General features: G+C 41.2%; 1 protein-coding gene and 1 pseudogene across 2 annotated transcripts; both read left to right on the top strand.

Annotated features, from left to right (window-relative positions):
* Positions 1 to 12,039: 12,039 nt before the first annotated feature.
* Positions 12,040 to 71,267, top strand: DCP1A (decapping mRNA 1A). Of its 2 annotated transcripts, none has more exons than XM_059389947.1 (10): positions 12,040 to 12,216; positions 14,931 to 14,971; positions 17,559 to 17,686; positions 41,984 to 42,050; positions 46,791 to 46,929; positions 51,129 to 51,242; positions 62,415 to 63,167; positions 65,188 to 65,253; positions 66,717 to 66,935; positions 67,248 to 71,267. In XM_059389947.1, the coding sequence occupies exons 1-10, from the start codon at positions 12,082 to 12,084 to the stop codon at positions 67,326 to 67,328; spliced, it is 1,743 nt and encodes a 580-aa protein (XP_059245930.1). In that variant the 5' UTR covers positions 12,040 to 12,081; the 3' UTR covers positions 67,329 to 71,267. The 2 variants fall into 2 exon arrangements, with proteins under 2 accessions (XP_059245930.1, XP_059245931.1); XM_059389948.1 differs by having other exon boundaries at positions 12,194 to 12,216; positions 17,564 to 17,686.
* Positions 39,693 to 41,338, top strand: LOC132012511 (large ribosomal subunit protein uL16-like; annotated as a pseudogene).
* Positions 71,268 to 72,089: the final 822 nt, after the last annotated feature.

The following is a 72,089-nucleotide window of genomic DNA, read 5'->3' as shown; positions in this document are numbered from 1 at the left end:
AAGAAGATGTGGTGTATGCTTACAATGGAATATTATTCAGCCATAAAAGAGAAGGAAATCTTGCCATTCATGACAATATGGACCTTGAGAGCATTATGCTGAGTGAAGGAAGTCAGACAAAGAAAGAGAAAGGCTCTCAGACCTCACTTATATGTGGAACCATAAAACACAAAAACAAAAATAAAGAACTCATAAACATAGAGGAACAGACTGTTGGTTGTCCAAGGCAAGGGGTAAAGGCTGAGTGAAATGGGTGGAAGTGGTCAAAAGGTACAAATTTCCAATCATAAAATAAACAAGCCATGGGGATGTAACACACAGGTTGTAACATATGGCGACTATGGTTAATAAGTCCATGTTGTATATTTGAAAGTTGCTCAGAGAGTAGATCTTAAAAGTTCTTACCACAAGGAAAAAAAAAATGTTTGTAACTGTGTAGTGATGGATATTGGCCAGACTGATGATGGTGATCACTCCTCAATGCATACAACTATCAAATCTTTACGTTGAAACCTGAAACTAAGATGATGTTATATGCTAATTATAACTCAATTTTTAAAAAGGTTTTTAAAAAAGCTAAGATCTTGGACATGCCACAGATTAGGTCACCAGCCCCTCAAATCCACAGTTGACTCTACTCCAGCAGGAACACCATAGCGTTCTGGGTCTCATCTGCAGAGAACGAGAGGGAAGCCAGGAACAGATCCTCCAAAGTCCAGTCCTGTCGGAGTGAATGTCCAGAGCTGTGCAGAGATGAAGAAGCAAGAGACAAGGAAGCCTGTGCCCAGCTCCAAGGCAGAGAAAACTCCAGTCACAAAATTAGGAGTTATGTCAATCATAAGTGCCTTCCAAAAATAGTTCCTGACTTTCTATGCTATCTAACAAAATTTTATGGACACCAGAATTTTTATGTATTTCTCCTTTCTTCCTTCAAAGCCCAGTTTCATTGTGTTTCTAGCACAGGATTATCTGCAATACTTTCTGGAACATCCACCAGAAAAGCTGCTAGTGGGATGGCTTCGGGAAAATGCATACTGCCTGGCATTGGTCCGCTAGACCACCACTGGCACATTAGCACTGGTTTATCAGTTTTGCTACATGGTTTTTTGGATGCCAAAGGGCTGAGATCCCAGAGGATTCCACAGAATGTGAGGCAGGGCACTCTGGGATTGGCACTGTGGTAGTGGGGCTGGTTCTGTCTCTCCATCTATCAGACTGCTTTTTCTCCCCTAAAAAAAACAAGGAGAAACATCCTTGTCCTATCTTGAGTTAAGTATTAAAGGAGGGAATAGGTTCAGTGAAAGAGATAAATATTTCTATGGCACCAATGGGGTTCAGGACACACTTCCCCAAAACATGATATCTTGGTACATTGAATATTTCAGGCTGAAGGAACTTGAGGAATGGCAGGTGCAGGAAGGACTCTCTGACCTTCCCCTGAAGCAGGTCATAAGACCCTCACATGAGAGGTGCCCTCCTCAGACCCACAGGAAAGAAGCTGTCCTTCTTCAGAAGACAAAGGGACAGAGAGAGGAATTTAAACAGACCTTGCTGGCTTCCCCTCCATTTACTACACTTAACTCATACTTGTCACCCTACCACGTCCTTCTGCAACTTCCCATTCTTATCAAACCCAGCATAAAAACATTCAGGCTTAGCCATTTCTTTGCGTCTTCATTTCCTTATGAAGGAAGGAAGTCTTGTGCCACAGAAAATTTGTATTAAATAAATATGCAAGGAGCTCCTGGGTAGCACAGTTGGTTAAGCACCTGACTCTTGATTTTGGCTCAGGTCATGCTCTCAGGGTCCTGGAATTGAGCCCTGTGGCAGACTCCACACTCAGTGTGGAGTCTGAGATTCTCTCTCCTCTCCCTCTCCCTCTGCCCTGCTGGCTCGTGCTGTCTCCCTCTTCCCTGCCGCCTCGTGGTGTCTCCCTCTCTCTCTCTCTCTCAAATAAATAAATAAAATATATTTTTTAAAATGTGCAGTTCCTCTCCTACTATCTTTGTCACTTTAAATTTCAGACCAGGGGCCCCTGGGTGGCTCAGTGTGTTAAAGCCTCTGCCTTCAGCTCAGGTCATGATCCCAGGGTCCTGGGCTCTCTGCTCACTGGGGAGCCTGCTTCTTCCTCTCTCTCTCTGCCTGCCTCTCTGCCTACTTGTGATCTCTGTCAAATAAATAAATAAAATCTTAAAAAAAAATAATTTCAGACCAGCCTATTAAAGAGCCCAATATGATCGAGGAAAACGTCCTCCTCCCTTACAGCAGGGAGCATATTAAAAGAGCAAGGAGCTAGGAGAGTGATGCTTTGTCATCAGGCAGAGTCTGGATATAATTTTTCAGTGTTCCTACCCTGGAACGCTGGGTCAAGATTGTTTGGTCAGCTAATTCTATGCAAAACTGAACTGCCTAATATTTACTGGAAGAAATGCTATTGAGTTCTCGAAGGTTGCTATGTTTTTGGTTTAAAGCACCTGGGTGCCTCCGCTGGTTAAGCATATGAATCTTTTTTTTTTTTTTTAAGAGTTTATTTATTTATTTGACAGACAGATCACAAGTAGGCAGAGAGGCGGGGTGAGGGTGGAGCAGCCCTGATGTGGGGCTCGATCCCAGGACTCTGGGATCATGACCTGAGCTGAAGGCAGAGGCTTTAACCCATGGAGCCACCCAGGCACCCCAAGAGTTTGAGTCTTAAATTTGGCTCACATCAAGACATCAGGATTGTGGAATTGAGCCCCACATCAGGCTCTGTCTGAGGTGTCTGCTTGGGCTTCCTTTCTCCCTCTCCTGCTGCCCCTCCCCTGGCTCATGTTCTCTCTCTGAATAATTAAATAAAATCTCAAAAAAAAAAGTGAAGTAGTTTAGTATATATACAACTGATGGTGATGGTTTTAAACAAAACTAAATTCAAAAGCTGGGTAGAAGATCAAAAGAAAGCCATGTCTGTGTTTTTCCCTTCAGCTTTTGAAATGCTCTTTTCTCCCCATCTGCATTTTGGAGGACAGGTGACCCTAAAGCAGAAGGCATGGCCACACCAAGAGACTGCGCCATCAGCGGCTCAATTTGCTCAGCTCAGTCTATGAGATGCGTGGGGCTGACAGATGAACGCTTAACCCACATTTTCATAAAATGGCAGTTCTCTTTTGTTTCACAATGTTAATACATTTAACCTTTGCCAGACTTCATAAGAATGACACAAACTCATTGGCTTTGCCTCCGAAACCTATTTTGTACTACCAAGTCTCCGGTTTGGAGGACAAAATCCAAAGACTGCTCCTTTTTTATATCCCATGTCACCTTTTTTAAAAAGACCTTCCTAGCTCAGATGAGGAAAGATCTATGCCATTCAGACTTTAAAAACCAGTCCACTTTTTTTGGCAGGGAAGTAAAAGACTCTTTGCTTCTTCTGAGAAGACACACCAAAATATGACATTAAGATTACCTGTCAGCTTGGTTCAGATGATGTATTTCTAGTAATTGCAAGCTACATGGTTCATTTCTTTTGAGGTGATATGCCTTTCAACAGGTCTCTTCGCTGCTTCCCTACAGGTAATATACTGCAATCCTCAAGGATTCACGGACTAAAGAGTGTGAGAGTTTTATTCAGATATATGCCATTAGTATAAGCTATGGGTGTGTATTCTTCTTTCCCAAGCCTCAGTTTCTAGTAGATTACTTTAAATTCAGGCACCTGTAGGGACACCTGGGTGGCTCAATCAGTTAAGTGTCTGCCTTTAGCTCAGGTCATGATCCCAGGGTCCTGGGATTGAGTCCCACACTGGGCTCCTTGCTCCACAGGGAGCCTGCTTCTCCCTCTGCCTCTCTGTCTCTCATGAGTAAATGAATAAAATCTTTAAAAAGTAAAATAAAAATGAATGCAGGTATCTGTTAAAGGGGGGGGGTAGAAAATGCTCATATAGTAATGTTTCAGCTGAGTAATCATATCTCCGTTACCTTTACTTAACCCCAAGGCAATTTAGCTCAAAAACAGATAAAGGGAAAGTTTGAAACTGTGTATGTTCTCTCGTGTTCCACTATTGAAGAATAAAAGGCCATCAGTGGAAAAAAGAAAGACAGGAAAGGGGTCACTGAGAAAGAAAACAAAAACCCTCCCATATGAAAACATCCATCAGTACTTAGGAAATACATGACTTTTAGACATTTACAAATAAAAAGCTCCACCTCCCTTAAAAATAAGTTACATTTATACCCAAATAGTCCAACTCAGATTATTTTCTGGCATTAAATATACAAATATGCACATTCTAGAATACTCCTAAAAAGCTCAACAAAGACTTAGAAGAGTCTGAAAGGTTACAGACACATTAACAAATAACTTTTCAAAACTAGATTTAGCTCTTTCAAGAAGTAATTTTTCCAGCTTTTGGTTCTGGACTATTTCACATAAAAATAATTATATTCTGTTTTTCACACAATTTTATCCAGAAGGACTACTAATATTGTAGAATATTCTAATACCATATCCTTTTACTTCACTTCTTTTTTCTTTTGCTCATCATCATCATCAGAGACCTAAGTGAAACAAAATTACAAATATACCAAGTATACACAAGATGAGAGTCTATTTCCTTCACATTTTAACATTACCTTGTTACACCAACTGCTTCTGGATTTTCAGTAACAATTCCTTTGGTTTGAAAATCTTCATCTTTGCCAAAGTCTGTTTCTAGAGCTTTGGAAAGTTGTTACACTAATACAATCAGAAAATGAAATGGCATAGAGCAACTTAGGAAGATACAGGAGAGTGGGTGTTTTATTACATTTCTGTACCAGATCATTGTTTCTAGGAGGTAATCCATAAATTTTTAATCCTTCTAGTGTTCTTGAGCAATGTAAAAAAGACCGCTCCTGACCCAGTTCAACCTCTTTTACCACAGTAGTGACAATAATTTTATTGTGCAAGAGAAATGGGTTTTTCTATTATCTTTTGAGTTAATGTTTATTGGATGGCTAAGTGTAATTTAAGCTCTTTTCCTTAAATAATGAATACTGAGATCTCCTTCAAGGTCCAGAACAGGTAATAGTCCTTAAATTCAAGGCTGCAGGCAACATACAGATGAGTGAATAGTTTTCCACACTGTGACAGTTAATCTCCATTAAATTATGGCATTTCAGTAATTTGGAGTGATTTTTAATATATTCTGTTTAACATTATTTTCTATGTTATGAGTGCAATTTAGGGGGGAAAGATAGACGTTCCTAATACGTGTGCCGTCAGGATAAATGAATTCAAGTTTACCAAGATAACATAAACTGTATCTGGACTATGCTTATTATTCCACAAATCATGTAATAATTGGTTTAGACAAGAAAGACTCGCAATGAATCCTGTGTCAGTTTTGCCTCAAGCTCACATATTGGATCACATATTGGATACCAAAATTAAGACAATATGTGAGCAGAAAACAGAAGCCTTGAACCCTTTAAGTATGTAACACTATGGTTTTACCTCAGTGTTGGAAGCTACAGTGAACGTACATATTCATTCTTAAGTGTATCTCTGGGCAAACTCAACCCATAAGAGTTCAACAACTTATTAATATGCTCTAGCCACTGAATAATCAAATTTCAGATTGAAGGGAGCTAAAACCCATTACATGAATTAAAGGCATACATAAAAGTGATTATGACGTTAACTTTGGCAGATAAATACTAGTAAATGAATCATGGTAATATAAGACTAGAAGCAACAGAACAGAAACTGGGAAGATACAGAAAAGAATCCATGAACAGAAATAGTGCAAAGGTTGAGGTGCCTGGGTGGCTCAGTGGGTTAAAGCCTCTGCCTTTGGCTCAGGTCATGATCCCAGCGTCCTGGGACAGAGCCCCATATCAGGCTTTCCGCTCAGCAGGGAGCCTGCTTCTCCCCCTCTCAGCCTGCCTCTCTGCCTACTTGTGATCTCTGTCAAAGAAAGAAAGAAAGAAAGATTGCAAAGGTTTTGTCACCAGTACTTGCTATATTTTCCTGTAAATCTAGAGAGTCAATGAGGAATGTTTTCAGGTTATACCGTTAAACACAGCAGATAGAGATACCTTTACTTAAACTCTTCTTACTAGGTTGGCTTAAGAAATAGAGTTGAACCTTTAGATGAATGGATAAAGAAGCTGTGAGATATATATATATAGATATATATATATATGCATATATACATATATATGGGTTATAAATATATATGGGTTAAATGGGTTATATATATGCATATATACATAAAATATATATATATATGTATGTATATATGTATACATATATACATAAAAAAAAGAATGAGACCCTGCCATTTGTGACAACATGGAGGGACCTACAGGGTATTTTGCTAAGGGAAATAAGTCAGAGAGAGACACGTGCTATATGATTTCACTTATATGTGAAATCTAAAAGAAATGCAAATGAGTGAACAAACAAAAAGCAGAAACAGATCCATAAATACAGAGAACAAACTGATGGTTATCAGAAGGGGGGTGGGGTGGGAGGATGGGCCAAATGAGTGAAGGGGAGTGGGAGATATAGGACTCCGGGTACAGAATGAATAAATCACAGGAATAAAAGTCACAGCACAGAGAATATACGGTTGTTCTGTAATAGTGTTATATGGTGACAAACAGTAGCTATCCTTGTGAGCACCACATAATGAATAAACTTGTCCAGTCACTATGTTGTACATGGAAACTAATGTAACATTGTGTATCAACTATACTTCAAGAAAGAAAATAATAATATAGTAATCATAAAATAAAATAAAGGTGCTTTTATAGCAGGAACAAAGGAAATAGAGCTGACTCTTGAACAACACCAAGTTTGGGGCACTAAACCCCAGCACGGTTGGAAATCCACGTATAATTTTTGGACTCCCCCAAAACATAACTGCTCCTAATAGCCTATGCTGACAAAGCTTTATATAAACAGTTGATTAACACGTATTTTGTATGTTATATGTATTATGTACTACATTCCTACAGTAAAGTAAGCAAGAGAAAAGAAAATGTTTTTAAGAAAATCATAAGGAAGGGAAAAATACATTTACAGTACTGTTACTGTATTTATTAAAGAAAATTCCTACATGTGGACCACACAGTACAAACTAATGTTGTTCAAGAGTCAACTATACTTGTATTTTAATATCCCCAAGGCAAAAAGAAAGGAAGGATTAAAAGAAGTCCAAGAGAATCTCAGAAATGCTCATGGAGAAAGTGCATTTTAAATGAGAGCCCTCTCATTTTGGCTTAGTAGGGTTATTTCATGACGCAATTGCAAATCAATCACCTAATAGTATAAGCAAAAACATTTCTGGTCTTTAGCCACTTTGTGACTCTGCAAATCTGTGCTTCCAACTGATTGCAAAGGCAGAGCTCTGGCTGGAATTCTTTTAAAATCTTGACTTATTGTCAAAGCACTAAGCAGTGTTCTGGTAAATCATATGTTTAATTTTAATTCCACTTCAAAAGACTGAGATTTTATTGCTGACTTTCTAAACAATATAGAGCAGTGTAATTAGTTGGGATAGGCTAGGCTGAGGTAACAAAAAAGACTGAGAAGTACATAATTTCTCAAACCCAGCAGAGTCCACTCTTTACTTAATAGTCTGAGAAGGATACCCTGGACAGCAAGCATCATTTCTCTCTGGGGCAATTCAAGGTCCCAACTCTTTCCATCTTGGGTCTCTGCCATTCTCCATGGTCTCACAGTTGCCTGTCCCCAAACAACAGAAGAGGGAAAAGCAAGTCAAGGAGGAACATGTTCCTTAAGGCTGTGGCCTGGGGAAGGCACACATCCCTTCTGCCAACATTCCACAGGCCAAAATTGGGTCAAAGAGCCATACCTAAACCAAAAGAGTTTGGGAAATGAATGTGTGGTGAATGTGCGTGGTGTGTGGTGAGGGCAACAGAAAAGAATGAAAAGGTTGCTGGTAAACAGTGAACAATTTCTGCCACGGGCAAGTCAACTCATCTTGAGCCTCCGGGAACCTTCATTTACAAATGGGTAACAATTAGTTACAACCACAGAACAATCTGGAGAATTTGTGAGTATGTATACCTATAAAGCACTCTGTGTTCCATGGAACACTGTGTTATCAGTTGTGAATAAACCCCGGCTATGCTATTGTTAGTTTGAAACATTACCCTGGATTAAGTAACTAAATGATGTAGAACTTTCCACCAAAGAACATTATCAAGAAAGCTGTTAGATGCAATTAACAGATGAACTAAAGAGAGTGCTGATCCCATGTTCTTTTATTCTAATTATGTTACCCCATATAGAGCCACTTTCTTTCTTCCTGATAGAAAGCATTATTTTGTTCCAGAATTGCAGATTAAACTAATTCATGAATCTGAAATGTAACTCTAGAAAGCATCTAGACCCTTTAAAAATACTTTCATAAAGAGACATTTTAAAATACAGAGGTCTCAGACCTTTCTGGAGGAACTGAAGGGAAAAACTACCATCCAAAGCATCTGGGAAGCACCAGGTAATGGACTGTATAGTAAACCCACAACCTTTTGCATTATCAACCATGTAAAATAAATATCGGTGGCGAAACAGCAGCATAAGGAGAACAAGTCTCACTCATGTGTAGGCAGTGTAATTTACGAGTGTGCCAGACAGAATGGTAGCAAGAGACGTGACCTACCTGGAAGCCAAAGCTAGAAGATGTTAATCCAGCTCTGCAAGTGAATCATTTTGTGACTTTAGGAAAATTATTTAGCCTGGTTTCTCTGCCTAAAGAGGCAAATGGTAAGCAGATACTTCTAGAATACTTTCTAGAGAAAGGGAGAGGGAGGAGAGGAAGAGATGGGAGTCAGATAGATGGAAAAGAGCGGACATGGGAAAAGGTGCCAAGACTGAGAATGTCCCCCATTGTTCTGGGCTATACTAAACATTGTATGTTTGCTTCAGGAAGCCTTGAGCCTAAGAATCAAAATATAGGAATACAAGAAAACCAGGCATCATTATATTTGTTCAGCACTTAAGAGAAACAAATGCTTTCTTAGGTGTGGATTGGAAACAACCATCTCTTCTCTCAGGTTTATGTGAATAAAGAGATTCCCCTGAAATTCCAATTAATCCAGCAAACATGTATTAGGCCTTAGATGTGTGATGAAGACGACAGACATGGGTCCTGCTTCATGGAGCTGATGATACAGACACCACAGAAATAAATAAAATAATTACCACTTGCAGATGAGTGCTCCGAACAACACGAGGAAATGAGCCATCAGGATATCCCAGGGATATCAGAGAGAAGAATGTTCCAGAAAGGGAGAATGACAAGCGCAAAGGCCCTGAGGCAAGGCTCATTTGGCACATGTACAGGAATAGAAAGGAGGCCAATGGGCTGGGGTGGAATCATTGAAAGGGCAATTCATAGAAAGTGGCCATAGGCAGAAAGCTAACCAAGCCAAATACAAGGGAAAATTAGGCCTCAAAGTAAATGAGAAAGAGTTTCAGTTCCAAAAGATTCACATTCTCTTGAATAGATCTTGAGAACTGTATAGGTATCACAGTCAACATTAACGTGTTTTTGGGCCACACGAACATACATTTTAAAGCAATTTCCTACTCTGAATATGAACCCTCCCTAAAGTAGCTTGCTTTTTCTTTCATGAGTCTAGCCCTGTTCAATCAAAAATAATAAATACAAAGGAAATGTCTTAGATTTTGGTAAATCTGTGTAAGAAAAAAAAAACTAATGAAGTCCTGGGGATATAACATATAGCCTGATGACTACGGCTAATAATAGTATTGCATATTTGAAAGCCGGTAGGGGAGTGGATCTTGAAAATTTACCAAAAGAAAAAAAATTTTTTGTAATATGTATGGTGACAGATGTTAGCGCTGGACTGTTGTTTGATCCCTTTGCAATATATAGGAATACCACATCATTACACTGTACACCTGAAACTAATACAGTGTTCGATGTCAGGTATACCTTAATAAAATAATAATTTTTTAAAAGAAGAAAAGACTACTTTCTTCCGTTTCAGGTGTGCCTTTGGATTTTATTCCAAGGGCTTGTATTCTTTTTTTTTTTTTTTAAAGATTTATTTATTTATTTATTTATTTGACAGAGATCACAAGTAGGCAGAGAGGCAGGCAGAGAGAGAGGAGGTAGCAGGCTCCCCGCTGAGCAGAGAGCCCGATGCGGGACTCGATCCCAGGACCCCGAGATCATGACCCGAGCCGAAGGCAGCGGCCCAACCCACTGAGCCACCCAGACGCCCCAAGGGCTTCTATTCTGTATTCAAAGAACACGTAACTTTTTAAATGAGGGTACAGATTTTTAAATATCGGATTGAAAGTAGGTGGAGGGGAGTTAAGTCTCGTCCTCAAGGAGGCAGAAAGGTAGCCCGGGTGTAGAGCAAAGGGCTCTGGGGGAAGGAAGGCGTCTCTAGACTCTACCACTAGATCCCCTTCGCCTCCCCACCACCCCTTGGCTCCCACCCCCGGACTCGTGTGGAACTCTGAGCCCCCCCGCCCCCAGCTTCAATGAAACCATCCATCAAATGAGGATGCCCTCACTTCCCCTACCTCACCATGAGGCTGGAAAGTGAAATCGAGGGCCCTTGCCTTTCTTCTCCGATCCACTCTCCTACTCCTCCCTACAGGTTCAATCAACACTTAACCCACAGCACCTGAACCGCTTCCCTCCTCATCAGCATTCATACACGCTCCTTACCGGATACTGCAAAGAATAGAAGGCATTACCTTCTTTCCATTAACCAACGGCCCCGGGGCGTAAAAATCATAAACCATACAAATGTGACGGGGTTTCTCCCCCTCTCTTTTTTTTTTTTTTTTCCTTTCAAAAAATTCCGATTCCAGGGGCGCCTGGGTGGCTCAGTGGGTTAAAGCCTCCGCCTTCAGCTCAGGTTCATGATTCCAGAGTCCTGGGATCGAGCCCCGCATCGGGCTCTCTGCTCAGCGGGGGGCCTGCTTCCTCGCCTCTCAATCTCTCTCTGCCTGCCTCTCTGCCTCCTTGTGGTACTCTGTCTGTCAAAAATAAAATCTTTAAAAAAAAAAAAAATCGACTCTGGGGCACCGGGTGGCTCAGTGGGTGAAGCCTCTGCCTTCGGCTCAGGTCATGATCCTAGGGTTGCAGGATCGAGTCCCGCATCCGGTCTGCTTCTCTCTCTCTCTCTCTCTCTCTCTGCCTGCCGCTCTGCTTACTTGTGCCATTTCTCTGTCAAATAAATACATAAAATATTTTTTTAAAAAAAATTCAATTCCAGGGGAGTATCCTTTCCGCCTGAGAAAACGTTCTTTGAACGAGCGGAGAGCGGGTGAACAGAGTCCCCGAGAGTCCCCACGCCGCGTTTCGCTCTTGGGCTGGTACCTGGAGCTTTAAAACGCGTGTTACAAGGCTTGAGGCGCGTCGGCTCCGAGAACGAGCCGTTGGAGGCTTTCACCGCGGCGCGACCCACGCGCCTGGGCGGGCTCGAGCCCACCGGCTTCAGACGAGGAAAGCGAAGAGCAACTGTGGCGAGCCCAGGACACGCCTGTCTGTGCACGTACGGGAGGGCTACTTTGGCTTTTTTTTTTTTTTTTTGGAAGATGCTCCTTCAGGGGGGGAAAAAAATGCCGACGGCGGCGACCTAGTGAGACCGGAGATCTGGGGTGACTTTCGGGGTGCCGCCCCTCCCCGCTTCTCTGTGCTCTCCCCACGACCGTGGAGTCCCGCACAGCCACAGCGGGCTTTTTCATTCTGCGGCCCCGCGGCGGTCTGCTGCCTCGTCCGGCAGGAGCCCGGTGAAGGCTCGCGGGCAGGACATGTTTTTACCCGGAGTCCAGGAAGCTCCTGAGTTTCCCCGCCTGCCCGCTCGGTCCCTGACTGACTCCAACCCCACACACTTTGGACCGTCCCGAACCTAACGCTCCCGGAACCCGGCACCCGGGGGCGTGGACGCAGCGGAGCACAATAGTTGTTGTACCCCACCACGCGCCGCGAGGCCCGGCCGAGAGGCGGAAGTTGAAGGTGCTGACGCTACTGGGGGAATTTTGCCTCGATGGCACCTTCCTGTCCGCGGCTCCGCCTCCGCCGGAGGGGCTCGGCTCCGGAATTCAAGATGGAGTCGCTGAGTAGAGCTGGGCAGGAGATGAGCTTAGCGGCCCTGAAACAGCACGACCCCTACATCACCAGCATCGCAGACCTCACGGGCCAGGTCGCTCTGTACACCTTCTGCCCCAAGGCCAACCAGTGGGTGAGTGCGGCCAGGCCGAGGAGGCTGGCCTCCCGGCCGGCGCCTCTTAAAGTGGCAGCGCGGACTGTCCGGGGTTGGGGGCGATTCCGGAGGCCAGGGCGGCAGCGGGGAGGCCAGGGACTGGAGAAGAGACTGGCCGGTCCCTGAAGGGTGTCAGCGGCGCCGGGAATTGGGGAGAAGCGCGAGAGAAGTAGGCCCAGGACGTCTAGTGGGGGGAAAGCCGATAGAAGGAAGGATTGGAGGAGGATCAGTCCCTTGGGGTTGGGTCCGGAGACCTGGGCGATATGCCTTCTTTGCAGACGTGTTAGTGGACGAGAACGGTGGGAGTCCGAAAGGCACCCGAAAGATTGTGTTTGAAGCTGTGAGGGGTGTTAGATAAACTACAGATACATAATCTGTAAAAGTAAACACCGTCCTCTCCCCCCCACCAGGCACGTAAATAAGAACCCCCTTCGTAGAGGTCATTTGGATTTAAAGCTGGAAATCCAATTAGTTGCAATTCTTGGAAGAGGGGTGGTGGGGATAAGTCCGGCTTTTATTGAACTACACTGTATTCCAGAGTTTTGGAAAAGATTTCAAGGTACTTAGGGATTATGTTAATTGGATTCCCTTGAACCCTTTGGAAAAGAGACCCTGTAAACGTGTTTTCGTTCCAGCTGTGCTGCTGGTGATGTCACCTCTGAATCCTCCCTCCGGACTAAGTACTTTTTGGGTTTTTTGTTTTGGGGTTTGTTGTGTTTTTTTTTTTTTTTTTTTTTTTTTTTTTTTTTTTTTGCGCGGGAGGGGGCCCGAAAAGTTACATAGGGTTTGTTCTCTGACTTGTTGGCCGCTGATGAAAAGTAACATAATTTCCAGTTTTCTAGTAATTAACCCTCCATAATTCATTCATTCAGCTCTAGGCTTTACTTTTGGCAAATAATCCGTGAATATTTGGTGGGTTGAGTTCATAAATGAGTAACACTCACATTTCAGTAAAAATATGAAATCCTTATACTAACAAAAACCTGAAAGATTATTGTAATACATTCTTTACAGTATAAAACAGATACATAGATTATATTTAGACTAATTCTGTGAAAATCATTTGATGTTTATAAACAATTCAGATGAGAGCTTTCAGAATCCTCTTGCTTCTTTCACTTCCTGGAAAAGAAGGAGGTTTGGAAAGCCACAAAGAACAAAATTACAGATTTTTTTTTTTTAAGTGTAGCTGTTTTAGACATTGCCTTAGTTTGAATTGTTCTGAATCGTTTTTCTTTATTTGCTCTGCATATAAATTTGTGAGATATGAATTGCAGACAAATGGTGAAGACTTAGGAGCAGGAACTTTGGACTAACAGACTTTTAATTCTAGTTTTCCACAGACTTTCAGTATCGTTGAATTTAAATTGTAGAGTCCTGCTTCAAATATGAAATACTAGTTATAATAATCTGAATTGAAAAGTAAGCTGCCATTTTTTGTTCATTTGGATAATGGCACATAATGCATAACCTGTATCTTTTGTGTCTTTATTTTACAGTGAGTTGTAACTTTGCACAGTTCTGTGTTTGAGCAAGTTTTCTTTCACTGTGAGACCATTGATTGCCACTTTTTTTTATACTAAAATTTTACATTTGAAAGGCAAGAAAAGGCCTATGAATCCTTAGGAAGGAAAAGTTTTAAGATGATATTTAAGGTAGAGCAATACTCTCAATATGATAAATATTTTTTAAATGTTTATATCCCAACAAACCCGATTTTGAATGACTAGCCTTTAAAGTTTTCTAACAATTTGTTGATTGCATTAAAATACATAGGTTCAATCCAAGCTATGAACTACTGTGGTTATTTAGTTTTTAAAAACACTGTATGTGTTTAAAACCTAAGTCCATTTGTCACAGCAAACAAAAGATAATATGAGCTCTACTTTCAATCAAAATGTTTCATTTATGCTTAAAAATTATAATTATTTATGTCCTACAATGATTAGCTTAAGGCAGAGTATAGCTTCAGTTTTCATGATTCTTCAACGAAGTTCTAAGAATAAAAAACTGTGTTTGACAATATTTAACAAACTACAAAACTTGCCATTCATAAAAATATACCAATTGCCCAATGATGAAACAAACTGTCCTAGAAGATAACCCCCCCCCCCCAATCATCCTGGCCAAACTTTGATAAACTTTAAAAGTGAAGGAATTGCTGTACACAAAAGCTTGGCTTTAAAATTTAAAAATCTGGATAAGACATTTTAGCTTTATAAAGGGAAAGTGGGGTTCCTGCGTGGCTCAGTTAGGGGTCCAACTCTTGGTTTAGGCTCTGGTTATGATTTCAGGGTTGTGAGAGTCTGCTTGATATTCTCTCCCTCTCCCTCCCCGCTGCCCCTTCCCTATGAGTACGTATGCTTTCTCTCTGAAATAGTCTTTAGAAACTGGAGGGGAGGGGGGCTAATTCTAAGATTTTTCACCCTAAATTTTTAAGGAGAAAAATGCTGCAGATAACAGACATGTTGCTGGACCAAACATTGTATATACCTTAGTATGCAACCCAAGCATAGAAAGGATACAAAAGAAACTAACAACAGTAGTTTGTAGAGTGAGAGACTTACCTGACCTGTTCTAAAGGGACTAATTTTAAAATAAGCAATTTCATCTTAAACATGAAGTATTTCTCCATTAGGACCATTTGGGGTTGGATTATGGGGGAAAAACTAACCAAGTCATTTCTGTTATAGGAGAAGACTGATATAGAAGGGACCTTGTTTGTATATCGAAGGTAAGCTTTAAAAAAAAATGATACATATGTATTTTTAATCTAATGGTGAGCAGTGTTATATAAAGTGGTTCAGCCCCGTTTTTGGAACCTCCCTGCCTGACCTTCTTCATCCATTTCTAGCTGTGAGATCTGAACCAAGTTATATCCTTTCTTTGAGCCTTCCTGTGATTCAGAATAAACAGAACTAGAGGGCGCCTGGGTGGCTCAGTGGGTTAAGCCACGGCCTTCGGCTCAGGTCATGATCTCAAGGTCCTGGGATCGAGTCCCACATCAGGCTCTCTGCTCAGCGGGGAGCCTGCTTCCTCCTTTCTCTCTCTGCCTGCCTCTCTGCCTACTTGTAATCTCTCTCTGTCAAATAAATAAATAAAATCTTAAAAAAATAAATAAATAAAATAAACAGAACTAAAACTTATTTAGGAACTAGCAAAACTGTGTCAAAATAGAAAATATTTTCTAATCATGAATAAGTCTAAAACAGATGCATTTCTCCCTCCCCCTGTATTAAAAATGTATAAAGAGAGAAAAACTTAATACATAGACTAACTCTATAAAATAATGTAGTTGAAAGGTCAGTCTGTCTATTCTGTATTTATTAAATGCGTCATCTTCTTATGACTCTGGTTCTGTCCCCTTTCTGAACCCCTCCCCACAAAAAAATTCAGGATTAGGTACAGTGTCTTTAGTGATGTGTCATCTTCATTTAAGAGTCCTTTAGAAAATCTGGTTTATTCAGTTGCATGCTTTTTATTTTCAACTTTTCTGTGAGTTAATTACCTAAAATGTGATTGGTTTGCAAATTGCAGCTTTTGTTTTTGTTAGGCACCTTTTGTGTCCTAACTTGTAACTAACAGAAAAGGATAGTCATAGAGTTCCTTGGTCCTGGCTCTCCCTTAGGTTTTGCTCTGACTACAACAGGTTCCTTCCCATGGTTTCTAAGTTTAGAGATTCAGCAGGAATTATTACTGATGTCCGGTCCTCCCCACTTCTTTTTTGTTTGTTTGTTTGTTTGTTTTTGGTACTGTGAGTTACCATTTAAAGATTGCCTTCTATATTGATGGTAATTAACAAGAATTTGTCAGGCATTCCTCTAAATTTTGGCATGCAACTTTGAGATCTTTCTAAAAACATCTTTTTCCTCCTTTGTATTTAAGTGCTTTGATACTACATCGTAACTATAGGAGCTCATCATCATTCTTTGCCAGGGTGCCTTTACCCTTCACCTACTTCATTGTTCTGTATTACCACTATGGTAATCTCTAGAAACTCTAGAGATTGTTAGAATCTTGGTATCTATGATATTAGGAAAATATTTTCCCAGCCTCACTGTTAAACAGTATAGTACATCTCCACTGGTTCTAAAAAATAGGAAATTTAGTATAATAAATGATTTGGCTTAATTCATGGAGGCTTACATAGTATTGATCCTAATAAAAGGAAACCAAAGAACTCTTTGGGAAATATGAGAACATTTTATGTACCTTGGATAAAAGTGTACCACAGTGTCAGAATATCATTTTGCCTGAGACCTTAGTGTACAAAAAGCCTGGATTTGGAGTCTGAAAACCTAAAGCTCAGTTCTGGTCACCTTATTTGTGTGACTTTGGACAAAGGCTTTAATCATTCTAAGTTTATTTCCTAATCTGTAGAGTAGGATTCTCAAATCTCCCTTGTGTACAGAAAAACGATTGAGAAACTATGAAGTATTACATGCATGTGAAGATCATGTACTAAGTCACTTTGGTATGAGAACCAAGAATCATGTACTGAATCACCCTGATATGAGAACAAAGGATGTTTGTTATCATAGGATTCAAGGCATTTTCTCTCTTAACTCAGGAGAACTGTAGAAAGACTTATTTGGTGTAAGAAAAAAAATCATGATTATAATGGTGGACAGTCATTATTAAAACCAGGTCTGTACTGTGTTTAAAATAAGTGATATTTTTGTTGAGCAACTGTTTATTAAACATCTGTTAGGTACTTGTCTTGGCTAATATCTGAAAAAAGAAGCCAAAAATCCCAGTTTGCATGGAATTTACATTCTAGTGGGGAAAGACAAATATGAAAAATAAGTAAATGGTATGGAAAAAAAGAGAAGAGAGTGGGAGGTATTGAACTTGAGAGAGGCTGGGAGCCTGAGAAGGGGTAGTTCTCCAGTAAGTGTCATTGAAAAAGTGACATTTGAGGAAGAGCCTGTTGGGGTTAAGGTAACTAGATTCTGGGCAAGTGGTCCACGCAGAGGGCTTTAGGTAGAAGCATTCCTGTAGGGAGAGTGATGAGCTTTGTGTGGCTTGAGCAGAAGCAAGGGGAGAGGCAGATGAGGTGAAGGTGAGGAGGGCACCTATCAGCCAAGGCTTTGGTGGCATTAGAAAGGGCATTGGCTTTACTCTGGGGAGCTAAGTCCTTAGAAGCTACTGAGAAGAGGAGGGGTATGATCTGACTTGAATTTTTTGTTTGCAATTTTAAGTGCCAACAATATTGTATAATGTGGTAATATCCTTATTCTTTGAAATGGAAATAAAGAAGTAGATAACATTTCTGCAAATGAAACAGTGACTACAGGTGTTTTTCTTCTGTCAAATCTAAGGTCAGCCTCACCTTACCATGGTTTTACCATTGTGAATCGACTGAATATGCACAATCTGGTTGAACCAGTGAATAAAGATTTGGAATTTCAGCTCCATGAACCATTTCTTCTGTATAGAAATGCAAGCTGTGAGTATATCAGTTTTATTACAGTTCATCTATTTACAATTTAAATGGAGTGACTTGAGTTTCTATCATCATGTTATTTTATAAAAAATATAGGAATGCCTGGGTGGTTCAGTCAGTTAAGTGTCTGCCTTCACCTCAGGTCATGATCCCAGGGTCCTGGGATGGAGCCCTGTATCAGGCTCCTTGCTCAGCAGAGAGCATGCTTCCCCCACTGCCTCTTGCTCCCCCTGCTTGTACACGCTCTCTGTCTCTCTGAGAAATAAAGAAAATCTTTAAGAATATATTTTTATCTGCACTCTTAGGTTATAAATGAGTCTTAGATCAAATCTTTTAAATTGGGCTTCTAAAATTGAAACGCTCTTATATACAGTAACTTTTTATATTGTTTTAGTTAAATACACTCTTCCATATAATAGCAGTACATCATATTCCTGTTGTTTGTTTTATGAAAATAAATTTCATCCTTTGTTTTGGTTGGACACTGAATTATTGGCTGCCCATGCCCCTGAGCAACAGAATTTAGTTTGAGAGATTCAGGATGGGGACTGATATATTTATCCACAGAGGAAGTACTGTCTTTACCCTGGTTGTGGTATTTTCAGTCTGTTTATTGAGTGTCTACTGGGTACAAGTTCTGGGCTGAGAGCTATTGTATCATTAATGTTAATGATACAATAACCCATGTGGGGCAGGCAAGCAAGTAAGGGAGCTGAGACTCGGAGGTGAGTGGCAGGTCCCCAGTTGGAGAGCGAGAATCATAACACTTTTCTCTCCTCCTTAGTTCCAGGGTCCTTCAGGCATTTTACAGACTCTTAAGAATGGTTGCATGCAGTCCACAAAGCTAGAGTGGCCCTTTCGAAAAGTTAAGATGTACCAGTGGGGGAAAAAAAAGATACTAAAAAGTATCCTCAATTACTGTATTTCAGTATGGATGTTGAAGGCATAAGTGTTTGAGGACAGAAGAGAGACTGTTTGGCACTGACTATGGGTGGATCAGACCTAGTTAGTAGTAGAGTGACCATAACTATTATCCAAGGAGATTGCTGGAGAAATGTTACTTCTCACATAAAAAGGAAAAGTTATTACAAAAAATTAAAAAAGGAAAAAGTTACTGTTTGGATTTCACTTGACTAGAAGGTAACTGGTACTGGAGGAGTGTCTTTGGTGTAATATATAAAAAGCTCTGGAAATTAGGCCCTTTTAATTTCCTGAATGAGGAATGGTAAGTTCTGTTTCAGAGCCAGAAGCCCCAAATTCTTCTCCACAGCTCACTTTTAAGTATTTAAGTGAAATAGTCTCTTGGTTTTTTTCAGTGAACTGTTGTCCAGATAATTCCTTTCTGAGATTTTAGTGTCTGGGGGCATATTAGAAATGCTTTTTAATACCTATAAGTTCAGAGGGATTTATTTAAACTAATACTACCTTCAGATGGCAGTTTTGTTTGTGCTGAAATTCTGTTGAAGGGGAAATTCTGCAGAGGAACATAGTTCCAATTTTTTTTTTAAGGAAAATTTATTTAATTCTGCTCTTTACTACCAGGAAATTAATCTAGCTATTGCTTCTAAGAAAAGTTTGATTATTAATGTAGTCAGGAAAATTATCAGAGACCCATGGATTCACTTACTGTTTAGCTTAAACCTGATGTTTAAGCTAAATTAAGCTGATGTTAATCATAGTATTTCTTTAACAAGCAAAGGTTCCTTTGAAGTTGAAAATGCAACATAACCCAAATATAATTAAATCACAACTAACCGAAATTTAACTTATTGACCTCAATTATCTGGAAACATTTCTATAGGCCATGTATGGAAGAAATGAAAGGAAATTATAAGAAAACAAGCTGATATTAGGTTTCATTTTATAAGAATCTAGCAAATATCTTGAGTATAACCCAGGGTCAGCATAAAAGTGTCAATTTTCTGTAACTTTAACCCCACTATAGTCTCATAGATTAATTTGTTGTCATGATATGACCTGAAATCATCATTTATTATGTTAATCGGAATATTCTTGAGCAGAAAGGTACATTAATACATTTTATTTTAGGAAGATTTTCCTTAAGTTAAAACAGAGGTTTCCTTAATTGAACAGAAAACTCACTTAACCAAGGTTGTCCAATTTCCTTGTTAATTGAGGCACTGAATCATCTTCCAAGGGGCCATACAGTTTTTGGCATTGCTAATTTGAAATTCAAGAGCACATCAGCTTGTTTTCAGACTAGAGAAGGGCATGAAAAGGTCAAGTACAACACTGTGGGTGTATTAGAAACAATCTACAAGAGGAGCTTAGGGAAGGTATTTAAAGGAACAGCTGTATCAGGGAGAAGTGACAAGGCAGCATAAAGTGATTCTGGAAGTGAAGGCCTCTCTTGAGTGTGTTTTGTCAACCTAGTCTTAACTGTGGAAAATAGTCTTGTCAGGTCTGCAAGCTATTGAGTTAAGGGATTTGTTCTTTAAACAAAAAGTTAATTAGTGTCTGAGTGTGTATACAGGTAATTATACCTGATTCTGTAGCTGCCCTTCTGTCGTTTTCTTGAGGGAAATACCACTAAGACATCTGACCCATTTTGCTCACTGTACCTTCAGATCCAGCTTCTTTTACTCAGATCAATTTTTAGAGTTAATAGAAAATTGAACTATTATTTTTTCTAGTTCTGATTGTTCTGTATTGATTTCAGTTTTTAGTTTTTATTTATATACCACCTCCCCCAAAGGGAATGGTAAAATCTTACAGAGAAAATGCTTACACTAGCCAAGGGCTTAGGTTTAGTGATTCTTTTGAATATTTTGGAATCAGTGTGTTTTCATACCGATCGAGGGCCTTTTGGCAGCCAGAAGAACCTTATAGGGAGGGGCTCAGCGAGGGTTGGGAAGACTGCAGATTCTGTAGTTAATTAAGCAAAAGTGTAGTTCCTAACCCCTTATTTCTGACTTCTATTGAGGAAACAAGAGTCCTAGAAAAGTTAAGAAACTTGCTTAAGAATCACAAAGGTTGTAAGTGACATAGGCAGAATTCAGATAATCTTCGAACCCCATGTTCTCTCTACTTGGCTGCCGCAATAAAATTACTTACTTCGTCAGTCCACATTCTAGAGTGATGCTGACCTGTACTGCTGTGCCGTAATGGAAATGCTCTGTATCAGCCCCATCCCGAAGAGCAGCCACAGCTACATGCGACTGTTGAGCACTCAAAGTACGACTAGTGTAACCAAGAAATTTTCTTTTCTTTTTTACTTTATTTAATCAGTTTGCATTTAAGTAGCTATATGTGGCTAGTAACTACTGTATCAGAACGTGGAAGTCTAAAGCATGAACTCCTGCTTACATACACCCTTTTGTTGTGCCATACCTGAATTGAACAAGCACTAGGGGAGCTTTGGATTCAATTTTTATGCCTCTTGTTTAGTCATTCGTTTTTAAAATTTATAAATGACTTCTAGATACGAAAGCTGCAGAAGATATCCCTGAGGGGGGCTTTGCCATGGTAACAGTCTTTTGGCATGCAGTTTAATTTTCAGAAAAGAATGCTATTCTAGGCTTTGCCATTTTTGGGCTGTAACCTTGGATAAATCACGTAAACCACTGATCTGACCTACTTATTTTAAAAGGGCATCATATATGTGAGGGTATTTTGTCAGGCACTTAAAAATATAAAATACTACAGTGTGTGTCTCCATCTTAGACCCAAGCCAAATGATCTTTGTAGTAAGACAGTTATAAGGATTTTAACATTGTCCAGGTACTCTTATGACCCAGGCCTGTAGTGTCTTTATTCCCGTCCTTTCTGACTAGCACCATGACAAGCTGGAGGCTCTGTTTATCATTATAGGTACCATTTTCAGAATTTTTAAGGGCCATTACTAGGCAGCATGAGGGATGATAAGTTGAAAATATATACATATTACAAATGAGAAATCTTACAGTGTACAGATTTTTTAAAACTCAATAGTGGGGTGCCTGGGTGGCTCAGTGGGATGGGCCTCTGCCTTCGGCTCAGCTCTTGATCTCAGGGTCCTGGGATTGAGCCCCCCACCGCATCAGGCTCTCTGCTCAGCAGGGAGCATGCTCCCCGCCCCCCGCCCCCCCGCCTCTCTGCCTGCTTGTGATCTCTGTCTGCCAAATAAATAAAATCTTAAAAAAAAAAAAAAACTCTCAAGAGTAGCAGTTCTAATCAGTGGGTCATGGTTTATTTAAACATAGTTATGTTTATTTTGATCAGTATACTGGAATACATAGCACCCTCCCAGCTAAACCTTTGTATTAATGTAATGATTTTTAGTTTGTGGACACTTCTCCCTAAAAAACATTGATGATAGTTTTAATTTTATCTCTGATTAGTTGGAGAGACATCTTTTTTTGCTCTTTAAACAACGCATTACTATCAGTCTGGTGATCTTCTATTTTCATTTGTAAAGAAAATCCATTTTACTTACTGCATTATAAAATCATTCTTGGGAGACTCTGAATTTCTAGGACTTCTGTGTCCATCAAAGAAAATATCCTTCAGCTCCTGTCTAGCAGTGTCATGCCAGGAAATCTTTCTCCTACAAACATTTAGAAATGCTGTATAAAGTACTAAATGCACAGCTTAGTCAAAAAGAGAATAGGGGACATTTCAGCGGGCCAACATGAGAGTGAAAACTGAAAGCTGAAGTGAGAAGCTTATAAACCAGCACTGGCTGCCAGCTATTAGGGGTTTCTAGGTATGGAGCTCTCCTTCATAAAAGGATCTCATGACAATTACATGGAGTCAGGAGACAGGGTCTTGAGCTCTCATGGGTGGAGAAGTGGAGCTGAGACCCCATACCTACGTACAGCCCAGCCCCCTGATTAGCTACATATTAATTAATTAGAAAGATACCAGCCCACCAAACAAGGATGAGCAAGCTTATCTATCTTAGTATGGACTATGGGTAATAGGGAAAATGTCTCCCCTGAATAAATATAAACATGAGCTTTCTCAAAGAGATTTGGCGTTCAGGTTATACCATTCACTCAGTATAACTTCTTACCCAGGCCAAAAAATTAACATAAAAATTGATCTTCAGCTGGTGAGTATTCTAGGACACCTGGCAAAAGCTAATGCAAAATCCTTCTGGGGGACACCCAGATTGCCTGGGGATCATTGACAAGCCTCATGGTCCAAAATTACTAAATACTCAAAATTACTAAATATACAGGAAATAATTCACAATCAGTAAAAGGCAGAATACAACAAAAGCAGGGTTAGCCAACCACTCCCCAAAATTTTAGTTAATGAAATGATCAGATACAGACTTTAATGGATGTAAATGTCAGATGTGGATAAGAAAAGTGACAGGTAGATTTGAAAAATAACCAAGTCAAATTTCTAGAAATTAAAATTTCAATTCTTAAAAATAAATTTTCTACCTGGACTCAGCAGTTAATTTGGTTTTGGTTTTTGTTTGTTTGTTTGTTTTTTGATTAAGTTAATTTTTATTAACATGTAATGTATTATTTGTTTCAGGGGTACAGGTCTATGATTCATCAGCCTTACACAATACACAGCACTCACCCCAACACATACCCTCCCCCATCTCCATCACTCAGCCACCCTATCCATCCCTTCCCCTCCCCTCCAGCAACCCTCAGTCTGTTTCCTGAGATGAGTCTCTTACAGTTTGTCTCTCTCTCTGGTTTCATCTTGTTTCATTTTTTCCTCTCTTCCCCTATGATCCTCTGCCTTGTTTCTCAAATTCCTCATATCAGTGAGATCATATGATAATTGTCTTTCTCTGATTGGCTTATTTCTCAGAAGTTAATTTGTAACAACAGAAAGGAGAATTGACGAACTGGTAGAGACATCTGAGGGAATTACTCAGAATTCATCCAAGAAAGGAAAGGAATGGAAAATATGATCAGGAGGGTAGAATTAGAAAGTCTTAACACATAATAGAGAAGAATTTTCAGAATGATAAAATAGATTTAGGAGAGACCGTATTTGAAGAGATTTAGAACAAAAAATTTTCTAGAATATTCAAAAGCCATAAATCTCAGATTTGGGCAGTAGGATAAGACACCAAGCATAGTAAGGAGAAAGAAATGCACAAAGAGACAGAAGCAACCAAAGGGTACTTGAGATTGATTATTTATGAGGAGCACCAGTTAGACTGACAGCCTATTTAGTTGCAGCTCCTGAGTTTGGAAGACAAAGGAATAAGAGTACTGAGGGAATTAATTCAATTCAATAATTAGGAGAACAAAATAAACGCACTTTTCAAACAAAAACAGAACTTTCGCCTCTAGCGGCCCCTTGCTGTAGGTGCTTCTAAAGCAGTGCTATCCAGTACAGTAGCCACCAGCCACATGTGGCTGTTGAAAATGCTCTTAACGCAACTGAATTCTTAATCGTATTTAATTTGGTTCAGAAAGAAGAATATTGTGGGGTTCTCAGGTGGCTCAGTCAGTTATGCAGCTGACTCTTGAGCTCACTTCTTTTTTTTTTTTTTTTAAGACTTTATTTATTTATTTGTCAGAGACAGAGAAAGCACAAGCAAGGGCAGAGACAGGGAGAGGGAGAAGCAGTCTCCCTGCTGAGCAAGGAGTACAATGAGGGACTCAGTCCCAGGACTCTGGGATCACAACCTGAGCTGGAAGCAGATGCTTCGACTGAGCCACCCAGGCATCCCTCAGCTCAGGTCTTGAGCTCAGGGTTGTGAGTTCAAGCTCTGCCTTGGTCTCCATGCTGTGGAGCCCTCTTAAAAAAAAAGAAGAAAATGGAGCACAGAAGAAAGAAATAAAGTTTACAAACTAATGAGCAAATAATTTACTTTGTTTTAAATTAAAATAAGCATGGACTATATAAGACAGTGAAATGACTAGTCTGAGTAGAGGTGTTAAAAAAGGTGAAGGAAAAATACTAGATACCAACAGCATCAGGTAAAAGCTCATCAGACCTAAGGCATCCCACAACCAGGGTGAGAATAAATAAATTGATTAACCATAGATTTAAATCAAGCTGTGTGTGTTCAAATGATTCAGGGTAACCACTACAAAACATAGGAGTCTTTTAAACCAGTACAAACTGGGGGGTGGTGGGGGGGCAGTGACTGAACACCATGGGAAATAGCCCAATATAAAATGGCAGAAATAAGTCAGTAACTAGAACAAAATGTCAAGTGAGCTAAAGTAGCCAATTAAAAGACATTCTGGGACTGGATGAAGATACAGAATTTGTGAATAATGTTTTCAAAAAATGTAAAACTCAGAAACCTGGAAAAATTGAAAGTAAAGGGATATAATGCAGTATATCAAACTGTTAACCAAACAAGGCTGCTATAGCTATGTTAGTCATACATGATAAATTTTAGTTAAAAACTTCATGGTAAAAGTTGCCGCCTAATGATAAAAGGAATGAATTACCTGAAAGATAAAATGATTCCAAACTGGTACGTATGTAGTGTATGTCAGATATACATATCAAAAGTTAAAAATCCCTAATCATCATGGGAGATTTTAGCAGGCCACCTCAGTAATTGACAGATAAAGCAGTTAATTATGAGATACTTACAGTTAAACTTGATCTAATGAGCGTATGAAGAGCGCTGCTTCCAGCAATTCAAGAATTTGCATTTTTTTCAAATACATATTGGAATTTTATAAAAATTACCATATGTAGGCCTACCAGCCCAAGAAGTTAAGGAAAAAGAGAAATCTGGGTTAAGATGAAGGAAAATACACAGATGAGTAGCAATTAACTTCAGAACATAGAAATTGTAGGAGAACAACAGAACAAAATCAACCTGATTGATTGAACAACAATGAAAGTGGGGGAGCATAATGGGCAATATTAGGAATAATGTATATATTTTTTATGTGTTGCAACTGAATACAGGCAATACACATTTTTTAAAAACAAATCACTGTGAAGAACCTTTTCGCCTATACATTTAAAATTTAGATTATATATACTGTTTCCTAGAAGAAAACTTAGTGCAACAAAACTTATTCAGGAATAAATAGGTTTGAATACACTCACAAACAGTAAAATGTTGGGTCAGTAACTTAAAATCTTTCCCCTCACATCTAAAGAAGATTCTAAGAGCAATGTCCTATTCAGAAAATGGTATCAGGACAGTTATTCTCCATATAGACTGGCCTCTGAAAAGGCAGATACAGGATCTGTCATTTCTGATTTTATCACAGGACACGTATCTCCACCGTCCACTCTTGTGCAGTGAGGAGATCATGCTTCTCTTACCCACTGTTCGTTCTCCTAGCAAGCATTTGGCAGATATCTGCTATGAGCACCACACCTTACTAAGTATGTTTGTCCCAGAGGGTGCTTTCCCTTTGATTTCTACTTCTGTGGGCACCACTTTATGACTTAATTGTGAGATGTCCCAAGAATATTCTGTAAAGGGTTTTTCTATTTTTGTTTTAGGCTTAAAGCAAAGTTGATTGAGTGAAGAGGGAGGGGACCCGAGAGGGTTGCCTCTGTAAAGGCTTCCCAACAGGTTTTTTTTTTAAATCCAAAATTTGGTACATGAATCAACAAAAAAGTAAAAGCAAGCAAAGCTGGTTTTTCTCTCTGCTACAGCTAGGCAGTGTACATTATAACTTGGTTAATTAAAGCTATGAAAGTAAAGGTTTGTGGTCCCATTAAGCTCTATAAAGTCAATTCTGGCATTTGATGATTTCCTTTTGCAAAAAGTATTTCAGTGTTGTCTTTTCCTTTGTTTAAAACAAGAAGGCTGATTATTTAACTCAGACATCATATTCAGTGATATTTATTGAATTTGTGATACTGAATTCAGTGGTATTTATTGAATTGATATTTATTTGTCATTTACCAAGTACTCTATCAAGCACTATACCATTTTGATAAAACTATTCTGTACTTTTAAAGAATTTTAGTTATCTTTTTAGTTCTGAGGTTCTGTTGTATTTTCTTAGAGAATTACAAGCAGAAGTCATTAAATTATGTTAGAACTTAAGGTAGGGGTGAAGATTCTTAATGAAATATGTTACTATATTCCAGTGCTATGAATATTTATTCCTAAAAGCTCTGTTAATTAATCATAAAATTAATAATTTAAGATGTATGATTAGAAAATTATCAGCTGTAAATTAGACCAGTACTGGTGAAAATCTGATCCACCAGAAGGACTGTGGGGATATTTACATGTTGGGTTTTTTGTTGTTGATGTTTGTTTGTTTGTTTGTTTATCATTTTTAGCAGCAACACTGATCCATTAATTAGAAGGAGTGTCCAGTCTAGGTTTTCTTTCCTCAAACCTACTCTCTCCTTAGACCAGTGTATGATTGTGGTTTTAGCCAAAAAAATAACATTATTTTACTTTATGTGCATGTTAGACTTGGCATTTTTTTTACAGAAAGAAACAAGGACAATTGTTTTGTTGCCTTAAGGCATAGATCTCCCACTGAATACCACTTTTAATATTTTCAAATGTTTTCTGTAATCCTGAAGTACTTCTGAAAAACTGAACAAAGTATATTGTCTTATAACCTGCTTATTAACAACAAATCACTGTAACAAGCAATTGAAAATAAAAATATTACTACTATTTAATATTTTTAAGAACTTACCTCCAAAAGCCTGTGAGAAGTACCCCTTTGTTTCCACTTCACTTACAACTTTTCCTTTATATCGGGCATCAGTCTCTTGATAGAGAACATTTTTAATTAAAATTAGATCACTAGAAAAGGCAGGGTGATTCATTTCCATAGTGTTGAAAATGCAGCTAGTAGATGGAAAGTTTTAGTAGAAGAAATATTGCAGTGTGTACTTTTTTTTTTGTTTCTGCTTGCCCTTTCTCAGTTCAAGGGCAAGACTTAGAATAGTAGAGATGGCAGGTGGCTATTGGCATTTGCACACATCTTCAGACTTAGAGCACAGAGCGGGAAATGTCCTTGCAAAAGAAGTTTACAATTTGTCAAGTCAAAAAGTGTGACTTCTACCTCCAAACTAAAAGAGGAATTTATAAACAGTTTTAAAAGCACCGCAGTCCTTTTTTTTCTGTGATCTTTGAATCCAGCACAGTGCTGCTTGACCAGCCTGGAGAAAGGCAGTCTTCCACCAGCAGCAGCAGCTCTGCTGTGGTTAGTGTGACTCTGCTATCAGTGTAGGAGAAAGATCTGTGGCAACTGCATTAATCTGGCCTTCTGGACGAAGATAAGGAAGGAGCCTTGCTGTTGCCACGTTAGTAGACTAAAGAGGTAAAAACACCATGAAAACATAGAGTGACTTGGACTCCAGGGCTGACCTGTGGTGCTGTGAGGTCAGAAGTTTCAAATGTCTGTATGGCATTCTATCTATTGGAGGCCACTGTAGAGTGTTCTAGGAGAGCCTCTAATGGAACCTCTACCAGGTACCTTCTGGTTAGCTTTTTTCGGAAGTCCATGAACATTTCCAAATTTCCAAAGCAGATTCTTTTCTCTGGCCTTAACTAAGTGCTGCTTTTATTCTCCCTAAAGTAGTGTTGTCAGGTAAAAAGGAATTTTAACTTTTTGTGTATATGTGGTATTATCCTAATTACAAATGTTTTAAAAGTTAGCAATGCATGCACCATTTATCTTTTTTTTTTTTTTTTTTAGATTTTATTTATTTATTTTACAGACAGAGATCATAGGTAGGCAGAGAGAGAGGAAGGGAAGCAGGCTCCCCGCTGAGCAGAGAGCCCGACTGACTCGGGGCTTGATCCCAGAACCCTGGGATCATGACCTGAGCCAAAGGCAGAGGCTTTAACACATGAGCCATCCAGGTGCCCCCATTATCTCTTTTAAATAATGTTTCCTCTTCTGAGAACTCACAAAGGAAAGCAACAATTACATATAGCTAAGTGGCAGAAATATGTTCTTAATGTGTATAAATCTAGGTTTCATCTTGTGTTTACAAAGTGAAGTTCATTGTGGAGGTAAAAATTGAAACAGAGTAACCTCTAGTCCAAGAAGATTTGAAGCCCCTGTAGAGTGGGGTCCCTTGGAGGATCCAGGCAGTTCTAGCTGCTTACAGAGTCACTGCTTCAAGCTTGTGCAGTTGTTTTTTGTTTTTGATTTTGTTTTTAATTAAAAGGAAGGCATGCGATAAGCGTTTGCTACCAACATTTAAAAATAAGGATATTTTGCACATACACCTGGATTTCTAGCTTTCCTTCTTGTGAAGGCCACACAGCACCTGCATCCCTGCAAGCACTGGGAGTCAGCAGGAGCTCTGGGCGGAGCATGCGCACCACAGCCTCTCTGATCCCACCACACCCTCAAGATCCTCGTGGGCATTTGCCTTACCGCACAGGTTTGGATAATCTCTTAGTAAAGTGGCAGAAAAATATGTAGCAGAGAAGTTAGTTAGGGAAAGGGGAGAAAAGAATGTCCCCCTTTTCCTACACCACTATCTGATCTCTTTCCCAAAACCCTACGTGTAGATTTTGGGGAGCCCATGACACTCCATGGAGGCCAGGTGCCATGCTTTCCCCTTTATTGTCCCTTGTGATACATAAAAATGATTATTTCTGTGTGGCACACTGGGATGAACAGACCACCAGGGGATGGACTGATCCAACATTTGGCATACCCATTATCAGTTGCAAGTACAAACACAGGAGAGGCTCTGCCTTAAGGAATGAGTATTGTGTGGCAGTCGTGGCAGTCAACCCTACAGTACACATAAAACCCTAGTGTGACTCACTTTTTATTGGGGGTTGCCCATTGTTTAAGAATAGAAAATTTTTGTAATTAAGAACGAATAGTTGTGATATTCTTGGGTTTACTTTCCTAATTTCCCTCCAAAAATTCAATGATCATTTCATGTGTCTGAATCCTATACTAAAATCTCAGTATTAAAAGGGAGTGTGGAAGCAATATTGCCGGTAAACAGTTTCAGACTTGGCTTAATTTAGAGAGGGGCACCAAATTTTAAAATAATAAACCAGAGAACTTACAGAATAGCACTTTAGAATGTCCTGGCCTATGTCTTTTAATCAATGTTCAGTAAATAGACATTGCAGTGTAAATTTTAGAAAGTGTAGTCTTTCTCTACTATGTTAGTGTTCATTGGTGTTTTAAGATGTGTGTTTTGGCCAGAACAGGTCAGCTGCTGAGATAACTGAATCACGTTCACCAGCAATATGTACAGATTCATGGAGTTTCCTTGCATGCCTCTTTGCCTTCTACCACAGTCTCCTGTCAGAATCCTAGGTTGGGTAGTCTTTGGCTCCATACACTTTTCCTATATGCATGTGTTCTACCTTCCATCTCAGAGCCTTTCTCTTCTTTCTCTTCCGAACCTTTTAACGTTGATATAGAGCTTTCAGGCTTATTCTTGTCCTAAAGGAAGTGATCTGTCCAGGCAGGGGCATTTGCTTTTTCACTAGCCAAGAGAGGCTTATGTTTATATAATCTATTCCATTCTTTTTTTTTTTTAAGATATTATGTATTTATTTGACAGAGACACAGCGAGAGAGAGAGAGAGAGAGAGAGAGAGAACAAAAGCAGGGGGAGTGAGAGAGGGAGAAGCAGGCTTCCAGCTGAGCAAGGAGCCCAATGTGGGGCTTGGTCCCAGGACTTGGGTATCATGACCAGAGCTGAAGGAAGATACTTAATGACTGAGCCACCCAGGAGCCCCATCTTTTACATTCTTTTCTTTTCTTTTCTTTAATTTATTTGAGAGAGAGAGAGCATGAGAAGGGGGAGGGTCAGAGGGAAAAGCAGGCTCCCTGCCAAGCAGGGAGCCCGATACGGGACTCGATCCTGGGACTCCAGGATCACGACCTAAGCCTAAGGCAGTCACTTAACCAACTGAGCCACCCAGGCACCCAATCTATCTCATTCTTATATTTTATAATCAGAAGGATTTTCCCTATGTCTAGAATAAATGTTTTTGTCTATATTCAAAGCACATTTTCTTGTTTTTCTTTCCCGGTATAGGGTATCTTTGTCAGTATCATCTTTAGAAATTTTATAACTCTTAATACCATTGCCAAAAAGCTTTTATCAAAGCCCCTTTTCATCTTGGCACCATACTGAGAAAATCTCCAACCTCCTCAAATCCTTTTAGAAAGTAGGTCAGATCTAAATAATAAATGAATCAAAAAGACAACATGTGCATGAGAGTGATTCCCAGCTCTGTTTTTGTGACATTTTACAGCATCTCAAGAAGTCTCAAGGGATTTTTACAAAGGCTCCAAATTAATTTGGGTTTTCTTGATCTTCTGCATGCCATACACCATTCCAGATGAGAAGCAGAGTGAGATTTAACATCAGCTCATAATAGACTGCTAGATCTTCAAAGAGGGCTCTCTGGGGAAATGTAAAACTCTTGCCCTTCAGCTTTTTAAAAATGTCTCAATATTAAATGATCTAATACTTTTAATCTTTGTCAGTCTTTTCACACTTTCAAAAGATAGTACCATTTAAAACGCAAAGGAAATATTTAATTTTGGATATTATTTTCAGAATTTTTGTATTTTTAATGGAAGTACAACCTAAAGGTAATCAGTGCCCTACCACACCCCCAACCCTTCAGTGACTTGCCTATACAGCACGACTTACTTGGGACAGCTGTTAACAGCCACACTATATGGTGGGGGTTCAATAATTAAATAGTTTGCTTTCATCTTGAGAAAAGCCATTTATAAATCAGGCTGCCATCACTGTTTGCTAAATAATACTGTATCGTCAAATCCTTAAATCTTCTGTGCTGTAGTTAATCAAGGAAAATTATTTCAGGATGTTTCAGCAAGTGAATTGTTCCCAGAATGTGTTGGGCCGTAGAGTGCAAGTTCTCTTGAGGGAAGAATATGTGGCTTTGGCTTGAAGACAGGTCCTCCATGATCTTAGCTATCTGGGAACTTGTCTGTCTTTCCTCACCGATGACAGTGACAGGCTCAGGGGCAGCTCCCAGAGCCTCCTTGCCAGTTGCATGAACTGAGCGTTTGATATGTTGGCAGACAGAGCTGATTCTTGGATGCGTGTCTGAACCTCTACAGGTCCACTTTTGGCAGAATCGAGTGTGACTCTTATCCTTTACCCATTAAGCTATCGTTATGGCTTCCTTATCTTTATTTCTTCTGCAAACATGCCTTTCAAAGTGTTTGGCTCTTTTTGGCAGTTTATTTGATAATGTACAAGAGTAGAAGGCGGCATGTGTCTTATTTCTAAATTATAGTGCATTTCTTCAAAGGAGAAAGGGAGGATGTAAGTAAAGTATTGTCAACATAAGTTGACAGCTCTCTTGGGCTTATTTTGATTATCAATATGAAATTCTTAAGAGCTGGGTTTGCAACCCACTATGAAAACATTACTAAGTGCCCCAGTTTAGCCCAGAAAATGTGTGTTCTTCTGTGAGCCTGATGTAATGTGTATCATAAACTTTCTCATCACTGCTTAAGTTGTAGGGGTGTGTCCATTAGAGGAAAACTGGAATCTTGTATTCAGACTCTTGTGTTTTCTATGTTCTTTAGCCGGGATTGAAAGAGGCATATTTAAAGAAAGATGGTTGTGTTTAATTGCCATATATGGAGCCTTCTCAGAGCCCAATCTGATTTACTCTATGTAGGAGCAATCCTTAGCTGCAAGGATTAGGAACATAACTAAGACCCTGTAGAAGATAATGTTTAATAAATATCTCCTCTGTAACAAAGCCTCCTCTGTGTTCCTTGTCAAGGGGCTGTCAAAACTAAATTCATTCTATTTACTTACATCATGTAAAATATCCCAAAATTACTCATTATTCATTAGACATTGATTCTGTTTGAAACGGTGGTGGTGTTTCGAAGTTCTGTGACTGGAAGAGGGGCTATGAACCTGGGTCCAAACATGGAAAACTATTCACAGCAGGCCGAATGCTCAGAAAACCAAAGTCAGCCTGGGTGCCTGGTGGTACTGGGCACAGTCACCTGCAGGACCCATGGTGGAGCCCAATAGTCAAGGACGGCTTTAATGAAACCGGAGGGCTTCTCCACCAGAAAAGCTCCCTTGTGAACAGGATAGGAAAAAATTCACATTCATGATCTTCATTCATAAAATGAAGCTGTTCACTCACTCTGTATATCAGTGCTTTCATCCCTCTAGAATGACAGTTGGAAAAAATTCCAATTGAACTTTTATTTCTATCAAAAAGGGAACTTAAAGTTGTGATTTGCTGTGAAGTTTTTGGTAGAATAAAATGACCTTAATTCAGAATGAAACAAAATATGGGCTATTAAAATAGCTTTTGTTGTATACTGAAAACTTTAAGATATAATGGAAGAAATTGAAGAGAATACAAATAAATGAAAAAATATTCCATGCTCTTGGATTGGAAGAATTAAATTGTTAAAATGTCCATACTACCTAATGCAATCTACAGATTGAGTGTGATTTGTATTAAAATTGTCATGACATTTTCCACAGAAATAGAGCAAACAGTCCTAAAATTTGTCTGAAACCACAAAAGATCCCCTCAAATTCTTCTGGAGGTAGAAGAAAAAGCTAGGGCATCTGGGTGGCTCAGTCATTAAGCATCTGCCTTCGGTTCAGGTCATGATCCTAGGGTCCTGGGATTGAGCCCAGTATCAGACTCCCTGCTCTGCTAGCTTGCTTCTCCCTCTCTCTCTACCTGCTGCTCCCCCTGCTGTGGTCTCTCTGTGTCAAATAAATAAGTAAAATCTTAAAAGAAAAAAAAATTAGAGGTATCACAACCCCAGATTTCAAGATATCCTATAGAGCTTTAGTCTCCAAAACAATATGATACTGGCACAAAATTAGATAACATAGATCAATGGAATAGAATAGAGTGCCTAGCAATAAACTCACGCCTATATGGTCAAATGAATTTATAACAAGAGAGCCAAGAATAAACCATGGGGAAGAGACAGTCTCTTCAATAAATGATGTTAGGGAAACTGGACAAGCTACATGGAAAAGAATGAAAATGGGCTACTATCTTATATCACACAGAAAAATAAATTTGAAATAGATTAAAGACCTGAATGTAAGACCTGAGACCATGAAACTCCTAGAGGAAAACGTAGGTGGTAAGCTCTTGGACATTGGTTTTGGCCATGATTTTTTGGATTTGACACCAAAAGCAAAAAGTAGCAAAAGCAAAAATAAACAAGTGAGATTGTATCAAACTAAAAAGCTTCTGCACGACAGAGAAAGCCATCAACAAAGTGAAAAGGGGACCTACCCAAGGGAAGATAATATTTGCAAGTCATATAACTAATATGGGGCTAATACCCAAATTATATAAAGAACTCATACAACTCAATAACAAAAGAATATATAATCTGATTTAAAGTCAGCAGAGGATCTCAATAGACATTTTTCCAAAGAAGACATACAGATGGCCAACAGGTACATGAAAAGATGCTTAACGTCACTAGTATCAGGGAAATACAAATTAAACCACAATGAGATATCATCTCATATATGTTAGAATGGCTGTTATCAAAAAGACAAGAAAGAACAAGTGTTGGTGATAATGTGGGGAAATGTAAACCCTCATGCACTGTTGCTAGGACTGTAAATTGTTCATCCACCGTGGAAAACAGTATGGACATTCCTCAAAATATTAAAAGTGGAACCACCATGATCTGGCAATTCTACTTCAGAGTATATATCTGAAAAAAAGTGAAAACACTTAATTTGAAAAGATATATGCACCCCCATGTTTATTATAGCATTATTTACAACAGCCAGAATATGGATACACCTGAGGGTCCATCAGTGGATGAATGGATAAAGAATATGTATATACATAGAACAGAATAATTCACAGCCATAAAAGAATGATTTCTTACCTTTGTGACAACATGGATGGACCTTGAGGCATTATGCTAAATATAAATAGAGAAAGATAAATGCTTTATGATCTCACTTATATGTGGAATCATTTTTTTTTTTTGATTCACTTAATTATTTTTAGAGTGAGGGAAAAGGGGAAAGAAGCATTAGTAGACTCAGCACTGAGCATGGAGCCCACCACGGGCCTCCATCCCACAACCCTGAGATGATGACCTGAGCCGAAACAAGAGTCGGACACTTAACCAACTGTGCCACTCAGGTGCCCCAGTATATGTGGAATCATTAAGGAAAAACAAAAACAAAAACCAAGCTCATGGATATGGGGAACAGATTTATGGTTGCCTGAGTCAGAGGGAGGGAGGAAGAATGAATGAAGGGGAGTCAAAAGGTACAAATTTCCAGTTACAGAATGAGTAAGTCATGGGGATGTGATATAAAGCGTGGTCATGAGTTAACACTGTATTGCATAAGAAAGTAGCTAAGAGTGGATCTTGAAAGTACTCCTTACAAGAAAAAGTTTTGTGACTATGTATGGTGATGGGTGTTAACTGAACTTCCTATGGTGATCATTTTACAATATATACAAATAATCATTACATTATACAGTTGAAACTAATAATGTTATGTCAGTTATACCTCAATTTTTAAAAAGCTTCTAACTGGCTTTCCCAATTAACTGTATCAATACATATTAATGTATGTTAATAGAGTACAAATAATAGATATGAAAAGATCTTTAAAGTTTCTTGTCTTATTTATTTATTTAAGAGAGAGTGCATGAGCAGGGGGGAAGGGACATAGGGAGAGGGACAAGCAGGTTCCCCACCAAGCAGGGAGATACAGGGCTCAAGCCCATGACCCAAGCCAAATGCAGATGCTAAACCAACTGAGCCACACAGATGCCCCAATTTAAAGTCTCTTGTTCTAGCATTGTATTTCCTATATCCTGTCATTCTTTTACTTATAGTTTTTAACTTATTTATACTCTATTTCATGTGTTACTTTAGTCTTCAAGCATAATTAACGCTCATTAACTTTTTGTTTCTATAAAAAATTTTACATTATTTCATGTAATGAGGCAGTGGCTGTGTGATGTTAAGATTATCGGTCTAGTAATGGGAATACCTGAGTTCTAGCTACAGTTCTCAGACTTTTAATCTCCGATTTTTAATAAGCCCCTTAGTCTTTCCATGAAAATTTATAATGAGACTTCTCGTCCAAGCAAGATGGCACAGACTTGTCTCTCCTTGCTTCTCCCCGTTTATAACCATAAAAACCCAGAAAAAGCACAAGAGACAATTGGGAGAACTCTGAAAGGTAGAAAAAGGAAGACCCAGGACTGGCAAAACAACCCATCAGCAGGTCTTAAAACCCTCACACCCAACAAAGAAGGGCACCCACGTCTGGTATTTGTTGACTTCCAGCCTAGCAACACAAGACAGATCAGGTAGGCCCATTCCCCTCCTGGATCTAGTGGGAGTCCTGCCAACAGTATCAGGTAAGCCCAGGAAAACTGACAGGAAGGATTAGAAGCCCTGGTGGCAGTAAGTGACCACCACGGGAGTGCTTTCCTTCCCTTCCATGAAGGCGAGGTACAGGGGTAGAGGAGGAGCCACATCACCAACCTAGCCTGGGAAACAGTCTTCATTTGTGAAGGCTGGAGGCTCCCTTCTCCAGAAAAGGTCCACCAGGTGGCCTAGCCAGGGAAATTCCTCCCACCCTTTCAAGTGACACTGGCTGAGAACCTACTAAATTCTCACTTCAGGAACTTTTAAGAACAAGAGCAAAATAAGCTCAGGGCGCCTGGGTGGCTCAGTGGGTTAAGCCGCTGTCTTCAGCTAAGGTCATGATCTCAGGGTCCTGGGATCGAGTCCCGCATCGGGCTTTCTGCTCAGCAGGGAGCCTGCTTCTCTCTCTCTCTCTCTCTCTCTCTCTCTTTGCCTGCCTCTCCATTTACTGTCAAATAAATAAATAAAATCTTTAAAAAAAAAAAGAGCAAAATAAGCTCGAAGCATATAGAAGTAAGGAAAGAATAAAAATGAGCACAGAAGAAATCAATGATGTTGAAAATATGGAAACAATTAATGAAGCAAAAAGCTAGGTTTTTAAAATTTTTTTTAAAAGGTCAATAAAATTGATAAACCTTTAGTAATACCAAAATAAGAAGACACAAAGTACCAGTATCAGGAATAGGATAGTGGATATCACTGTAGATTCTCCAGACATTAAAAGGGTAATAAACCAATGCTATGAATAACTTTACACTCAAACTTGATAACTTAGAAGAAATGAACCTTGAAAACCCCAACTACAAAACTCAACCAAGATAAATTAGAGGACGTGAATAATCCATTAGCCCTTGAAGAAATTGAATTAATAATTTAAAAGGAAAAGAAATATCCAGGCCCAGATGGTTTTACTGGAGAGTTCAAAGAATTAACACTAATCTTACAGTTTCTTCCAGAAAACAGACAAGGAAAGATAAGTTGTCAACTGATTTTACAGAGCCAGCATTACTCTGATACCCAAACAAGGCAAAGACTATACAAACAACAACAAAACCCACAAAGCAGTATCTCTCGCGAACTAGGTAAAAAAAATCCTCAACCAAATAGAAGCAAACTCAACAATATAGAGAAAAGAGATATAAGTGATGCCCAAATGGGTTTTATTCCAGAGTTGCAAAGCTGGTTCTCTATTGAAAATCAGTCAATTTACTCCATCATATCAAGACTAAATATGAAATAGAAATATCACGTGATCATATTTTGTGTTTTTTGATGCAGGAAAAAAATTATATATCCATTCATGATAAAAATTCTCTAGTTGGAATAGAAGTGAACTATGTCATCTTGATAAAGAGCATCTACAACAGACTTAGAGCCATCATTATATTTATAGTGAAAGGGTGAGTGTCTTCCCTCTAAGATTGAGAATAAGACAAGGATGTCCACAGTCAACACAGCTCTGCAACACAGCACTGAAAGTTCTAATCACTGCAGTAAGGCAAGAAGGAAAAATAGGCCTACAAATTGGAGTAGAAAGGAAAGAGAAAGAAATAATGAAAGTGTTATTCACAGATAAAAGAGGACTGCCTAGGTACAAATTTCTAGAACTAATGAGTTTGGTGTAAGGTATGAGGATACGAGATCAACACTCAAAAATCAGTCACAATTAAAAACTGCCATTTTGGGGTGCCTAGCTGGCTCAGTCGGAAGAGAATGTGACTCTTGATTTCAGGGTTGTGAGTTTGAGCCACACATTGAGTATAGAGATCAATAAAAATAGACTTTTTTTTTAACCCTACCATTTATAATTCTTAAAAAGAAAATTAAGTACTTAGGCATAAAGTTAACAAAACATGTATAGGATCTATGTGCTGACAATTAGAAAATACTAATTAAAGAATTATTTTTAAAAACCTGAATAAATGGATGGGACGCCTGGGTGGCTCAGTTGGTTAGACGACTGCCTTCGGCTCAGGTCATGATCCTGGAGTCCCGGGATCGAGTCCCACATCAGGCTCCCAGCTCCACCGGGAGACTGCTTCTCTCTCTGACCTTCTCCTCGCTCATGATCTCTCTCACTGTCTCTCTCTCAAATAAATAAATAAAAAATCTTTAAAAAAAAAAAACCTGAATAAATGGAGAAGTAGACTATATTTATGTATTGAAGGACTCTACGTAGTACAAGTTCACTTATTTCCAAATTGGTCTATAGGTTTAAAGCACTTCCTTTCAAAATACCAGCAAAGATTTTTGTAGGCATAAACAAACTATTCTAAAATTTATATGGAAAGGCATAGGCTGTAGAAGCTAAAACAGTTTGGAAAAGATGCATAAAGTGGGAGGAATTATTCTACACAATATTAAAGCTTCTATATAGCAGCAATAATCAAGACAGTGTGGTATTGGTGGAGGGATACGTGCATAAATAAATGGGATGAAATACACAAAATAGGAAATAGACCCACAAAAATATGCCCAGGTGCCATTTGACGAAGGTAAAAAAGATTCCTCAATAGAGAGAGGAGAGCAGGGGCCCCTCGATGGCGCAGTCAGTTGAGCATCTGACTCCTGGTTTCAGTGCAAGTCTTGATCTCAGGGTTGTGAGATTGAGCCTCGAGTTGGGCTCCAAGCCCAGTGAGGAGTCTGCTGAAGTTTCTCTCTCTCTAAAATAAATCTTTTAGGAAAGAGAGAGGGAGGAGAGCATTTTCAACAAATGATGCTGGAGCAATTAGGCCCAAAAAAAAAAAAAAAGGACCTTAACCTAAATATTTTTCTAGAAAAATTAACTCAAAATGGATCACTGACTGAAATGTAAAACTGTAAAACCTTTTAGGAAAAGTTTTTGGAACTAGGGATCTATCAGCAAAATATTCTTTGACTTGACACCAAAAGCATGATCCGTAAAAGGAAAAATTCATAAATTGGACCTTGTCAAAATTAAAAACTTTTGCTCTGTAAAGCCCTTATTAAGAGGATGAAAAACAAGCTACAGACAGGGAGAAAATATCTTCAAACCACATATATATCCAACAGAGGACTAGTATCTTGAATATATAAAGAACTCATAAAATTCAACAGGACAAAAGAAAAGAAAAATCAATTAGGGGGCTCCTGGGTGCCATAGTCGGTTGGACATCAGACTCTTGGTTTAGACTCAGGGTCATGGAATTGAGCTTCACATCAGGCTCCATGCTCAGTGCAATCTGCTTCAGATTCTCTCTCCCTCTCCTGACCCTCCCACTCGTGCTTGCTCACTCACTCACTCTCAAGTAAATGAAAAAAATAAATATTTTTTTAAAAAATCAGTTAGAAGGGGCAAAAGACATGAGCAGACATTTAACTAAACAGGATATATGGATGACAAAGGAGGACCTGAAAAGATGCTTAGCATTTTTAGCTATTAGGGAGATAATAAACTAAAACCACCGTGAGATGCCACTATATACCTATCAGTGCAGAATGGAGGAAGTTAGAAATAGAAGAACAAATGCTAGCAAGGATGCAGAGAAACTGGATTGCTCATACATTGCTGGTGGGTTACTCTGGGGAACAGGTTAAGACTTTCTTATTAAACTGAACATGCCAACTGCTGTGACTCAGTAATTACTTTGGGGCATTTAGCCCAGAGAGGAAAAACTCTGTTCACAAAAAAACCTTTGCAAGAACATTTATAGCTGCTTTATTCGTAGTAGCCGAAAACTGGAAACATATCACTTATCCTCAAATGGATAAATGGTTGAACAGGTACATCCATACCATGAAATATACTGCTCAGCAAACAAAAGTAGGGGGAGGGTTTGGTGAGGGCAGGGGGAATGAACTATTTGATGCAAGCAACAACTTGGATCAACATCCAGAGAATTATGTTGAATCGGAAAAGTCAATCTCAGAAAGTCACAAACTATGTAATTCCATTTTATAACATTCTTTTTTTTTTTTAAGATTTTATTTATTTATTTGACAGAGATCACAAGTAGGCAGAGAGGCAGGCAGAGAGAGAGGAGGAAGCAGGCTCCCCGCTGAGCAGAGAGTCCGATGCAGGGCTCGATCCCAGGACCTGGGACTATGACCTGAGCCAAAGGCAGAGGCTTGAACCTTCTGAGCCACCCAGGCGCCCCAACATAGAACATTCTTGAAATACAATGTTAAAGAAATGGGGAACAGATTAGTGTGTTTGCTAGGGGTCAGAGACAGGGGAGAGGGACCAAGCAGGGAGGGTGTGACTATAGAAGGACACCAGGGTTCCTTGTGACCATGCCTGGTTATATTATGTTATAACTTTACAGAATGTTATCATTGGAAGAAACAGAGGGCATACATGTTCTCCGTTTGTGTTTTACAATTGTGTATGAAGCTACAATTACGTCAAAATTAAAAGTTTAGCGCTCTTCCTTCGGGGTGCCACCCTGCTGTCGCCATGGGCTGCCACACAACCCATGTTACTGGTATCATAAGAACAAGCCATATCCAAAGTCTTACTTACACAGAGGTGTCCCTGATGCCAAGATCTGCATCTTTGACATGAGGCGGAAGAAGGCAAAAATGGATGAGTACCTACTGTGTGGCAACATGGTCTCAGATGAATGTGAGCAGCTCTCCTTTGAAGCCCTGGAGGCTGCCCATACTTGTGCCGACAAGTACATGGTGAAAAGTTGTGGCAGTGATGGTTTCACATCTGAGTGCAGCTCTCCCCCTTCCACATCCTCTGTATCAACACGATACCGTCCTACGCTGGGGTTGAGGTGCTCCAGACAGACAGGCAGAGTGCCTTTGGAAAGGCCCAGGGTACAGTGGCCAGGGTCCACAGTTGGCCAAGTCATCATGTCCATCCTTACCAAGTTGCAGAGCAAGGAGCATGTGATTAAGGCCATACAAAGGGCCAAGTTCAAGTTTCCTGGCCACAGGAAGATCCACATTTCCAAGAAGTTTAATGCAGATGAGTTGGAAGACATGCTGGTTGAAAAGCAGCTCATCCCAGATGGCTATGGGTCAGTTATATCCCTAATAATGGTCCCTTGGACAAATGACAGGCTCTGCACTCATGAGAACTGGCACTGCCCCCTCCTTATTCATGCCCACTGAAAAATCCTGCCTCCTGTGTTTAAAAAAAAAAAAAAGTTTAATATAAAAAGAAAGGTCTATGATACCTACACTTCCTGTACCGGTCATCATAATTATGAAGGGAGGTGCGGCCTGAGCCAGGCTGTGAGGGTTACAGTGGGTACACGTGGTAACAGTGAGTCCTAGCCATCCTTGTGTTTATTTTGACTGAAGTATTCAGTATTTCTACTCCACCTTATTCAGAAAGTATTTAGTCATTTTTACGTATTGTTACCTTTAGTAATAATAAGGTTCATTTACCTACTTACCAGATACCTTCTGAGGGTTCTCTTAGTGTTGACCACACAATCCATGCTAGGAATGAAAAAGGAAAAGTAAGAAGAGTGATGGACTGAGCCCAGCCCCGGCACTTCCGGTTCCCGCGTGAACGGTGCTGGTCATGCGCTGGGTCTGGAGCCGGTGTCTGTTTTGACGGGAACTACTAATTCCCTATTTCAAGCTTCAGGAGACTGGTAGAGGTCCTGGTGTTTCGATTAGCTGATGGGTGAACTGGGTTTTCAATAACTAAGACACTTTTTTTTTTTCATATTTTGATATCCATTTGGAATGCATCTTACATCAATGTTAGAATTTAACTGGTGGTGTTTTTCTTACTTGATAATACATAAAATAATGGTGCTGCTTGCACTTAGTGGCTCCTTGGACTCAGTGAGATCTAGTAATTCTGCCCAAAACCAAGCTTTCAGTTTTCATCTGGATATTTTGCCTATCCTAATTTAATTAATAATTTTATTAAATAGTTTAGGGGAGAGGCTTTTTTTTTTTCTTTAGAGGAACTCCTAACAGTCTGAGGGCTTCATGGTAAATTCTGTGACATTCCATGGTGATAATGTAGTACTTACATACACCCAAATGTTGAAACCTCATTTCCCCTCATCTTTTTCTCTCCTTTGTTTTTCAAGTGTCGATATACAGCATCTGGTTTTACGACAAGAATGACTGTCACCGCATAGCCAAACTCATGGCCGAGTAAGTATTTATATCACAACATAGATTTAATTAGTGATATATGAGAGATGAAAAAATGACTTTAACCCTTCTCTTTGTTCCTGAGTCTACTAACTCATTTATTTCTTTCCTGATTTCCTGCTTATTGTCGAAGTTTGTTAGAGGCAGAAAACCTTAGAGAACTCTAGAATCATCTGTAATCCTACTACTCCATTGTCAGGGTTTTAGTTCATTTCCTTCTAGTCTTTTTCTTTATTTGTACATTAGGTTGGGTGATGTGCTTAGGGCTGTCAGACTGCCTAACCCAGAGGATACCATTGACACCCAGGGCACAGCCTTCCCATCACCTGAAGGGGCTTTACTAAAGGACTTTTACTGCAGGCTCCCTCCAGGTTTCCTCTCTGACAAGTGGTGCCACGTTCAGTAGCTGGTGGAGAACTCCTGCACATGCTTTCCTCAAGTGAACTTCATCTTCACACCAATTTTAGGTTTAGTAGTCCCTAGTTCACCACTGGGTTGTATTCCAATAAATGTTTTCTATGTCGGAATCTTGGAATTGGGAGAATAATTTCATTGAATTAATGTTCTGAAGGAGGACTCACTGTTCTTTCTCAGGCCAGCCCTTGGGAGCCGCCTGGCTTACCTGTGCTGCTGGCACTGCTGGTCTGCATTCTGGGAGCCCAAGATACTGGTGCTGAGGGTGCCCGCGGTAAAATACGGCTCTGGGCAGTGTTGCAGCGGGCAGTGTGTTCTGGCTCACCTGTGTTTCCCTCGCACAGTTTTCGCCTGAATTTCCTCAGAGATGTGGAGCCCCCTCTGTCCAATCAGAATTCCCTTTGCTCTCCTCCAAGGTTCTTACCTACATCTTTGGAAGAAAACAGTCTTCGTTTTTAGCATGTTTAAACAGACCAATTTTACACTAATTTCTGTAAATGTGTAAGTAAATAATTAGCCCCCAAACCTCAGTTCCAGGTATATTTGCATTTTACAAGAAGCACACATGGCTACGGTGACATTTTAATCCAGGACCACTCATATGTCCTGATGGGATGTTCATCAGCCTCCTGCTTTGCTTGGGCTGTGAGCTTACAGGGTGGCCATGTTTATTACTGTGGGCACACACCCCTACGGACAATGTTCCAAATGAACTTGTATCCCTCAGGCTTGAAAACGTGGACCACACTTTCTTTTTACACCACTTTTTCTCAGGAAATTAATTAATTAAAACTTTTTTTACAAAGCCATTTGCTTATTTGATGACTGCTTTTTTGTAGTTTTGAAAGTTACAGCAAAGGCACTCTACTTCTAATTACTTAGAAGACACAGATTTACTGAGTCTTGGTTATCCTGAAATCCAGAATATTTTCCTTAAATATCCAGACTTTGGAATATATTAATATATAGACTGTCTCCTGTGGATTGAGAGCTTTGGGGTCCCCAAGTGAGAACTGTATCTCTTTTAGCTTTAATGGCTATTCACAGGAAACCAGTTTGAGCTTTTTATAAACTATCAAGGCCAGTGATAACCCTCATATAAGATGTCAGGTAAAAAAAGACTGAAGGCCTATCTGAAAATATTGTATGAAACAAAAATAAGGAGAGAGAGTAGAAACAGAAAGCAGAAGGGAAAAGAAGAGCCTTTGGGTTCTTTCATGAGAAATGCCCAGAGACACATTTGCTTATGCTTTCGACTGGTTTTACTACAAGCGGGGGAGGTATTAAAAGTGATTAGAGTGCCCTCATGAAACTGTTGATAAAGAGTTCTAAGTGTCTGACCTATTTATGGCCAAAGAGAATACCTTATATGTTAACATTAACTTTGTGATAAATGGTGTTCTGGTCACCAAAGATAAAAAAAGACTACTTTATCTTTCCTTGCTCTGTCTTTTGCCTGTGAACAGCCTATGTTTGCCACATATTTCAGAATATCATCTCTGCCAACCTGAAACACAGGTGACCCTGGGATGGATATATTATGTGTCAATAACTGTGCCTGTCGGTGCCCATCCTGTTCAATCACTGTTCCGCAGCCACAATATGGTAACAATTCTCCAAGTAAAGAAATTGATGTATTCCAAAAGATGGTTGTAGAAACTGAGAAGCTGTGTGGGAGAACAAGCAAACTTCTAGACCTGTACTGTATCCGAATTTGGAAATCCTCTCTAGTCAGTGGCAAAGTTGAAAATCCACTAAACTTAGGAAATGCTGACTCTTCCTAAAGAGGAAATCCACTCTGCCAGAAACTTTTCTTAACAATAAACACTTGGGACGCCTGGGTGGCTCAGTGGGTTAAAGCCTCTGCCTTCGGCTCAGGTCATGGTCCCAGGGTCCTGGGATCTAGCCCCGCATCTGGCTCTCTGTTCAGGAGGGAGCCTGCTTCCTTTCCTCTCTCTCTGCCTGCCTCTCTGCCTACTTGTGATCTCTGTCTGTCAAATAAAGAAAAAAATAAAATCTTTTAAAAAATACAAAACAAAACAATAAACATTTATATAGGCTATGAGATTTGGGGAACTCGTGGAAGTAAGCTTTATTCCTGATTTTACAGATAGGCTTGGAGCATATTTGAGAGAAGGGCGAGAGGCAGGGGTGTTCCTCACAGAGTTTGGATTGGAAAAGGCCTTTCAGAGTCCAGGCATCATTCCTGTCCCTTCCATCATCTGGATAGCTTCTGCTTACAACGGTGGAGAGCTTTGTAAGGTGGCCTGTTCCACCGGTGAGCAGTGGTGATTGCTAGAAGTGTTCTTCCCTTTGGGGGTGCCTGGCTGGCTCAGTCAGTAGAGTATGCTACTCTTGATCTCGGGGTGAGGAGTTCAGGCTCTATTTGGGCATAAAGTTTCTTTAGAAAGAGTGAGAGAGAAGAAGGAAGGAAAGGAGGGAGGGAGGGAAAAGAAAGGAGAAAGGAAAAAAAGGGAAAGAAAAGAAAAAAAAAATGTTCTTCTTTCGAATCAAAATTACAGATCCCTTCCAGGTCAGAGGGGAGAGGAGTGCCAGCCTGGGCAAGCCAGGCAGCATGGCAGGAGGTAGGAGAAATAGGCTGCGTGACCTGAGTCTTGAGAAAAGGTGGATTCAGATCGGTGCAGCCTGTAACTGAGTGTAAATACAAGTCACTTGAAATAGCAATCTTTTTTTCTCCTGATTATTAAAGGAGCACCTGTTAATTGTGGCAAATGAAGAAAAGTACAAAAAAGGAAAGTGAAATTGCTTGTGACCCACCATCAAGAAATAACCAATATGTCTCTCCAGTCTTCTTTTCCTTGGCAGCAGACCCCACAGCTGTGACAATACAATCTTCCTTTCCCAGTATGAATATAAAAGAAACAGTATTGATTCTAATTGGTCAGATCCTCATATCACATGCAGGTCTTCTTTCACTCTACTGTAAAGTCTATGATTGTACATTCATTTTAAAAATAATCTTCCCAGGGTCGCCTGGGTGGCTAAGTCAGTTAAGCGTCTGCCTTCAGCTCAGGTCATGATCCCAGGTCCTGGGATTGAACCCCAAATAAGCCTCCTTCTCAGTGGGGACCCTGCTTCTCCCTCTCCCTGCCTGTGCTCTCTTGCTCTCTCTGTCAAATAAATAAAATCTTAAAAAAAAAAAAATTGACCTGTCATCCTATTCAGAGCTATTAGACTCTAGATAGAGAAATGACATTATCTTAAAGTAGCATTTTCCAAACAAATCCCGCCTCAGGAGAAGATTCTATGGTCAAATAAACTTTGGAAAATTTATAAGCCCACCCTTCTTGGAGAATCATAATACATGTTAGAATGTTAAAAACTCAGAATGATTCTGCTGTTTAAAAAATAAAGGCTCTGTTTAGTATTGTTTAATGTTTTCAAATACAAGAACCATCCCACACACATTAATGGGAGCTCCTAAGCAGGCTGTCTTAAAGCAGTGAACATACACTGAGCAGCCTGTTCTTTTCCTGCTCCTGTTATTCAAAAACAAACAAACAAAAACTCAAAACTTTTGCTCCTGAATTATTTTATTGCCTATCTTTATCACTATCCAGAAGGTTCTCAGTTCATACAGTTATCAAGCTGGGTCTGTGCCCATAATAATCTGTGGCTGATAAGCCTGTTCATTAAAGCTGGGATTAAAACCTAAATGAACTTTAAAAAGAACCTATCAGTGGCATTCTTAACTTTCAACTTTTCTTGCTTTATGCATTTTCAAGTGCAGAATTAGCGTAAGCACCAATCAAAATAAAGAGCATTGCCACAATCACCCTGACCTCAACCACCCATTCAGTGATTTCTAAGCAGAAAATAAGGGAAACCTTTGAAGATTCCCTGAGACCTCTCTTCTCAAGAAGGTCCTCTCCCTCTTCGGTAGGCCGGTGTCGGTACAAAATTTGCACAGTGGGCTCCTCAGCTCTGCAGCCTGTCTTTGTCTCACTGGCATGTCCATTTGAAAATGTACTCTACCTGGTACTTGACTGAGTCTTAAGAGTCTTCAAAAAAGAGAAAGAAATAATTTCGTCTTTTTTAACTTACTGCTCCCACCAATGCTAGAAGAGATTCCATACTTCTTTCCTAACAGTGAGACACCATCAGTCGGCATCACTGTGCATGAGCTGGTGAAGCAGTCAGTCATGTAGTCCCAGGATGAGCTAACCGAGGCCCTGCATTTGTATTGTATTTGTATTTGTATCCTACGACGTTCTTTCCATTTCCTGAGAAGACGAGCACCAGGAGAGTTCATGGATCAGGTTGTGTCTAAAGAAGTCTTTCTGAAACCTGTTTCTCTTCCACTAGTGTTGTAGAAGAGGAGACACGGCGGTCCCAGCAAGCTGCTCGGGACAAGCAGAGTCCCAGCCAGGCCAACGGCTGCAGTGACCACAGGCCCATCGACATCCTGGAGATGCTAAGCAGAGCCAAGGATGAATATGAGAGGGTGAGATGCTGACTGGGAGGACCAAGACGGGAGGAGCCTGCCAGGGTCTCATGTGCTGCAGAAGTTACCTCAAGGCCAGGAGAGATCATTAGTCCAAAAAGAAAGTGCATCTTACTGTTTCTAGTCCAAAAGACAGGGAAAGAAATTGGCTTATCTCAGAGTCCTTGAGTTGGCATGAAAGTGTAGAATGTTCTTTTTCTGTCATTACTATGGGAGAAAATGGTTTCAGGGCGCAGAAGTTAGCCTGCAACAGGTAGTTCTGAAGAAACTTCTTGCCTGTTGTTCACCCCCGCAGTCTTTGCTAGGGCTTAGGAATTTATGTAGTCTGATCATTTGCACCCGCTAATACTAAAGGGTGTATTTATGGTCTGTAATTAGTGGTGGATTCACGGCCTTTAATAAGCAATATTTGGATTTTACCCACATGTGAAGCTTTTCTAGAATTCTTTTTTTTTTTTTTTTTTTTTTGTCTTTTGTGTGTTAGTTTAAAAGTTAAATGATAACATTTCCTCCCCAGGTTGAATAAAATGGAAGTTGCAGTACATTTGTTAATTTATTTAATACACACTTACGAACTGTCTGCTGTGTGTCAAGCAGTGCCTATTTCCTTAGTTGTCTTCAAACTGCACATGTGGCTTTGGAACTGTCCTGGCTTTTTGCTTGAGGTGGGCACTTCAGAGCCCCACGCTTCCTAGGAGCAGGACTGAAGGCTCCCACTGCGGCACTTTGTAGCTGTGGAATTGTAATTGTCACCTTACTCTTTACTTGTATTTTGTTAAGTATTTTCTTTCATTTTTTGTGTAATCCTCACCTCACCCAAAGTTTAAGGAATAAGGTATGAAAACCACTCTCTGGTGTGTTTCCCAAACGGTTCTGCTCTAACACTAGCCTCTACATGGTTAGCAAGTGATCTTTACGGAAAGGTTCCAGTTGGTCAAGTGAGTTAAGGAAACATTGTTTACGTGGCTCCTCCTCCCCCATCTTCATGGGGCTTTGCAATGCTCAAGACTCTGAGAGTCCTATAATAAATTCCCAAGTTAATTTAACCACAGGACCATTTTTCACATAACTCCCCTTTAGCATCTCAAGAATCTAGTTTAGGAAGCAAACTTTGGAAGTAGTGCTCTGGAAGGGAGTTTCCTCTAACAAAGGAAGTTCTATTTAGACACCAAAGGAAGGCCCATTTCCGGTGTAGAGAAGTATACAGTGGAGTCCATGAGAAGTTTCAAGTTATACCAAATGCCTCAGTGTCTCATAGAGAATTAGGAGGAATTTCTGGATCTGTGAAAATTAATATTAGGAAAAGCAGTCATCTCTGTAGTAGATTCATTGATGTCTAGGGAACTGGATGAGAATAAATTTTAAGAATCACTTTTTGTACTTGCAAGGCACCTTATATTCCCCCCAGATCCCCTCATGTCCTTAATAAGATCTGGATTATCTACACAGATGCCTCTTTCAGTTTTTGTAGAGGCTTTTCTGTGTTCTGATAACAGGTAACTAATAAACCCAGGGCTCTGTGACACATACGTAGTGATGACTAGGTCACAGTGCTGCCACACAGGACAGAAAGTGTCGGGCCTGTACACCAGAGCTGGCATTCTAGAAGGTGCCCCAGCCTACCCCTCAGACTAAGGAGAGAGTGGCCACAAAATGAAAGAGGAACGGAAGCTTAGTTTTTGTACACAGAGCTATCCAGGTTCTTGAGGTCAAGCAGGCAGTCTGAAAATCTGACCTGATTTCTGGCTAATACACATTGTGAAAGTAAGAATATGGGGAGTACCGTAGTGAATAACTGTTGTAAAGAAAATGTTCCCATGGTGTGGGATAAATAAAATGATGTCTAAAACTAAAACCTTTGGGAACTTAGTCAAATCTTTAGTAATTACTTTATGACGCATTATTTCTGTTTTTGAAAACTATCTGTACATAGACGGAGCTTCCTGAAAGAACAGTTTTGTTTCTTATCTGCACTTGACTGTCATCTCACCAAATGGGCTTGGTATTAGCAGTGACCCATGAATTCATATCTCAGTGTTTGCGTGCACACTCTCAGCTGCGGCACGGTTCCAGATGGCTCCTTCGTTTATCTTTAGGTAGAGACTTAGATTGACAGAGTCAAGGGCAGGGTACAAACCATACCTCAGCAGTGGGATGTGCTTCCAACCCTAAAACCCCCATCCACTGTGTGTCATGCAGTGAATGAAATTCCAGATTTTGGGGTGAAGGATTTATAATAGAAACTGCTTAGAGATAAGAACAGTCTATAGTAAACACCTCCCTGGCAGTCCCATAGTTTGTTTCGACCAACTTACCTTTTTTAACCTAAAGAAAGATAGCTAAGCCCATAGTCCTTTACAGTTGCTCCTTGTTGCGTTGCTTCTAACCACAGAAATTATCCTAGATTTTTGTGGGGTTGTTTGTATTTTATATTTAAAGATTAGAGAAGAAAAAGACACAGTCCCACCACCTAGAAATAATTACTGATAATACTTGATTATGTATCCTTCCAAAAGTATGTCCCAGTGTGTGTGGTACATTTCTCTACACTACTTGTATTAACTAGTTTTAAAAGTCTATTTTATTAATTCTTTCATAACTAGTTTTTTTCCCAAAGAGCAATGTCTTTGTGACAGTAGCTGTTCATCTCACAGGGAGTCCCTGTGAGATTTCTTTTGGTAGAATGAAAAGTCTTTGAAAAAGAGAACAGTGATATTAATAGCTGCATATTTTTCCTTCCATGCCTTACATAAATAATACACTGGGGGGGTTTTGTGAGTCTCTTAAGAACTCAGAAATATATCCTGTAGCTAAGTCTTCATGTTGGACATTTTCTCTTAAGGTAAATTACTTGAAATGGAATTGATAGATCAAAGGATTTTGACTTTTTTTTTTTTTTTAAACATATAATGAGTTATTCGTTTCAGGGGTACAGGTCTGTGATTCATCAGTCTTTGGGGAGGGTATGTACTGTGGATTTTGACATTTTTAAGGTTTTTACCAAATACTGTAAAATTAACCTCAAGAAAGTTTTTGATTGTCCACTTCCCCCAATCCATACAAATACTAGAGTGTCATCAACATACTCAGGAAACTTTCCAAGAACAGTCCTGCACATGTATGAAAAAATATCTGAAGTTCCAGAAACCTTTTAAAGCATAACCCATTTTGTAGCTCATGTTGAGTTAATATAGGAGACTCAGCTGTCCCACAAACCACATGGGCTGCGGGAGCACGTGCAGTGGGTCAGGGCGGACCCGATGCAGACAGAGCCTGGCCTGGCACCAGAGGGTCACCTGCAGCTCAGCTCTGGCTGGTTGTTGCCAAGGTATCCAGCCTCTCCTGAAAATAACAAGGGGGGATTTTTATGTGCAAACTCAATTTTAAAAATGCTTGTGAACATTTTATATCTTCTGTTCTGGGAACTTGCTGTGAGCAGTGTTTTGAGCTTTTCTCTGATACAGTTTAATTCCAGGCATTCTCCATAATGTGTTGATACAGGATGATGGTGGTGTTGCATAAAGAGGTGGTGGGAGATGAAGCTGTTTCATAAGCAGGTGAAATAGTTGAAGGGGTTAAGAAGTATAGGCTGCCACGTAGAAAACGAGTGAGTCCCGGGGATGAACAGTACTGCACAGGGAATGTAGTCAGCAATGCTGTGGGACTGTCTGGTGGCCACACTTACCTCATGGGCACTGTGTGACCTGGAGAATTGTCCGCTACTTCAGTACTAGATGTTTCCAAAAGGTACTTCATAGGCTTTCCCACACTCTTTCACCTCTAGATAACTGGGAAACACTGAGTAAAAGAAGTAAGGATTAAGTCATTTGAATAGAAAAAAAATGCCTCTGAGCCATTCTTTTAACATTGGAGTGCCTAACACTGTGCTAAAAAAAGAAAAGGAAAAGAGAAAGAGAAAAAATCTAAAAAAATCACTAGATGGATGTGGAATTACACACTCTAGAAACTAAAGTTACATTTGAGCTCTCTGATCCAGCATCTGCTGACTATTACCCATGTCAAAACAGACACTATAAACAGTTTAGAGCACTCTCAAGAGACTAGATTAAAAAAAAAAAAAAAAAGCCCCAAACCTCAGCCCGGGGACATGTTAATTTTGATAGCTTAGTATATATGATGTTTTGCTACCCAAATAATAGCAAAGTTTTCACATGATATACTTTTCCTTTTAATTGCAGAATCAGATGGGTGACTCCAATATCTCCAGCCCCGGGTTACAGCCAAGTAGTCAGCTCTCCAATCTGGGAAGCACCGAGACTCTAGAAGAGATGCCATCGGGGTCACAAGACAAGGTCCGTACAACTAAAGCCTTAGCTTTGTCCACGGTAACAAAACACAGAGTAGTATTTTGTAAGGATGTTAACACGGTGTTATATGATTTGTCATTTATCTGTCAAGGTGCATACCAGCAGCATGCTAATGTCTACTTCTGCCATTTGTCCATTTTTCCATCTGGATTTTGCAGGAGCCCCCACTCTGGTTGTAGAACTTTTGCCCTTACCACCCTCTTACCTCTTCTTCACCGAGCCACCAGAGTAACCCTGATCCGACCTAAGTGAGATTATGGTGTTCCTCTGCTTAAAACATTCCAGTGGTGCCCCCTCTCACTGAATCAGCCATGCCAGTGGTCCCCCAGGCCCAACCTGCTCTGGCCCCCAACCCCTGCCTCATCTTCTCTCTCTGCCTTGCTCACTTAGCCCCAGCCTCGTTGGCTCTTCTGCCTTTCCATGCATGTGCCAGACTCACCCCTGAGTCAGGACAGGCCTTTGCACTTGCTGTTCCCGTTGTGTGGAATACTTTCCTCCCAGACTGGGTTTGTTCCTTACTTCTTTCAAGTCTCAAGTGTCCTCCATACGGGTGAAGCCTTGTCTGGTCACCCTGTTTTAAGGAACAATCCTGCCGTACTGCTGTCCTCTATCTTACTTTCTCCCTATGGCTTCACCAGCTATCAAGGTTTGTGATACTCTTTACTGGGCATACTGTGTCTCCGCCCCATCTAAGTGTAAGCTCCATAGGGACAGACGGTTTTGCCTGCCTTGTTCATTGCCGTATTTTCAGCACCTAGCATCTATCATGTTTGTTGACTAAATTAGTTTTCTTTATAGCCAATGACTTGATAAATGAACAGATACCAAGTATAAAACCCACGGGGTGTTGTTTTTTGTTTTTTGTTTTTTTTTTAAGATTTTATTTATTTATTTGACACAGAGAGAGCACAAGTAAGCAGAGCCACAGGCACAGAGAGAGGGAGAAGCAGGCTCTCTGCTCAGCAGAGAGCCTGATGTGGGACTCAATCCTAGGACCCTGGGATCATGACCTGAACTGAAGGCAGCCACTTAACTGACTGAGCCACCCAGGCACCCCAAAACCCATAGTTTTTTGCTTTTTGTTTTTGTTTTTAAGTTATTTATTTATTTATTTACTGGACGGAGGGAGAGACCACAAGTAGGCAGAGAGGCAGGAAGAGAGAGAGGGGGAAGCAGGCTCCCCGCTGAGCAGAGAGCCCATTGCAGGGCTCGAGCCCAGGACCCCAAAACCCATAGTTTTTTAACTAATCTTTTTACTTTGAGATAATTATAGATAAACATGCAATTACAAAAAATAATACAGACAGATCCCACATACCCTTTACCCATTCCACACTGACGACAGCTTGCAGAGTAAAGTACAGCATCACAACCAGGATATTGACAAAGTCTGCCCATGTGGTTCACATGTGCTCAGTTGTCTTCACATTCATTTCTGTGTGTTTGTGCATATATGTATCTCTGTGTGATTTAATGTCCTGCATAGCTCTGTGTATCCACTCCCATGATCAAGATCCCGAAGACTTACATCAACACAAGGGTCTTTCGTGTTGCCCTTACATTGTCACACTGACTCCCTGTTACACCTTCCTGCCTTTCCCTCCTCCCATCCCTAGCCCTGGCAGCCACTAGTCTGTCCCCATTCTATAATGTCATTTCAAGAAAGTTACATAAATGGAATTATATAATATATAACCTTTTGGGAGTGTCTTTCTTCACTCAGCATGATTCCTGGAGATGTCATTGAAATTATTGGGTTTATCAGTAGGTTTGTTCTCTTTTATTCTGCCGCCCAGTCAAGTGGGAGTACCAAGATTTGTTTAACCATTTCTAATCATTTGCCTGTTGAAGGAACATCTGGGTTGTTTTCAGTTTTTAACTATTGCGAGTAAAGCTTCTGTGAACATTTGCACACAGGTTTTTGAACACTTGTGCACAGGTATTTGTACACAGATTTCCATTCCTCTGGGGGAAATGGTAGGCATGCAAATGTGGGTCACTTGGTAATACCGTGTGTTAGTTTATTAAGAAACTGCCATAAGAAACTCCCATAAATGGGCACGGGGTGCCTGGGTGGCTCAGTGAGTTAAGCCTCTACCTTCGGCTCAGGTCATGATCCCAGAGTCCTGGGATCGAGCCCCGCATCAGGCTCTCTGCTCTGCAGGGAGCCTGCTTCCTCCCCTTTCTCTCTGCCTGCCTCTCTGCCTACTTGTGATCTCTGACTGTCAAATACATAAGTAAAATCTTAAAAAAAAAAAAAAGAAAAGAAAAGAAAAAGAAACTGCCATAGAGTTTTCCAGAGATGCTGTACCATTAACATTCCCATCAGCAATATATCCATAATGTTTTTAAGTGTTTAGGTGATAACTTAAGCCAGATTTTTTATACTGCATTCCCATGCTCCATTTTTTACTGTATTTGCATTTAGAGTTCTGAAGGTCAAACGTTTGTTAAAAGTTGTGCTATATAACATCTAATTTTTACAAAATGAATGTTGAGGGAGAGAAGGAACAGCATCCCTGTGTTCCTTCTTGCCTGGTGCATCAGCCCGAGTGTTCACTGGGCCAGTCACATCCCCTCTTTGACTCATGAGTCACTTCCCCTTTCCTTTCTGAGTCCTGGGATTAAGGATTCTTGTGCTGCCTAACTCCCAGAGCAACTGTGAGAACCAAATGAAGGAACAGATCCAAGACCCAGAGAACCATTTAGAACACAGACCTTGGGATAGAAGAGGTTTCCTATTACAAATCCATATTATAGTTAAAATTAGGCTGGGGAATCAGTGCCTGCTTTCTGAAAAGACCGACAAAAAAGTTGCCAGTGCCAAGCCCAGTATCTGGAGTCTGGCCTCAGCACTGCAGCAAACCAGCCTTGTCTCTCAAGAGTCTGGCAGGTGCCAGGCCGCGCTCTTCTCGACTAAATGGGCACAGAAGCAGGTTGGAGCAATACCTGTGGCCACGGCCAGGGAAAGAAAGGCAGAGAGGAAACAGTAACTGTGCAGAAATTTCCAGGCAAATGAAAACAGACAATACCCTTGGCTTTGTTTCTTAAGTCCCATGGCACCTAGTGTTAGCATCATTTTTATTGTACAGAAAATAGCTCTTCACACAGAAATTATAAAACCGTGAGATGAAGCTAGCATTAATATTATTGTGTGTGTGTGAAAAGTGAGACCCAGGGTAATTTTGTAAAAATCTGGTTGCTTTAGGATATGAGTATTTTCTTACTGGTATATAATTAACAAATAGTAAACAAATTTCAAATCTCAAGTGTAAACCTTATAACTTTCTAAAGATGTAACTTTTAAACATTGTAACTACCACCCAGATAAAGAGATACAAAATTTCCACTGTCTTAAAAGCAGTAACAACTGAGTTCATTTGTCACAAATAGGGTAACTGCACGGAAAAGGAATCGTAGTCATTAAGTTTAAGGACAATTATTTTCATGCACAGATTCTGTTGTATTATACATTAAAGACTTTGTGTAATAAGCTTTCAAGCCAAGTTAATAACACATGGGGGGGTGAAGAAGTGGACCCGGAAGAATGCCTTAAGAGCCATAAAACACTGTCCATTGAAAGATGAAGGGAGTGATGAGCTGTTGTATGCTCGGCCTTCCATCAAAAGCACCAGTGACGGATCTGTGGAGACACAGGATTGAAGTGGATACACAGAGAATTAGACCCTCTGAGGAGCACTTTCATTCACACATCCCTCTGAAAGTCCATTTTCTAGGCCACAGTGACAGAACTTTGTAGAATATTGGGATCTGGATAATGTCAGAAGCCATGTGTTTGTCTAGAATTATCTTAAAGCCATCAGCAGCCCTGCACACAGATAGTACACTTGTTGGGCAACACTGCCATCTGGTGCCGCGGAGGGAGTAATGCCGTCAACTCTTCACGGATTAAATTCCATTTCAGTTTAATAATTCACTTGCTAAAATTCCCTTGGGACTATTTATCTAGTACATTATATATAGATATATATAAATTGGCGGGGGGGGTCCTGGGGTTAAGAATAATGCATAGGGATATAGGGGCACCTGGGTGACTCAGTCAGTTAAGCATCTGACTTCAACGCAGGTCATGATCTTGGAGTCCTGGGATCGAGCCCCATGTTGGGCTCCCTGCTCAGCAGGGAGTCTGCTTCTCCTTCTCCCTCTGCCCTTCCCCTGCTCATGCTATCTCTCTCAAATAAATAAGTAAATTCTTTAAAAAAAAAAAAAAATACGTAGCTTCTGGTGTGCCCAGTACACTGACCAGGTAGGAAATCCGACATGGACACCATAGATCCAGACAGAAATAGGAAATTCCCTAACTGGTGAGAGCTGTGGGGTGAAGGAGCAGTGTGAAGCCTAGAATTTTGTTGTGCACCATACATTGTTGCTCCCTGAATTCCATTTTGCAAGGGGAATGGTCAGACTAACACTTGATAGAAGTGAAGCATTGCAAAACATAGAATTCAGACGAAGGAAGAATAAAATTCACCTTTTCTGTGGATGAGGGAAGATGAATTCATGAATAAGTAAGGCCAACTACTTGAGCAGCCTGGCAGTTTTTCTGGTCGTGGGCAACGAAGGGAGAGAGGGGTCCTCTCAAATGCAGAGACTATAAAGCTTTTGTGTGGAGAAGCATGCTTTGTTCACTTCCCTCTCATGACTGATTCAGCCAGTGATATGTATTTCTAAAAGTGAGTACATTCTGACCTGTTGCTGCCCCTCAGTTATTCAAGCTGTCGATACACCTCTGTTTTCTAGAAGTCATTTTCACCATCCAGTTGATTAATTCACCTGGAATATGTTGGTATATCAGTCAGTACGGGGCATAATGATTAAGAACATGGACTTACCAGGGGTGCCTGGGTGGCTCAGTGGGTTAAGGCTCTGCCTTCAGCTCAGATCGTGATCTCGGAGTCCTGGGATCAAGCCCTGCATCAAGCTCTCTGCTCAGCGGGGAGGTCACAAGCAGGCTCAGCGGGGAGGCCTGCTTGTGACCTCTCTTTCTCTGTCAAATAAATAAATTAAAAAAAAAAAAGAATGTGGACTTACCATGAGGACTAGGTTGACTTTGATTCTGTTGTACTTGAGTGTCACCTGCAAGATGGTAGTGATAATAGGGTGGCCCTCACTGATCAGAAGAGTAATGCAGGTGAAGTGCTTAGCGCAGGGCCTCCCACTCGATGAGTGTTCTGTCTGTGGCTTCTCTGCTTGCCATCGTAACTTCATCTGTCCCTTCTTAGGTGAGATTCCCCTGAAACCCTAATGCCCTACTATGCATCCTATTCCAGGAAAAGTCTGAGAATGTTTCTGGCCGGGCAAAAGTTAGAGGGAGGCCCCAGTGGAGAAATCTGGAAACTTTCTGCTGCTTTTGCGGTCAGGGTTCAGGGCTTTCCCATATGGATTCATTTTTTAATGTGAAGTCAATTTTAAACCATTAGAAATACCTTTCTTTTTTTTTTTTTTTTTTTTTAAAGATTTATTTATTTATTTATTTGACAGACAGAGATCACCAGTAGGCAGAGAGGCAGGCAGAGAGAGAGAGGAGGAAGCAGGCTCCCCACTGAGCAGAGAGCCCGATGCGGGACTCGATCCCAGGACCCCGAGATCATGACCTGAGCCGAAGGCAGCGGCTTAACCCACTGAGCCACCCAGGCGCCCCAGAAATACCTTTCTTTAAAGTGTAAAAACATTCCAAGTTTACATGCAGGTAATTTTAATTTTTCAAAAGTTGAGTTATGTTCCATTGAACAGGTGAAAATTGCTACCTGAATAATTGCCATGTTTTGAAGGCTAAGGTATATTTCATGTTGAATTTTTCCCAGGTCCTGTTGTTTACTCATTCTTTCTTTTTTTTTTTTTTTTTTTTTTTTTTTTGAGGGAGAGAGAGAGCACGCACGTATGAGCAGGGAGTTGGGGGAATGCGGGGCAGAGGGAGAGAGAGAATCCCAAGCAGGCTCCAAGCTCAATACAGAGCCTGATTCAGGGCTCTGAATCCTACTACCCCGAGTTCACAACCTGAGCCAAAATCCGAAGTTGGACAGTTAACTGACTGAGCCACTCAGGTGCCCGAATCCTTTTCTTGTAGCATAAAAATATTTGTATTCTTACCTGGGAAAGACTCGAGTTTCCACAAAATAGCCCCAATATGGTCTGTATTTTTCAAAGTATGTTTACCTAAATACTTTTGCTGTATATATACATCTGTATGAAATAGAATGTAGTGGTAAAGATCTACATAATTTGTGCTAATGAATAATAGTTGGTATGGTTTTCAAGTACTTTTTTTGCTAAGCAGTTTTGACCATTTTGTTCTAAACATAATGTGTATGAAAAAGAATTAACCAGGGGTGCCTGGGTGGCTCAGTGGGTTAAGCCTCTGCCTTCGGCTCAGGTCATGATCTCAGGGTCCTGGGATCGAGCCCAGCATTGGGCTCTCTGCTTAACAGGGAGCCTGCTTCCTCCTCTCTCTCTGCCTGCCTCTCTGCCTACTTGTGATCTCTGTCAAATAAATAAATAAAATCTTTTTTAAAAAAAAGGGAATTAACCCAATTCAAAAATGGGCAAAGGATTTGAATAGTCATCTTTTCAAATAAGATCTAGAAATGGTCAGCATGCTGGCAAGAGTGTTGAGCACCCAGAACCCTCTTGCAGCACTGGTGGGGAAGTAAAATGGTGCGGCAGCTTCGGAAAACAGTATGACAGTTCCTCAAAAAGTCAAATATGGGATTACCATATGAACCAGCAATTCTATTCCTGGGTATATACCCAAAAGAATTGAAAACAAGGATGAAGACAAGTACTTTTGCACTAATGTTCACAGCAGCATTATTCACAGTAGCAAAAAGGTGGGAACAACTCATGTCAGTCCTCAGATGAATGAATAAATGAGAGGTAGGATGTGCACATGGTGGAGTACTAGTCAGCGTTTGTAGAAGGAAGGAGACTCTGACACCTGCTACAGCATCGATGAATCTCAAGGACATGATGCTGGGCAAAGGAAGCTGGTCACAAAAGGACAAATATGATGTGACTGCACTTGAACGAGGTGCCCAGAGCAGGCAGATTGATAGGAACAGAAAGTCGAATGGAGATTATCGGGGCTGTGGATGAGGGAAGGAAATCTTGGTTAGTTACACAGCATTGTGAGTGTCCTGAGTGCCGCTGAGTTCTACACTCCCATGTGGTTATACTGCTAAATTTGGGTACATATATTTACCATAACTTTTTTTTAAGATTTACGTATTTGAGGGACGCCTGGGTGGCTCAGTTGGTTAAGCAGCTGCCTTCGGCTCAGGTCATGATCCCAACGTCCTGGGATCAAGTCCCACATCCGGCTCCTTGCTCCACAAGGAGCCTGCTTCTCCCTCTGACTCTGCCTTCCACTCTGTCTGCCTGTGCTCGCTCTTGCTCGCTCTGACAAATAAATAAATAAAATCTTTAAAAAAAAAAAAAGATTTACGTATTTGAGAGAGAGAGCGTGAACTCAAGTGGGGGGATGGGCAGAGGGAGAGAATCTTAAGCAGACTCTGCTGGGTGCAAAGCCTGGTGGAGAGCTCTGTCTCACTACTCTGACATCATGACCCACGCTGAAATCAAGAGTTGGACTCTTAACTGGCTGAGCCACCAAGGCACCCCTACCGTAACCTTTAGAAATCGGGGAAAAGGAATTACATTTGTGCTCCTCGGTAGGCCTTCATAATGCCAGAGATCCAGAAGTAAGTCAGTATTCGCCTGGGGGAGATGGAACCTGTGCATCCTGCTCCAGTTATGTGCCCTGGACAGAGAAGTGTGTCCCAAGTGAGAATTCACTGTCTGTTTTGAGTTACACTGAATGGATTTGAAATGTTAAACAACTGTCTTTAATGACTCCTTGCATCAGGGAACGACAGGGTGATATTATAATAACTCAACCTTGATAGCCCATCAGGTGCTGTGTTGTTATTTTACATTTTGCGGGTATGATATTCCGGAAGGATTTGATGAACTTTTAATATCCCAATGTATTATGTGATGTTCCCTAAAACATGGAAACAATTTTATCTTGATTGCTGTTAAGACTGTATGGTGTTCATATAATGAGAACTGCCAACATCCACTTACTGAATGCTTGTTGGGCACCAGGGGCATCACGTTGAGAATTTCATTTTCACAGCAGCTCTGGGAAGTAATTGCCACAGTTGTCCCCATTTTTCAGATGGGGGAACTCAATAGAGAGACTGTCATTTCCTCAATTAACAGCTGGGAATCGAACCTCGGTATCTTTGATTTCAGATCCGAAGCTATACAATTTTTTCAGAAGTAGAAAAATAAATAAATGAAAGCATACACATCTTTTGCACTTTTTCACCTCCACAGTGTATAATAGATGTCAGTGCTGCCTTGTATTTGAACCAAGATCCTGAATCTAGAAAATCCCCTTCAGGTGTTAGGAAGTGTTGTGACAAGGTAGTCTTACTAGTCTAGCATTGTTAATGGGGGGTCTGAATCTGCCATTTGAGAATTCCTTCAGTTAAAAAAGCCTCTTGTCACGTTAACTTGCCAAGATATATTACATTAATTCTGTTTGTTAAGTCTTTTCTTTTTCTTTTTCTTTTTTTTTTTTTTGAAGATTTTTATTTATTTATTTGACAGAGATCACAAGTAGGCAGAGAGGCAGGCAGAGAGACAGCAAGGGAAGCAGGCTCCCTGCAGAGCAGAGAGCCTGATGCGGGGCTCGATCCAAGGACCCTAAGATCATGACCTGAGCCAAAGGCAGAGGCTTTAACCCACTGAGCCACCCAGGCGCCCCTGTTGAGTATTTTCTAACGAGGCATCTGGGTGGCTCAGTTGGTTAACCATCTGCCTTTGGCTCAGGTCATGATCCCAGAGACCCAGGATCGAGCCCCGCATCAGGCTCCCTGCTCGGCAGGAGTCTGCTTCTCCCTCTGTCCTTACCCTGCTTGTTTTCTCTCTCTCAAATAAATAAGTAGAATCTTCTTTAAAAAATGTTTTCTAAGAAGTGGTTTGGTATGAAATTAGTTTTTTACAACCGGGGGAGGCCTCCGCGTCTTCACCACTGTTATCGCGCCCCACCTACATTCTCCTCAGCCCCAGCAGCCGCACTGGCGCCACTCCCCCAGCAGGTGATGCGAGAGACTGTACAGTGGCACTCCCTTAGCTTTCTGACCCTCAGAAGTGCGCTCCCCGGCAGCCTCAGTCCTGGGTGCTGGCCGCCTTTCCCACCCCGCCCATCCCAGCGCGGTGTCCACGGCCCCACTGGGGTGTCCTACCCACCCCGCCCTTTTCAGAAGTTCGCATGAAGCCGCTTCTGCTTTTAGGGAAGACCTGTATCAGTACCTGTCTTGCTGACTGAAAGAAATCCAAAGAGGATTTTTGCTTTTATGAGAAAAGGTAAAAAAGCAAAAATAACATTTGGCGTTTGTGTGGCAGCAGGTCACCACAGAGGCAGTGACACCCTGCGCGGAGCCAGTGGCCTACCAAGCCCCTGCCCTGGGAACCGCACTCAGCATCCCTGGGTCTTAAGCACCTGCACTTTGTCTCCAAGTATTCTGTGCGTCTATTAGCAGGATCTGTGCTGAGGTATCTGAAAAGCCGAAGAGGGGCAGCGGGGGGCTCAGTCAGTTGAGTGTCCAGCTTTTGGTTTCAGCTCAAGTCATGATCTCTGGGTCATGGGATCCATCATGGGCTCCACACTCAATGAGCAGTTTGAGATTCTTTTCCTCGCCTCTGCCTCTCCCCCCTGCTAGCTCTCACACACAAATAAATAAAATCTCAAAAAAAAAAAAAAAAAAAAGCAAAAGATATTATTCTGGGGTCTAGAAATGGTCAAAATTTTTCCATATGAATTAATAATAATCGCTGCTTTACTTTATGCCATTTTGGCTTAATGAACATTTCCTAGGCACCCGCCACGTGCAGATAGCCGGGGAAACCTGTAATTGTTGATCACACGGATGAAACAGACATTTGCCTGAGGAAAAACTGCGCTTTTTTCCTGTAGAAATGTTGTACCCTCCTGCTCTCGTGCTTGTGCTTCAGGTGCAGTGTAGTTCCGGGCCTTTCTAGGCCTTCTCGGGTGCCGAAAGCCATGTGTTTCAGTGAATTGTCTTTTCCTACATAAATGTTTATCTGAGTAACTAGTCCACATGCTTTAGAAATAAAACCGTATATCAAGGGTGCCTGGATGGTTCAGTTGGTTGAACATCTGACTCTTGATCTCAGCACAGGTCTTAACTCTCAGGGTTGTGAGTTCAAGCCCCGCGTTGGGCTCCACACTGGACATGGAGCTTACTGGGGGAAAAAAAAAGAAAAGAAAAAACATATGTTGAGGTTGCTTAGTGTTTTCAAAGTACTTAGGTTAGTCTCCCACTAGAAACATAAGTCCTGCTGAGGGTCAGACTTTCTTTTGTTACTCCTACTGTGTCCTCTGGGCCCAGGTCAGAACAGGCCCTGGCACCTTGGAGATAAAGAGAAAAAAAAAAGAGACGGTAAGTGAATATGGCCATCCTGCTTAAAGTAAAGGTACGGATAGCTCAGAAGTAAAAAGCATAAATATTTCTCCTTCAGATCATTGCAGTGGTATCAGCAAGCCAGATCACTCTAATAGTTGGAACTTTTAACATTTTCAGACATAAGTGCTTTGCTTTTTCTTAAGGATTCTGTGATTTGGTGGTAGGAAGGAATGGCCTGCTATTTACAGAATGGTTAAATTTGTCTTCTGGAACTTAGTCCCTAAGGTGCAATGGCTAGCTTTTTATCAAGAGCTATGAAATATAAAAACAAAGGGAGGATTGCTTACTCGACATTTGATCCCTATGTCCTTATATGCATTGCTGACATAGGGCAATTAATCACTATTAACTTTGTGATAAGATAATTGCCTTATAGCCATTTGCCAAGGAAAAAGGTAAATTCTAACATTATACCAGGAGCCCCTAAAACTTGGGTTTTATTATAAATACAGATTTCTGCCCACCAGCGTAGGGAGATGATTTGGCCTTAATCCCTAGCACATCTTCAGTTTGTTGGTTCCTTAGTTCCAGACTCCATCCATTCTTGCTTCTACAAACCATCCTTGGTTGATGGGAAAGAAGTTTGGTTACACTGGTTTGCAAGAGATTTCTTTCATTGGGTGCTTCGATTTGTTTTTTGTAGTCTGCTCCATCTGGACACAAACATCTGACAGTGGAAGAATTGTTTGGAACCTCTTTGCCAAAGGAACAGCCAGTTGTTGTGGGTCTGGATTCGGAAGAAGTGGAGAGGCTGCCAGGAGATGCCTCCCAGAAAGAGACCAGCTCATTCCTACCATTTTCCTTCGAGCAGTCAGGAGGAGCCCCTCAGTCGGAAAATCTGGGTGTCCATCCTGCTGCCCACCACTCAGTCCCACCTGAAGTCCCTACCCCGGTGCTGATCACTCCTGCCTCCATCACACAGTCCGGTGACAAGCAGACCGCAGGCTATGCCATCCCACTGCGCCCTGTGCTCAGTCCCACTTTACCAGCAGAAGCTCCTACAGCACAGGTTCCGCCCAGCTTACCCCGAAACACCACCATGATACAGGCGGTGAAGACCACGCCGAGACAGAGGTCTCCACTCCTGAGCCAGCCAGTCCCTGAGCTGAGCCATGCCAATCTGACTGCCACCCAGAGCCCCTTCATGGCCCCCCTGAGCGTGACAAACACAGCTGGTACATCCCTCCCAAGCGTGGATCTTCTCCAGAAACTCAGGTTGACCCCACAGCATGACCAAATACAGACGCAGTCTCTTGGGAAAGGAGCCGTGGCACCCAGCTTTTCCCCAGCAGCCGGCCAGCTAGCCACACCCGAGAGCTTCATAGAGCCTCCCTCCAAGACCGCAGCAGCTCGAGCCTCAGCATCCCTGAGCAACATGGTGCTTGCTCCCCTTCAGGTACTGGCGGGAGGCTGGGTGGCTCTGACTGGTGGGGGAAGCTTCAGAGGCCTTGACAGTGACCGCTAGGACGCAGTCCCTTCAAAGAGATGGCTGTTAGGTACATCCGGGGCCGGAAGACGGGAGGTAAGAAGCCCTGTAGTGAACAGCCAGATCACTGGTACGTGGTGGTGTGACTCAGTTCCACTGCCCCAGAGATAGCAGCTGGTGGAGCCAAGAAGCCACACCAATGTTTTCCTATCAGGGCATGCGTTGTAGAGGGTTGGTTTGTTTCTGCCTCACAAGTCCAGAAGTCCACATTTGACTCAGGACCGAGGATGCAGATTATCCCCAGCTTTGGCCCATCCCCAGTTCCCTCGGTATTCACTGAGTGCCCACCTTGGGCCAGGTGCACTTGTGGTGCCGTAACAGTATCCCAGATTTGGAGATACAGGATCAAGTAAAGCTTCCTAGTGAAGCTCATGTTCAGCTGAGATCTGAAGACTCAGCAGAAGTTAATCAGACCTTCCCTAGAGGTAGAGAAGAGTGTTTGAGACAAGGAAAGGAAAGTAGCATGTGCAGAGGCCTGGAGATGAGCAGCATTTACTAAACATGAAGACCTGTAGTGTGGTCGGATCTCCTGCAGAAGGAGCTTGGAGGTGAAGTTACTGGCCAGTCATCAGGGTTTTGGAAACTATGCGAAGCAGTCTGACTTGTTCTCAGAGCCCAGGGAGGGCAGGTGGCCTCCTAAGGGCTTTGAGCAGAGGTGGTGAATAGGGCAAGGAGAAGACAGAAGCAGGACCACCGTCAGGAAGGAGGCCAGGCGGTTACCCAGTCTTGAGCTGGTGGGGGCCTGACTTTGGGAGTATGGACCAGTGGGTTCGTTAACAAGTGCGAGCAGTGGGACCTGTTAGTCGATTGCTGGTGAGATGTGAAGACGCTTGTCCCTCAGTGATGGATGAGGCTGGCAAGTTTACAGGTGAGAGTCACCAGGATTTCAGCCCTGTGCCCTTTAATAATAACCCGCAATCTTAATATTTCACCAAATAATAGTGTACAGAGAGTCCATCATAGTAATTATATGTGATTTCGTAGTTGATGGACAGTTTTGTTCCATTCCTTCAAAGTCCTGTACAGAAAGACAGAAAACAGTGTTTTGGTTTTATCTTGAAACTGTGCTTTTGGGCCATTTCTGTTGAGGTTTTGTGACGTCTACAGAGAGAGAATGTTCTGACAGATGAGTACCACACCCCTGCGGTGGGCCTGCTGCTCTGGAAGCCTGGCCAGCGGCCTGAACTGCGGCAGCGCCGCCCTGCTCTCCACTGTGCCTCTTTGCAGGGGCCCCGACGCACGTGTGCATTTGCATTTACCTCTCATTTCCTTCAGGCTCTGGGGCTCCACTCAATTTTTTTTTTTTTTTAAGATTTTATTTATTTATTTGACAGAGAGAGATCACAAGTAGGCAGAGAGGCAGGCAGAGAGAGAGAGAAGAGGAAGCAGGCTCCCTGCTGAGCAGAGAGCCCAATGCGGGACTTGATCCCAAGACCCTGAGATCATGACCTGAGCCAAAGGCAGAGGCTTAACCCACTGAGCCACCCAGGCACCCCGGCTTTACTGAATTTTAAATGTATTTGCTCTACAACAAGAAGTTCTTTGTCTCCCAGTGAATAAGGACAAAACGTAGCATGTGGAGGTGTGACTCTAGATGAAGGCTGTCTAGCGCCCCCTATCCAGAGTCCACGCCACCTTATCAAGGTTTCAGGCCACCAGGATGTGGCATCTCTACAGATTCAACAGCGAAACCGTGCGTGGGATGTCCCCACTCTTTTCCTTAGAGATGCCTTGAAGGTTCTGCACATAGTCCTGTTCTTGGGGAGACTGAGGGGGTGGGAGGGCGTCCCAGGGCCCTTGCCCTGCAGTTGAGGCAGAACTAGTAGTGTCTGCACTGTTCTTAACTGCTGAAGTGAATTTATCCCCGGTAGTTAAGAAGCCTTGATTGAAGCTTGCTAAGTCTGTTCATCTTTTCTTTTTAACGTTGCAGTCTATGCAGCAAAACCAGGATCCTGAAGTCTTTGCCCAGCCTAAGGTGTTACCCAGCGCCATCCCGGTAAGTTCTCCCTTTCTTTGAAGAGCACTTTATCTTCAGGTTTTTCCTCTGGGCATGAAGTAAAACATTGTCGCTTGAGTGGCAAGTTGTAGCTTTCGGGCCTGGAGCCCTCTCAGGTGCCCTTCTGGGCCAGGCTGCCCTGCTCCCCCAACAGAGTTGGTTGCTGTGGGGCCCCAATGGGCTTCCGGTCATGGTCTCTGGTGCCTTCCCTGACCGTACGGAGAGGGGCAGGCTCGGTGTTTGTCGGCTGAGAGCATGTCAGCCTGGTTTCCATGAGGAGGAAATACTCTTTGTCCTGCAAGGGCCCTGATGCCTGGTTGAATCACCACCCTGCTCAGGCTCCGGGCCTGTGTGCTCTGCTCGCTGGCCTCACTTTTTAAAAGTTGTCTCCACCCTCCATTACCTGCCAGCCCTGAAGTGCACGCTGATTGTTTTCAGTTCCTGAACTTTTACCTTCCCATTTACCTTTGAGCCTTTATGCCTGGCCTCAAGTCTCAGAACTGAAACTGCAGCCCGCTCCTGCCTGGTGGTGGTAACTCCTCTTCCCTGTAGCCTGTCCTGCCGCCTGGGAATCAGTGGGGGCGATGCCGGCATCAAAAACAGACTGGATGACTCGGGCCCCAGAAGCCACACCCTTAACACTGTGGCTATTTGTAAACGAAGAGGGTGACAGGAGAAGGAGAAATTGAGATGTTTGTTGATTCTGTCAGATGCAGAAATTATTAAAAATGCTGATTATTTCTGATTTAGTGTGTTCTGTTGGTTAGCTGTTGTTAGCGTACAAGTACATCTAATTGGGGAAAGGAGGTAGGTGTTCGTTTTATGTGTAAGTTTTATTTGTGTCTTTGATACCTGTGGTGGTATAATAAATACCTTGAACACTACAAAAGAAACTAATGTTTCATGTAACTGGGTGTTTTTTACTCCTTTTTAAGATTTTATTTATTTATCAGGGGGTGGGGGTGAGGGCAGAGGGAGAAGAAGAGAGAATCTGTCCCGAGCATGGAGGCTGAGGGAGGGTTCAATCTCATGACCCTGAAATCATGACCTGAGCCAAAACCAAGAGTTAAACGCTCAAATAACTGAGCTACTCAGATAACCCTTCGCTGCTTCTTCTTCTTCTTCTTCTTTTTTTTTTTTTTTTAGCAAAACTTTATTGATGTGTAGTACCCATAATAAAATGTAGGTGTTTTGCGAGTTTTAACATACATAACATCCCTTGGGTACCAGTCAAGATATGTAACATTTCCATCACTCCAGAAGGTTCCCTCATGCCCTCCTCCAGTCATTTCCCTGCTCCTCATATAAAACTTTACATTCTTAATTTATCATAGGTTTGTTATTATTTTGCATCCCCACTGGGATCATACTTCCTTTCTGTGGTATCAGACTTGGCTTCCCAATAAATGGACTCTTCATCCTTCAGCTAACGAGCCTCATTCATGACCATTGTTCCCCTGCAGGTCACAGGCCCCACACTGGTTACTGCAACAACCATGGCAGTGTCTTCGGTCCTGTTGTCCCCAAGTGTTTTCCAGCAGACGGTTACAAGGTCTGCAGACCTCGAGAGAAAAGCAAATGCCCCTTCTCCGCTGACTGTTGGAACATCAGAAAATCAGAGAAAGCCTTCCATTATTCTCAGCAAGTCTCAGCTCCAGGATACATTAATACATCTAATAAAGGTATGTAGGCCATCCCAGCAGTTGAGTCTATAAACTTTTGTCTTCAATATTAAAGAACGTATGAGTTCTTTTTAGAAAATCAGTTCATAACGTAAATTCGAGACTAGCCGGAACTAATGTTTCTCTCTTTCTGAGCATACACTCCCAATGGAAAAGTGTCTGAGTGAATTCCAAAATATTGATTACAGTTGCCTCTGGGTTGTGGGATTCTTTGGGTAATTAGTTATACATCATTTATACAGCTTTTTTCGTAAGCTTTTATCAAGGAAGTAAGTTCTGCTGAGGTAAATGAGTCATTACCATCTCTTCCAGAATGATTCCAGCTTCCTCAGTACGCTTCACGAAGTCTACTTGCAGGTTCTGACCAAGAACAAAGACAACCACAACTTATGACTGGAGCAGAATAAACCAGAAAAGGCAGAATGTCGACCTCAAACAAATAGGCCTCATCATGGAAACTTCTAAACAGAACATTGAGTTTTGAGAATCCTGAAATTGAGCCTATGAGAAAGAGACTCATTCCTTAAGAATGTTTTCCAAGTGACGTTCTCAGTGATAATGGAGGTTTCACTGTGAAGCATCACCAGCAGACCTTTGTTTTGACAAAAAAAAAAAAAAAAAAGAAAAGAAAAGAAAAAAACCATTGTGTTAAGTTGTGTGGGTGTTTTCATCAGCTCTAAGAAAGGATGTGAAATGAGGAGTCTGGTTTTCAGATTGCTTTCACGCTCAAGGTCTTAGGGAGGAGGGGTCACCAGCCTCTCAAGGTCTTAGGGAGGAGGGGTCACCAGCCTCGCAGCAGAGTTCAGCCCAGCCAGTGCCCCTTCCCCTGCTCCTCCCTCCCAGAAGTTTGAGTTTGAGCCTTAGGCTGATGTCAAGTTCTGATCAGAGCAGAAGTCAGCTCTGTGCAAAGTAGCTTTGAGTTTTAAGGATCAGAGTTTAAGTTGGCAAATTAGGACTGATTTGTTCAAATGAAGTATATTTTTATGAATGCCCCATTTGGGCCTTAAAAGTTCTGAAACTTCTCAATTGTGTTTTGTTCTTAAGTGTCCCTGGTGCTGCCATGCAGCAGGCTCCCTGGGCAGCGATACCATGTGACTGGGGCCCCGCCAGGCTCTGTGATGGTATGGGAGTAGCATGTCACACCTTTGAAGCAAAGGCTGCGGCTGGTAAAGACTGAATTCGATCTGAAACCTTCACTTTAAGTTAACCTCTTGAGTGGTTTTGAAAACGTTAAGTTTTGTGTGAAGTGTAGCCTTATTTTCCTTTTCTGTCTAAACACAGAAGTCCTTGTTGATTGTTTTCCTTAACACTTTGACAAAAGGACCAGTGGACCAATCTAACAAAGCCATTCTGGTTCCATTCCTCGAGTCTACTGAGAGTAGTTTTAAAGCTATGCAGAAAAGGGAGCTGTTATTCACACTGCCCTTACTTTATTATAGAAAATGGAGTTAAAAACAAAGTGTGAAATTCAGAACTTTACCAATGTATTCCTAGGCTGTGAGTACTTTTGCAGCCCAAAGTGTGAAAATATGTAAAGATGCTTTGTTATGCTGCTATTGACCTGCCATGATTTATATTTATTCTTTTATGGCATGTAATGGTGATGAGTAATATTTTAATGTAGAATTTCATTTATTTCAGCAATAGTAATTTTAAGATACTCTTTGAATGAAAGTGTCTTTGTTTCTATGATACAGATCATTTTGTAGTATTTAACCAATTAAGATGCACTGCTTACTTTTCTGAGCACTATTTAATGATGGGGTCAAAACCCAGTTGGCTCAACCAGGTAGCATAAGGATTAGCTGTGAATAATGCTGGTGGATGTGGCGGTTCCTCGGAACAATCATTCTAAGCTTTAATGGTGACTCAATCATAAATCCATAGATTTTCTTTTTTTTTTTTTTTTCCTAGCTGAGATTTTAGAAAACTACTTGTGAATTACATGCTTGTTTTAGTTGGGTCTTAGGTTTTTTTTTTTAGCTTAAAGAATACTTCAATTGGCTTTCGTTAATCTAAATGCTTCCTGGGCAGTCTTCTGCTTGTCAATTTAGTGTCTTTTCTTGCTGTCTACATAGTTACTTGTGAATTGTGCAGAAGTCAGGGAAGCTTGGAAGTTCTCATACTCAAGGGGGGAAGAGCTTGTTTTCAAAGGTAGTGTGTAAACCCAGCAACCAAAAATGAATTGATCGTACATCACCCAGGAAGGACAATGTCGGAGCAAGATCCAGAGTGTTGCTTATACCAGGAGAGGGTGTCGGGGGAGCCACGTGACTGTGACTGTTCTCAGGAAACAGGTTTGATCGCACCCCCAGCGTGGTTTCGGTAAGCTTCAGTACATGGAAGAATCAAGGGATTCTTGTTGTAATAGACATTTGAGTTGAAATGATTTGAGTATGTGTAATATTATGAGAGAGTTAAAAGAGAGGATGTCCTAAGGATGGTCGGTAATCAGATCTGTTAGTTTTCACCCTATTCATCCAAGGAATGAATATGACAGACAGGAAAAGAGAATCTATGATAAGTTTTCCGTAGTGGGAAAATAAACTTTGAAGTGCCCAAGTCATGGAGACTTGAAAAGGGTCAACCTGTTTCAACTCTCAAATTTATGTATTCAAATGATTTACTTAAATTTCAGAAGCCAGAAGTTCACCATCATGATTACCAGGAGGTTCGGGCCAGAATGAGTCCTTGAAAGGTCAGGCCAAGCCTGACTTGTTGCAGTTGGATGACCCTGGCCCAAAAGTCACAGATCAGTTGCCTTATTTCTCAGTCAGATTTCCTATCCAGAACCTCACGCTAGCTTAGGTTGCATGTGTCCATAGCTGCTGTGACTTGACTGGAACCTTTGTTTCAAACCTTAGTTGAATCAAAGTGGACACCAAAACACAGATGCTTCTGGCTAGATTTTACAGTTAGGCCACTGCATCTGTCCGTGCATCCACCCCAACCCCAGTGGGTGGCACTGCTCTTTTGCTCTAGTTAACATCGCCTTTGGATAGACCCCTGCCCCTCCCGTACAGCCACATTCCTGCGCCACAGCAGCTCCTCCGCAGCGGGTGTCCTTCCAGGGATTTGTAAGGTGGGACTTGGAATCCTTGAGTTTTCAAGCGAGCCTGTCGGTGTTAGAAGATGCATTTCATACTGTGTGCATGGAGTGTCCTCATCTCACCTTGCAGACCTTTGGTGCGGTGGGGTGGGTGGCCATCACAGAGCAGGGTTTTGTGAAGAGTCTGAATTGACGGATCCTTCTCTGCTGAAGGCCACACAGGCCTCGTCTAGAATGTGTCTGGCCCAATTTTGCATGTCAAGCATCTGTCCTTTTTCTGCCTAGGTTTCCTTATAAAAATTAAAAACCCTATCGAATCTTGTACTAGGTAATATGTTGAAACCATGCAGCTTTATTATTATCCCTACTCCCCCCAAGAATGTAGTACGAAGTTTTCTCATTTGGGTAGTAGAGGCCATAACTGCCATCGTATTACTGATAATGCAACATGAAATTGAAGGTGCCTAACCGCTTAAAAAAACAAAATCAGCCATCACACGGTAACTGGGCAAAACAGAAACAGGAGCGAGAGGGAGCACAGGCACAAGTGGGCCCAGTCCACAGGAGTGAAGACAAGGAACCACAGGGATGTGGGTCCTGCCTTTTGCTGCATATTTGCTGCTAAGCATGAGTTTCGTTCTTACCTATCTTTGGTTTTCTTCGGTTGTATTCAGAGTACCTTCTGGAACCAGTAGTGCCCTCCATTTACAGGTGTATAAAATGTTAAGATCTAAGTCAAGTAAAGCAACTTACACTAGGCTTTTTCAAAGCTATGTTTAAGAACATTTCCCTGAGGGCCGGGGCCTCAAGGAGCCTGTTTTCCAGCAAAATCAGCAGGAGAGGTGTGCAATGTTTCACTCGGTTTTCTATTCAACATCTTCATTTGAAATGCTAGGATGCAATATCGTTCACTTTGAATGGGGAAGATGCAAAGTTGTGTTTCCCTTTTATCTGTGTGATTCCTTAAGAAACGTGTTTTTAAAATCTGTGTTCTCAATGGTTTTTTTAATTCTGTATTACTGCTTTGGCCATGCAGCTCTCATGACTTTCAGTGTACGGGATTCTCAGCTCCCTGAAGTGTGGGGCTGAGAAGCTCTGGAATTACAGCAAGGTTTTGTTCCATGAGCGCAATACTGCATCATTAACATTTTTAATGGTATGGATTTTATACCATCTGTGTATGTTTGCAAATATTAAGTTATTACATGTTTTCAGATGAGCATTTTTCATCCTAAATTTTATATGTTTGCAAATATATTTTTTTAATAAAAGTTCAAAACCAAGTTTTAGCACCTACTAAATTTTAATTGTGTTTTTATTTAATTTAGAGAAATGGAACTTCTAAATGTGTTGCTACCCTTTGCCAGAACCGCACGCTGGTGAGATGGGGAGAGGTGAGAGAAAAGAGCCGCCAGAGAAGGCCCTTGTCTGCCCGTTTCCAGTCTGGGCCTGGCCAGCTACGCCGCAGGCCAGGTGGATTCCCAGGTCCGAAGCCCCCGAGGCCTGGCGTCCGTGAATGAGCACTTCCTTCCCCAGTAGCTGAACAGCAAGTGTGTAACGGCTGCGAGCGGACACCTCAAGAGCTTCACTGAGTCTTCGATGACTACCCCAGCCAGAGGGTGCACTCCTAGTCACAGCCAAAAACACTATTCTGTAGGAGACGACAGTCAGGGCCAGTTCCCACAGTCTCTCAGTTTGTGCGTATCGGGCTGTCACATGACAGGCATCTAGGATGACAAGGAAAGAAAGAGGGTGGGAACTAAAATCTGATCATTGTGGGAAATAGAGAAAAGTTTCAAGGGAAAAAAAAATGGTTAATCTTCTCTCTCCCTAATAACTGTTGACATGTTAGCGATCGGAACAAAATTCTGCGTAAGATGTCTGTTAGACCTGCCTGCCTTCTCAGGGCAGAGGCGAAGCCAACCCATGCCTTAGGACAGTCACCATGACAGCTGCGCGCCCGTTCGGTCCTTCCAGGGTTGCCGTCCCATTTGCTTGATCTTCAGAGCTAGCCATTCTAATGAGAAGGAAGTTGAAGCAGGCAGTGACAGGTATGGGCCAAAGGTTGCTTCTTAAGCCAGCACAGGGTCTTGAAGCCAAGCAGG

The sequence above is a fragment of the Mustela nigripes genome, chromosome 2 (genome assembly GCF_022355385.1).
Source record: "Mustela nigripes isolate SB6536 chromosome 2, MUSNIG.SB6536, whole genome shotgun sequence".
NCBI lineage: Eukaryota > Metazoa > Chordata > Mammalia > Carnivora > Mustelidae > Mustela > Mustela nigripes.
This window is presented reverse-complemented; position numbering and strand designations above follow the sequence as displayed.

Coding starts and splice junctions, on each gene's coding strand:
- DCP1A (XM_059389947.1), top strand. CDS start 12,082: ATGGAGTCGCTGAGTAGAGCTGGGCAGGAGATGAGCTTAGCGGCCCTG. Junction 17,687..41,983: donor TCTGTATAGAAATGCAAGCT/GTGAGTATATCA, acceptor TTGTTTTTCAAG/TGTCGATATACAGCATCTGG. Junction 63,168..65,187: donor TGGTGCTTGCTCCCCTTCAG/GTACTGGCGGGA, acceptor TTAACGTTGCAG/TCTATGCAGCAAAACCAGGA.